The 53566-nt window shown below is 40.6% G+C and overlaps 4 protein-coding genes and 1 pseudogene across 4 annotated transcripts; 3 read left to right on the forward strand and 2 right to left on the reverse strand.

Annotated features, from left to right (window-relative positions):
• Positions 1-617: 617 nt before the first annotated feature.
• On the reverse strand, positions 618-3120 carry tfpi2 (tissue factor pathway inhibitor 2). Its single transcript, XM_044051979.1, has 5 exons — positions 2908-3120; positions 2546-2716; positions 2025-2204; positions 1681-1854; positions 618-1319 (listed from the first exon to the last, which is right to left on the reverse strand). Exons 1-5 carry the CDS (start codon positions 3092-3094, stop codon positions 1237-1239), a joined length of 795 nt encoding a protein of 264 aa, XP_043907914.1. The 5' UTR covers positions 3095-3120; the 3' UTR covers positions 618-1236.
• A 1169-nt stretch (positions 3121-4289) lies between these two features.
• On the forward strand, positions 4290-5212 carry gngt1 (guanine nucleotide binding protein (G protein), gamma transducing activity polypeptide 1). Its single transcript, XM_044051981.1, has 3 exons — positions 4290-4373; positions 4495-4593; positions 4787-5212. The coding sequence occupies exons 2-3, from the start codon at positions 4498-4500 to the stop codon at positions 4910-4912; spliced, it is 222 nt and encodes a 73-aa protein (XP_043907916.1). The 5' UTR covers positions 4290-4373; positions 4495-4497; the 3' UTR covers positions 4913-5212.
• Positions 5213-6515: 1303 nt separating this feature from the next.
• zgc:85777 (uncharacterized protein LOC405871 homolog) lies at positions 6516-22737 on the forward strand. The gene is made up of 9 exons (XM_044051978.1): positions 6516-6741; positions 12947-13067; positions 17871-18000; positions 19565-19671; positions 20009-20176; positions 20258-20431; positions 20840-21001; positions 21793-21943; positions 22380-22737. The coding sequence occupies exons 1-9, from the start codon at positions 6541-6543 to the stop codon at positions 22468-22470; spliced, it is 1305 nt and encodes a 434-aa protein (XP_043907913.1). The 5' UTR covers positions 6516-6540; the 3' UTR covers positions 22471-22737.
• Positions 22738-22801: 64 nt separating this feature from the next.
• Positions 22802-24930, reverse strand: bet1 (Bet1 golgi vesicular membrane trafficking protein). Its single transcript, XM_044051980.1, has 4 exons — positions 24756-24930; positions 24433-24539; positions 24278-24334; positions 22802-23765 (listed from the first exon to the last, which is right to left on the reverse strand). The coding sequence occupies exons 1-4, from the start codon at positions 24772-24774 to the stop codon at positions 23610-23612; spliced, it is 339 nt and encodes a 112-aa protein (XP_043907915.1). The 5' UTR covers positions 24775-24930; the 3' UTR covers positions 22802-23609.
• Positions 24931-25102: 172 nt separating this feature from the next.
• LOC122786813 lies at positions 25103-27267 on the forward strand (annotated as a pseudogene).
• Positions 27268-53566: the final 26299 nt, after the last annotated feature.

Raw genomic sequence — 53566 nt, forward strand, 5'->3', positions numbered from 1 at the left:
AAATTGCTACCTAACAGTTGATTTAGCTGTGGCTGTGAATAGCAAAGGGCCCTCATCTCACATGTTTTACTGCCATTTATAGCCAAGCCAGACGGATGAGCAGTTTCCTTTTATCTTCTTCCATCAATATCTATTGCCTGAAAAATCACACAACGCTCCAGCTGAACAAAAGAGATTTCGGTCGTTCTGGTTAGAAATGAACAACCTCACGTTCTCACTGAGGTAACAGAAGAACAGGAGAATGCTCAACTGGTGCTGTTTACCGAAAGAAAATGAAAATCCTTTCCATACATGCACTCAGGTTAACCTTCATTAAAAGCATAACGCTCACTCTAATTACGTTGCAGTTTCTGATTGACATGCAGCAGCGTTCTTATGAACGGATAGATTGCTTCCTCGTTGATTCAAGTCTGTACTGAAGCAGCCCAGATAGGCTTTAATGTCTTATAGAGTATTGAAAGATAACACTGTAAGACGGCAAACATTAGCAACGGATGGAGGATAAGTGATAACAGTGAGAGCGAGAGAAGGTGAGGACCCAGCTGTGTGCTTCAAATAATTGTAATGTACACTTTTTTTTGAGGTCACCGTTACTTCTAGAAATGGATGCATGTGAGTGTGGTTTCATATTTTAATACCTGATTGGATAACAGGACCTTCACGTCTGCCTTTCAAGTTTCAAGTATTCCAATACAGCAATTTCCGATCAGCACTTTTTTTTTTTTTAATGTACAAGACACCATTTGAATAAACACGTCACAGTAAATATACTTCATTGCAGTCTTTTATCACTGCAGAGATAAAGCTTTTCTTAATATGCATATACTGCATGGGATGAAGTTGTAATAAACACCCCGTGATTTTAGTTAAATCACGAAAATATCACATGATACGGTTATTTATTGGCAGCAGCAGCAGCTTAAAAGTGCAAAAAAAAAACAAAAAACTTATGTGCTATCCAAGGTGAGCTTATAACACAGGGTGTCATAGTTACATACAAAACAGACATTACAAACATACAGTATCAAAATACACACTTGTGAACATTTAGTGCAGCAGTATTAACACATTTGAACAGTTGCTTTTGACTTTCTTTTTTTTTTTACAAGACTCTGTTAAAGGCTCTATCTGTAACAACACAGTCAACCTGGTGAGAACTTTTGGCATAAACAAAGACACATGATTGTTTTCTCGATTTAAGGCTTTATCCAAGGGAGCGTCTCTGAAAACAAAATGTCAGACACTCGCAAAAAACATGTGATTGTTTCTATTCCGTCTCACGCGACGAACCTTTCCTTGGCCTGTGTGCTTTTTCCTCCCTGGAACATAGAAAGTGCATGACAACTGATTAGTATGATAAGCTGGTAATTCTCCTGCGTGTTGACTATTTTTTACTCATGATTAACAGAACAGAAATTTCAAGAGCCAGATTTCCTTTTTGGTTTGCTCTCAGTCATCATATTAATGAAAGGAGGACGTCGCTGCCATTTTTGAAGCCCCTGTTACATTCAGCAGAGCGTTAGATGGGCTCTCTCCAATTCCTCTGACTTTCCCAATTCTCAAATTTGTGCCGGCCATGCTGTCGATCCAAATGCGACAGTTTATTATCCTCACTTTGCCAACTTCAGTTACAGCCGTTCGTTTCTTTTGCGGACTTTCAGCGCACGTTCGCTCTCACACCTTTGACACACGTGTTCGTGCAGCTCTGCCTCGAGACAAAGTTGTTGCTGCTCCCGCCGCAGCCCGAGTAGACGAACTCCTCGCACTTCTTGGTGGCCTTGTTGTAGTAGTAACGGGGTATGGAGGCTGAACAACTGCCTTTATCCAGCGGGTCGAGGCAGAGCACAGGCACAGCTGGGAATTAAAGCACAAAGCAGCTAATGAGAAGACCAATAACAGTCTCTGAAGGACAACCAAAATGAAATCTACCCATTTTTTGCATTCTCACAAAGGCATGATGAATTCTTCAGGGTTATTAGTCCCTGTTTTTTTGTTCAGTGGCAGCAAATTACTTTTGTACTAACTTTTTCGTGGACTGCAGTACTCCATGCAAGACGTGTGGTCTTGGAAGCGATTGGAGTTGCCCTGACAGCCTCCATAATAAAAGGACTCGCACTGCATTGTGCTCATGTTGAAGAAATAGCGACGGAAAAGGGCACGGCATGGTCCTTCCTGTTTGGGAAACCTGCAGATTTGGGGAATCTCTGTGGAGGAAAGTGACAAATTTTATGGCTGGGGTTGGATCAAATCCAACAACATGTTTTGTGTTGTGCACACACACACACACACACACACACACACAAACTTCAGTAGTTAGCTGTGGGCAACTGGACTTGCTTGGAATAGTCTAATCTGAAAAGTATTCTTCAGTTCTGGGGAGGGGCTTCTTGGATGAGAGGTGAAACATCTTCAAACTTAACTCAAACAAATCCAGTTACCTACAGCTGGCTACTGAAGATGTCTCTGACCTGAGACAAGGTGTAAGAGACAATATTGTCCACACAGTGCGTGGCTCACTTTATCACTTTATCTCTTGAGAACTTACTTGGGATTCTGAAGCATGTTTTCTGACACTCCGGGTAACTCCTGAAGTTGTTGGCGTTGCCCTGGCACCCTCCATAGTAGAAAACCTCGCACTTCTGAGTGATTGTGTTGTAGTAATAGCGCTCAATCTCCCCTCTGCAGGGTCCCTCGTCCACTTCAAGGAGACACGCCTCTGAGAGCAGCAAGGAAACAAACAAGAGGTAAACAACAACAACAACAACAACAAAACAAAAGAATTTACTTTATGGTGCGCGTAAAACCAATTCTTGTGAATGTGCTAAACGGTTTTATACGCGACATTAAGTGGACATTAATACATAAAGAGCTCTGTAAACCAACACGACAACAGCAGACAGCGCTTACCTTTAGGCGCCAGAGCCAAAACGCTGTAAAGTGAGGAGAAAAGTGTAAATAGCGCAAATGTACAAGACCCCATGGTGGTGATTTTGCGCGCTCTCGCTCTCGTCTCTTTCACGCTGCCGTCGCGCGTCCACTTATATGAGTTTGGCAGAGGAATTTTAGGGGCGGGTATGTGGTGACTCATTTCCATATCACAAATGAACTGGAATAGAGAGTGGGAATGACATCAGAGAGAAACGGCATCGATAACTTAGCGTAAATGTGACTCAGCCCACAATGAAATGACAGGCGAGACTCACAGACACCTTCATTGAAGATGAGGATGAGGATGATGATGATGATGAATTAGGCTCCATTGATCCATGACTGGATTATTGGATCAATACTCTTGTGAAATCAGGTTCCTGCCAAGTTCCCAACACAAAACCAGTCTGACTGCATCTGATTTCCCCCCTACACACACACACACACACACACACACACGTGCATTGACTTCTATTCACTTGGACAGTCTATACAAAGTGTTATTCCTAACCTTAACCTTAACCATGATCAGTTAATGTCTAACCCTAACTTTAACTTAACCACTATTCAAACAACATATTTAACCAGTGCCTCAGAAATGAGGCTCTGCCTTATTAGGACCAGGTTTATGTCTCCATGAGGACTACTAGTCGTGGCGAGGTCAGTGTCTATGCCAAATTTCCTCAAGAGCGAACAAATACACACACACACGCACCTCCATTTCCAGCCTTGAGCCTCTTTGTTATATTTTGTGTAATGACTGCAGCCGTCTACAGCCTTTTTCCAAGGAAGCCGTAATGTTTTACTAAACTCTCAATTTGTCCTTCCTCAGCGCTAAAAGCAGCATCCCCAGAAAATAAATGTACCATAAAACCTCTTTGTTTTTTTTACCTACAGACCTGTGCATAAATAATATTGCTGTGTTATTCCACATATTCCACTTTTTTCCTAAAGACAAAGGAAGGCAGAATCCAGTCCAGTTATTACAGCCTATTAAAGCAATTGTCTCTGTGCTGTTGGAAAAGTGCAGTGCAGTCATCTTCAGGACAAGGATGTGTCTCCACCTTGACAGGTAGAGGCTAAATACAGATTAGTCTTCTTATCACAGTGACCTGATACATGTGGCCGACATGGCACTCAGACCCATCCATACCTGGATTCACGTTGAAACAGAGTCACAATAGCAAAAATCTAAATTTAATCTGCAAAACAGAGGATATCATTTTGGTTTTACATGTAATCCAAAAACAGAAAAATTACACCTGCATAATTCATCTGCTCCTTAGTTGAGAATCTATGGCTTGAATTTACACTACGCCTTGTCTTAATAAGATTAAACGGATTAGGATTGTTTATACAGATTACTTTATAACCCAGATTATGAGAAAGGCGAGGGATTCTTCAACAGGACTTTGGCTGTGAAGGACTGCTCTTTGTAGGCATTCGTAAGTAAATTTTTTATATTCTTTTTGATCGTATTTTACTGAGCACCATTCAATCCGTTTGATCTCTCATAAGAGTGTCAGTATCATGTAACACTAAGTTTAATTCTTCCTTTTGTGACAGAGAATGCCGGTCATTAATGTAGATGAGCTGACAGACAAGGACAAAGCTGTAATGGAAGTAAACCAAAAAAAACTTGAAGTGAAACTGGAGAGGTGGTTGGTAAGTTCTTCATCGTTGAGATGACAAATATGCCACAGCCTTACTTATAAAAAGATGTTTCTTCTCTTTCATAGGAGAGAAACCTATCAACCAGCATGAGTGTGATTGTTTAAATTGCAGTTCATTCAACGAGCGACATGTACAATTGAAATCGTTGGATAGGTGTCTTAATGCCGTTCTCTCCTCACCTCAGACATCTAAATGCTGTGAAGAAGTCAAGGAGTACATTCAGGCTCGAGAGGAGGAGGACATTCTTGTCAAAGGCATACCTGAGGAGAAGAACCCCTTCAAGGAGAAAGGTGGCTGTGTCATCTGCTAAAATGGACCCGAGGAGCTTTTCATAGCTCAGATTAGCACCCAAGGACACTCTCCCGCCCCCCCAACAAAGAATTTACAAACAACGAAGACTAGAAGGACACAATGAAGCATTTTACAAAATGTCCCAAGTTTGCATCTTATTTCGGCCTTTGAAAAAGGTGCAATGAAAAAGAAAAGTATTCGGTAAGGGTTATATTAATGCTTCCCTTTCATGTGGCGTATAGAGTCTTAGCAAATGGACCCATGTGTTCTTTCATGGACACTAACAACTGTCATTAAATCTGCTCGTTTATAACTCAAACTGTCTCCATCATTCACTGCACAAAAGGGGTTTCATGACAGGGTGGATAGACAAGACATTTACATAACTCAGTTTGCACACATTAACACAAACTTTCCCCGGAAACATCACAAGAGTATCTTTATTACATAGCACAGACCTTTATGTTAATATAATATATAATATACAGTACCTTGCCTGTTTAGAGTAAGATTTTATCCTGTAGCTCCACGTGGCTTTTGTTTTCCATTCATTTCTGCATGACTAAATTAGATAAAAATGTACTTAACATTATTACACGTGTATTTCAATTTTGTAACTGCTCCACATTATCAGTGCGGGGTGATGTTGTGCCATTACGTTTAAAGGATATTGGAAATTCAAAGATTCAAACATGTAACACGTTAAATTGAAATACTTGACAGTGATTGTGATCCTTAAGGAAATAAGAATACAACGGACAGATGAAAGGATGACAATATATCACCAAATTGATATTTTGAACCACCCCTTCCTTGGATTCTTTTCTAAAAAATCATGTTAATGGATAAAATACAATTTCTGTTTCTAGACCATTTACTTTCCTTTTCAAGGCATATCAACTCCCCCAGCTTTTGTGTCTAAGGTGTCATAAGACGGCTCAGTTGTAGGTTTTGCCCCATATGTTTAAGCTTTCTGCGTCTATAGAAAACTATTGGGAATAGCTGCTGTGCTGAAACACAGTGGAGAAAGGACAGATGGGTCACAAAAAGTGCTACAACAGCTACGTTACGGCTCGTCTGTAGGTAGCACTACACTCCAATTAGCGTGATGTAACGTTTGGTAACTTTAATCTTATTTAATCAAAAGATGAGTGAGTGAGTGGGTGAGAATGTAGGTCAGAGACAAACATAGAGGAGCCTTCAAATAAGAAAGCTACAGTAGACGTTGTGCCGCCTCCTTCACTGTATCTTTTTTTGTTTTAATCTTAAATAATAAAATAAAACAATATTAATAGAAGGCGGTAATGCACATTTATGGATGCCAACTGAAGAACAATAACTGGTCTAATGTTAATTAACCTTTCTGAAGCTTTCTGATTTTCCTAGTTTGTCCTTTCAGGTTGCCGTAGAAAATAAAGTTGGTGGTGCAAGATGGCGGCTCTCCCAAAGTTAAAAAGTACATATAAAAAACTTCTTCTGAAACCATGACAGCCAAACTATTTTTTACTTTAAAGTGATGTAAAGACATGCTAATGAGATGTATATTCGATTATCGACCAATAAACCCCCCCCCAGTCAAGCCTTCCTGGTGCCTGGTTTCTTCAAGCTCAGTCACATTCTGCGCATGCGCTCAAACTGTAAACAGACATGGCGCTACACGGAGGAGCCCTGCGTTTTAACCTGCGCTTAAACCTCAATTATGCGTCCAAAGTCTGCTCCTTTGTCAGTGTCAGGAGGTTTTCTGAAAAGTTGACGTCTAAACCCGCATCAGGCGGTGGTACAGAGACTACCGGAGACCATGCCATCTACACACCAGAGCATTTTGCTCTGAAAGAGTCCCTCAGAAAGGTATGCTAATGCTAATGTTAGCACGCTTTAGAATCTTCGAAATAAACGAGGCTTGATTATGCTGTAGTTTCGCTGATGATCATTTTTAGATGTCATGTTTTGCCCAAGAAGGCAGCGTTATTCAGATTAACAGAGAAGCCCTTCACGAACTGTTAAGTAGGTGAAAGGTCATCTTTCGACCTTTTTTATTTTTTTAAATGTAAACTTTATTTAACCAGACAGGACAGAACACATTCTTATTTACAAATGTGGCCTGGCAAAAGGCAGGGCATTTTGAGGGTGGGGGAAAGGGGGCTATAAAACAATACACACAATATTACAAACACTAGACTTAGTAAACATATTAACAAGACGTTTTCAAAGACACAACTAAAATACACACATAAAGCCAAACTCACTGCAATAGATTCAGACCCATGATTCAAATGTTATAATAATATTGCACTTTCATCATCACCACCATAATTTAGTAATTACTTGGCCAGAAATTGTTGTCCAATTTTCTGTTTCTGAGTTAGGATCCTGTTGTGATCAGTCTTCTGGTTTACTAGTGATGTGATTTGTCAATGTTTGGAGTGGACTGTTGATCTTAACCTTGTGCAAAGTGAGTTTCCATGGTAATCCACAGAAATTCAGTTTGATAGACCCCAAGTCTTTTATGTTTTCATTACCCATCCTTATCTCCATCTTCCCTCTTGAGTCATTTCAGCCCCGCTCTTGCTTCTGTGCTGGGATGATCAAAAGGCAACGCTTACATCGGGCCAAGGTAGCTCAGCGCTAGAGCGAGTCTTTCAATTTGGAGGTTGTGGGATTGATTCCCAGATACGCTAGTCTACATGCCTTGTCAAGACTACAAAAGCATATGATATGAATGCACATTTAGTAGAAAAATTATTGTTATTTTGTCTAAAACTTGACTTTTAAAGTAAACATAGACCACAGTTCAGACCACAGATAGATAGATAGATAGATGTTCACGTTCAACATTCACAGCCTTTTTACACAACACATTTCCATTTCCTTCTTGTTACATGTTTGAAAGCAGAGTAGCTTGGTTGACCTTTATTGAAATGTACTGATTCATAGCAGAGATAATGACAGAAACCAAGTGACAGAGTCTCAGGCAGAATCTCCTGCATGTGTCTCAGAGGCAGATCTTTGCAGAGCACTATCCCGCCTCAGGGAACATAGTTGAGTCTACAAACACCTTGCAGATTTGTGTGCCCTCTTATATTTCAGATTCAAGTTGAAACATTTTTCCTGCTGTCAGAGAGGTAAAGGGATATGATCCATGTTTGGAAACGTTTCTGTTCAAATCCGATGATTTGTGAGCCACGAGTGCGTCTCAGCATTCAGATGAAACTGCCTATTAAGGCAGCAAGGTCGGCCAGGGGAAAGCACAGTGCATACCATGATGATTAAAAGAGTTACTCTGGAATATTCAGGTGTGCAGTTGGCCAAAAATATGGCATATTTGATCAATTTGAATGGATTTTTGTTTAAAATTGTCTCAAAAACCTGGAAGAATAGGAAAGATGGACCATTTCATTAGTGGTAAATATGAATTCCTCTACTGTAGTAATTGAACGCTTTTAGTCGAGTGGTTCCTCTGTGTTTGAGCGTGGTGTGTTTCAAAGACGGAAGACAATTTAGCTAAAGCGATATCAGGTATAAGATGATTGAATACAACCTCAGTCTCATAATAATTTCTTTCTATTTTAAGAAAAAGGAATACGATTTATTAAAACTTGTAAAAGTTGTACATCTAGTCTAACTGATTGTACATATAAATTACTCGACAGACGGTAGAGTCAGAGGCTGCAGGATATATTAAGAGCCCACTTTAACTCGTCAAAATGTTACGGTAAATGCAGGGGAAGCTTGTTGTGTGACTAAACTTTCAAAGGATACGAGAAGTTTGAAAATAAACTAGCTCTGGGATTATTGGGAAGGAAGAGAGTATGAAAAGGAAATGCAGAACAATACGTTTGCAGTGCAGGAAAGGGATCTCAAGGCAGTGTGGTTTATTAAAAGAATACACTGAAGGGTTGAGTGTCTTTATGGATGTATACAAACGGGGTGATAGGAAATCCTTTAGTCCCTTGTCACTGTAGTTGTGTGTGCCCTGTGCTATATTCATGAGCTAATTTATAGACTAGAATAAATGAAGCGCCGTGCCAAGAAATTAGTCAGGCCTCCACAATACCAGACCATCACACCAGCCGAGGCTTGTGTGGGTGGAAGGTCGGCTGCTGCTGTTAATGAAGACAAGGAGCCAAAAGAGATTTCCCCAGCGTTCTGAGGAAGAGCCTATTCATGTACAACCTCCCCTGGTTTCAGACAGAGATTTCCCTTTCACACAATGAAGCCATTTGTCGACAGACATGTGTAGGACGCTGCTAAGGACGGTTATTTTAAGCAAAAAATGCAATCTAATGAACTAATTATGGAGTTTTTAAAGCAAGACTTAAGTTGCATTGTTTTTAAATATTCTATTCCTACGATCAATCCCTTGTCACTACCAGGTAGCACTAAAAAAAATTACATTATATTTAATAATATTTGGCATTTTAATTTAGCCCCTCAAATAAATGAAGGAACTCTTTTCAGCCAGGACTTCAGCCACCACATCTCAATCAGAAGTGGGAGAACCACCAACAATACTTTTAATACATTATATTTGTACTCTGCATCGTCTTTTATTTGTCCTTTGAAATACACGACATCACAAAGAACATGATTCAGCTAATGTTCGGTGAGTAACGGATAAAAAAAAAACAATTTCAAATAAAGGGTTCTTCCTCTTTCAAGGGAAAAAGCAGTAAGAGTTACTAAATCTCCGACCATGTCATTCCGTTGTAAAATACAGTACAGAAAAATCTAAGTGAGTAAGCGGCCTCACTCATTGTGTATATACAGCATTATTAGTGACCACATCTTAGGCAGAAGTGGAAAAAAATACCCACAATATTGTAGAGCTGAAACAATTAATCGATTGCTAAATTAATTGATTAAACTATTTTGATAATCGATTAATCGACACAAAGCTTTTTTCATGATTAAAACAAGATTTCCGATTGTTGAAGCTTCTTAAATGTGAATATTTTCTGCATTTATTTGCTCTGGATAACAAATACATCATTAAATGTTAATCATTTTGGTTTGTGGACAAAACAAGACATTTGAGAACCTCCTCATTTCCAGGTTTGACGAAAACTGATCAACATTTTTTAAGGTTTTCTGACATTTTATGGACCAAGTGATTAATCGAGGGAAATAATCGGCAGATTAATCGATTATGAAAATAATCCTTTGTTGCAGCTCTACAATATTGCTATAAAATAACACCACATTTAATACTTAAAACTCCTCTCAGGCAGCCCAGTCTTGTTCCTTTGTTCCTCGTGTGGAGAACAACCGGGTGTCAGGGGAGTAGGTCACACTTTCCTGACTTGGACAACATGTTAGACTTCACAACACAAAGCTCTTGACCCCATCTTACTACATATCAGTTTGGTGATGCAAAAAAGCCCCAAATAAACTTTGTGAAGAAAGATGTAGGATTATTCCCCCAGTGACCTTTGTATTTCCTGTTCCAGCAGCTCGTCGTCCCTCCCTTCCGCTCTTCAGGATCTGACCTTTAAACACAGATGAGTTTACTGCAGGGTGAAAGGGACCAGTACCTGTCTTTTTGTAATTTTTGTGTAACGTAAGCGTGATTTTCACAGGTTCAGTCCTGTGAATGTGTTGAAAGTAGTATCCGTGGCCATGTTTTCTGATGGCTTCATATTCAGACATTGTGTTTTTCTTGGCAGGTTTGGCTTTGTGTGTTTTGGACAAGAATGGAATTTGTTTTTGGTTTCAGTGATCCCACTTCTAGTCTTGCTGATGGTTACACTTTCGCATCTTGTTCATGTAACTCTGTTCATCGGCTTAAATTGGATGGCTCCTGTTTCAACTTAATCGTAACAGTTAATACACCAGTATGTAGAAGCTCTTTGGTTGAATATAACTGAATTGATTTTCAAATTCACTGTTTCAAATTTGGGTATAAAAAGGTGAATTTAGTTTGTTAGTTCCCAAACAAATAACAATAACGTTTTTAGTTTAAAATTGGAAAAATAAATAAATGTGTTTGGCACTGCATGTTCATAAGGTTAAAGGCGATGGACATTAGCCAGAGTTTGGTCTTTTTTTTTTTGTATTTTATTGTGTGTATTTGTCACGAATGGTTCACAACTACTGTTGTTTGCTGCATGTTCAGGAAGCATTCTGCTGCTGAAGTCTTCCCCCAGACAACAATTGTCTTCTGTTTTTGTTTTGAGGGACCCCTAGAGGCAGAAACCATACACTATGCATTTAACATCAACATATTTTGCAGGAACAGTCATAAGTTACAAGGCATTATATATATTTTTTTGACATCGAAATACCCCACAGACGGTAAACCATAGCTTATTCTTTCTGTAGCAGCTTGAGTTCCTGCAAAAATGGCACGCTCAATAGATTGGTCAGTTTTAAGTGCTTCTCCAGCTGTGAGCTGATTCCAACACAGAGGTTTTTCAGCTGTGGGATACTTCAGTGTGCACTAATTGAGTCATGACACTAACAAGATTGACTCATTCCAAGGCCAGGTTGTCATCCACTCTTCACTTCCTGTCAACATTTTGTTTATCCGAGTGGACTGATGGAGCACACCGCTGCTTGAATTTGAATGTAGGGACGAAACAAAAGTTGAACAAGTGGATGCCTCTGCAGGTTAGTGGTTCTGGTTGAGTCATAACGCAAATGTGGAAAAACGGGACCTATTGCTTCTCTGCCTAGTAATAAATGGAGATGTTGTGGGAGGTAGGATGCAAGAGATTGGAATCCTCTTTTTGGGGAGTAGAAATACTCCTACTAGTCATTTTGTGTTGGAGATAAACATGATCTACAACTGGGTTTCCCAATCATGGTCCATGTTTTTCGATGGTTCCCTGCTCCAACACACGTCATTCAAGTAAATAGGTCGTTACCAGGCTTTTGCAGAGCTTGTTGACATTTAAATACATATGTTGGAGGCAAGGAAACGTCTAAAACATGCAGGGCAGTGGGTCTCCAGGAGCAGGATTGAGAAAGACTGAACCAACCACTCTCTACCCTTATTGTGCCCACTGATGAAACACAATGCTGCGAAAAAAAGTACGAATTCTGCTAAAATAATCATGCTAATGCATCAAATCAGTCAGTATGGATAAATACTGCGTAATAGTTGCACCATTAAGCTCTTTTAATGCAGGTTGTTCTTCTCCAAAAACTGCAAATCTTCTGCTTATTTGTCGTTTTGCTCATGAAGCATATAATTTAGGCACGATCCTTCGGATTTCTGGCACTTGCGTATCCCCCGGTTTTGCGGCTGAATTGACTTAGTGGCTGCTAACCCAGAAGGAATGTCATTAGTGGGGGTTTCAGTACCAAGATTTGTTTTTGCTTGCCGTTTCAAACACCACCTCAGCAGATTTCTGCCCTGCCAAGAAGAGAATGGTGGCAAAAAAAAAAAATAGAGTAGAGTCATTAAAGTATTGGCATTCAAATTGTTGAATAGAAACGTGCCAAATATCACCAACTGCTCCCTGACAAATGTATCCGTGTCAGTCTTAAGAAAGCAAAACCCTAGATAAGACTCTCGTTTTGGAACATTTTGTATTTTTTTCTTACAAATGTGTTGGTTTTTTATTCCTATTTATTTTAAAATGCCTGTGTCAAGATGATTGAGATTGATACCAAATGCTTGTCATTGTCTTCTTGTCATAATGCACATGACAGCCGCCAAGTCTTGCTTAGTGGACTGAGAACATGAACATACAGAAAGTAGGGCTTTGTTGCATTGCTTCACACATTGTCATCATTATTGACTCACCACGTAATACGATTTCAAGCCTGCTTTGTATGCATTGATATGTAATGCTTTATCCTTCTGCCTGCTAGGGATAGATTACATAGACTTAAAGTAGAGCTGAACTCCACACAGCAGGAAACCCAAATACAGTATGCAGCCATTGTATGTGTTTTTTTGTTTTCGGTCTCAGCTGGAGACGGCTTTTATTAATAAACATGCACACATGTCATCAAAATGTATGGAAAAGAGAGGGGGAGGGGTTAACATTTGTGAATATTACATATACACACATGAATGAATATACTTTTCCTTGTTATGTCGATACAGATCATCGATCAGGAGATCAACCCCCATGTGGATCAGTGGGAAGCAGAAGGAAAGTTTCCAGCACACAAAGTCTTCAAAATCTTAGGAAGTGCTGGCTTTCTAGGAGTCAACAAACCGGTCGGTAAGTGTTTTTATATTTACTTTTCATGATGGAGGATTCAACCGCGGCGAAGTTTCCCAATTTATGAATTAGGCGTTCACTCCATGAAATGTCAGAAAGTAGGAAAATGTTCCGTGTTATCGAAACCACAAAACGATGTTCTCAAACGTCTTGTTCTTTTCCACAAACCAAACGTATTCAGTTTAAGAGACTAGCAGGTATTCACATTTAAAAATCTGACCATCGCATAACCAAAGCAGCAGACTCAAACCCTGTGTACCTTTCCTACTCATGGAAATCAAACAATTTTGCATGATTGTGTCACTCAGAAGCCTTTCATTTTTACAAATGACATTTTGAGCATTGTTACTCAACTTGCCTGCTTGGAAAACATATGTGCTTTTCATCTCCTGCTTCTCTTTTTCTCCTGTAATATAAGCACGAAAAACATGTTACAAGTCCAGACACATTGCTTGCTCTGAGCTGTGTTATGACATCGACTTTGATCTCTATTTGTGTTCTTGAGAATCGCAGCTGATAATTCATGGAAAAAAGAAACAGAGACAAATCAATCTGGAGAATGAAAAGCAACACATATATCGCTTTAAAGGGTGCCATTTGAAGTCTAAAACATATGGCTTGACTAACAATCACTCCGACTAAATCTGTGGTTAGAATTTCTCTGAAAGAGGTGAATCAACACAGACGCAGCGAGAGATGTGAAACGGAGGAATCCTCCTTGTGCACAGTTTGACCACCGCTGCCTCAGGGACCTTTGGCAGGACTTTTTTTTTTTGTTCACAGCTGAATTCATGTTCCATTCATTTGTCTCTCCGTCTGGCAGCCATACATTACAGTTTGGTCTGGTTTAGAAATATCCCCACTGCGATGATGTGTGCCGGTGTCACAGCAACATCCCACAACAGCTGTCTGCTGCAGTCTAGCACATTTCCAGATGTTTGTCCAGCTGGGTCTCGGCCGGCATGGGAGAAGGAGCGGGTTAAGTGCTGTGCATAACCACAAATTATTTGTGGTTGCGATGAGTAAGTCGAGACGCACGGTGAGCAGAGGTCCAAAGTTTCACACATTGAAATTGTTGCCACCTTTATTTGTCCCTCTGCTTTTATTATTGTTTCATTTGACGGCTGATGCTGAAAATGAGCGAGTCCTGCGAGGTCGCGCCCGCTGCAGTTCTGTCGGTGAAAGAGGAAAGAGGAAGGAGGGTAGGGGAATTAAAATGTGCTGACTTCACAAGCCTTAAGCTTTAGTTGACAGGATTACACGGGATGAGCAGCCCGACAGAAGACTGTGTCAACACACAGTTGTTACCAGATGGTAGATTATCGACTATCATGTAGAGCACAATAAAACACAACAACAGTGGGACATTTATTCTTGTTCAATGAAAAAATGATTAGGGCATAATCTTCCAAAAACAGTGCTCCGTTGTGATGGTGGGTGCTTCTGGTAACTCTTGCTGAATTTAATAAGGAAATAACCACACTTGCATTGTTCACCAAGTGTGTAGTTGCCATCGGGTTAATTGATCGAGAGGCTGAAAGGGGGAATAAGGATTAAGGAGGCTGATCAATGGCGAAATTATAGATTAGGTAGGATCCCTCTGTCCTTCTCTGCATTTTCAATCTCTCACATGTAGGATCAAAGAAACATGTACAGTTTTAACATGTGAAAATGCCACTGATGATGTTATTTTGTGTTATCTGTGTTCATGGCACTAAAATCCAGCTTTAACGATGTTATCAGGCTCTGTCACTGTAATGAGTTTGTGTGTTTTCCCTGAAGGCATTGATTCAGTAAGACGTGGGAAAGCAGACAAACTGCCAGCGGACAAAATATGACGGTGCTTTAACTCCAAACTGTAATACAGCCCCAACATTAAAACTGTTAAAAACAACTTCAATAGTGTCAATTTTAGTTATTTAAAAGGTTCAAATATTCTCCACATTGGCATGTTTTGAGTCAATTAAAAATAAATAGATAGTAATGTTGTGGCTCATTGTCAATGTCCCTTTAATTAGTCTGCAGAGACACTTGTTTTTCTCTCTTTTCCATTTCCAAGAAAAGGCATAATTACCTTTCAAAACGTGAGAATGGGAAATTTTCCTAAAACAGGGATGTTGAGGAGGGAAGACAGGGACGACCTCTGGCTCGCTGCCCGTTTTCCTCTGCTCTGAGAGCAGAAGTTTGTGCAGTTTATACCATGGCAATGGCCTTGTCTCCTGTCAGACTGATAAAAGCTGACAGCCCACACAGTTTTTGTCTTCAGGCTGTTTCCTGTCCTTCCTTGTAACATCTTCTTTGGCCAAAATCATGTACGTATTTTTGTGTATATGTGAGGTGAGTGTACAATTGCATAGAGCTGCAACTAAGGATTATTTTCATAATCGATTCATTCTTGATTAATCGTTTGGTCCATAAAGAGATGGTCTCAAATGTCTTGTTTTTGTCCACAAACCAAGATGATTAACTTTTAATGATTTGGTATCCAGATCAAAGAAATGAAGAGAATACTCACATTTTAGAAGCTTAAACAATCGTAAATGAAAAAAGCTTTGGACCAATTAATCGATTATCAAAATAGTTGTCGATTAATAATCAGTTAATCGATAAATTGTTTCAGCTCTACACTTGTAGCAGTTGCAGTGAAAGCTGGAGATGAACTTAATGGGTAATTATCATTGTTAAATTATTGTCTATCACACGTGGTTAAATGCAGGCACAGAACAGAAAGGTTTTCCACACTCTCTCCCCACGTGACCCTTCAATATTTCCTCCATATGGAACAACAACATATGCCGAGGAGCATCTGCTCTTCAGCATAAACATACTATATATGTATGGATACGCTTGACATATTTGACAGCGGATTGTTTTGCTTTTCTTCTGCTTGCTTGTACAACCAGACTGCCCTGCTGTTTTCTTTAAAGGTGGATCAACTTCAAGGCTTCCTTTGGTCCACATTATTCACCGCAGGGTTTCCGACGCTCAGAGAATTATCACTGCAAAGCTGCACCTGTTTCCTTTTATTTTTGCTCGCCCCACTATATTTCCCTTTTTTTTTAATCTGTCCCCTTTTCGGTAGTTTTGTCCCCCCCTCATTCTGCCCCTCTCTCTTGACAGTCAGCCAGACGGTGCTTTCATTTTTGGATAACTAATCTGACAGGTGATATTAAACCTTTTCGCTAGCGCCCCCATGTTGTAAATTTGCCGATAATTATTTGTTGTCCTTCATCCCGTGGCTGACATCGGCGTGCTGTTTTTTCTGTCATGGGAAAACTGAGCGCTGAGCTTTTCGCAGTCTTTTTTACTCTCAGGCTGACAGGACATTACTATGAAAAGATTAATGGTGAATGGAAAAACTGTTAGTTTTACACCAGCATCAGATTGTGACTTGAAAAGAAATCAGTCATTGTCATTCTGTACTATTTTGACAGGATTTGAATGTGAATAGCCCCGTTTACTTTCATTTCAGTACTCACATATTTACTTTTTTATCATCAAAATCATTTATCCGTACTGTCTCATCTTTTGCACTTGCGTGTCTGTGTCTCACTATGAGCCAAAATCTACGAGAAAGACGCGCGCGCCCTAAAACCGGAAATACGTCACTTGTAAACGAGTGAGAGAAGTTAACGCTTTTAAACTGCATTTGAATGCAGATGAATACACGGTAGTCACGGACCGTACAACGTGTAGCGCATTTATTTACATTTTCCATGTTTTTATAAATTATTTTGGATGATTCTCTATCTTCTCCTTCATGTGAGACTGGTGGAAGCGGTGCCCTAGCGCCCTCTATGGACGGTCCGTCACAGGTTGCGGTACCATGCACAGTGGTCTGGCCCCAGACATAACTTGTCAACATCACTCATGTGCGACAGTCGGGAAATGGCGACTTCTTTTTGTGATAAACAGCCACATGCAAAGAAAGAAAGAGCACAGAACCCTGGATGTCACCTGTATAACATTCTTCTTCTTATTATTAGTGGAATTTACATTTGTAAATTCTACAGTTATGCCAGTATAACATCACGCTATTTATTTACATAGCCTAACTACACTGCCCCGCTTGGAGGAAACGAGAGAGAAAAGCAGTATGAAAGTGGGTCCCTCAGGTCAGCTATTATTCTACGAGAAGCGCACAGGCCAGGTTATTTAATCCAGAGAGGATGCTGCTGTTGATGATGAAAGGAAATGTAAAGAGGCTCTTTATGAAGATAAACAACATAAAATGGTGTTTCAAACATGGTTTATAATATCTATTCATCTCTTATTAAGGACCCGAGGTCTTTGCAGATGTCTTCACTGCCAGTACGGATATCAGATTTTGACTGAGAATATGTTAATGCTGAAATCATAGTTGCTCTGTACTGTGCTGCTGATCTCCTAGCGTGTGATTTCATAATTACAGATGGTGCAATTCATTTTAATATCCTGTCTTTTATTTGAGCGCGTGCCAACTGACCAGGTCAGAATTTCATGTGTGTGTCACAGTGCGTGTGTGTGTTCTTGTATTTGTTGCTTTTCGAGAACCAAAAATTGTGTAAACCATAGAGACTGAGGACATTTTGGCTGCTCCTCACTTCTGATGTGTGTGTGTGTGTGTGTGTGGGTGTGTGTGTGTGTCTGTCTGTCTGTGTGTCGCTGATAGGCTTAATCACGATTATGTAACACACATTCATTTACATTTAAAGGTTACACACTACACAGTGAAGATGACTAATGTAGTATTGGCATATGTGTATTGTGTAATGATGTGCTGGCACAGTACTGTTCAGTGTGTTTGTGTGTTGTCCTGTGCAGAGTATGGAGGCCTGGGCCTGGACTTCAGCTACAGTGTAGCAGTGGCAGAGGAGTTGGGCCACATCCGCTGCGGAGGCGTCCCCATGGCCATCGGTGTACAAAGCGACATGGCTACTCCCGCACTTGCCAGGTACGATCGCAGCACTGTCGCATTCCTTAGTCAACATATTCTGGGGCTGCTGCCAATGCCCTGAGGTAAAGTTAGCACATCTAGCTCGCGTTACTCATCTCCCTCCACGGCCACTCACAGCCACTACGTGTCAGCGATTCAGCCAACGATATCGACTCATTTTCACATCACTGCTAGAGCTGCATGTGCAAACAGACCAGACGGTGTTTCACACATGCCCAAGTCCCGTGTGTTAGAATGAGTGACATCGAACGGTGAAACTGCAGGCTGTGACAAACGGATGGCTCCTCTGACGACCTCGTCTCCCGAGCACCTCAAACACTGTTAGCGTGGTAAACTGAGACGTGGACTGCACTGCTCTGGCTGCTGAAGAAACACCATGGAGGTGCAAAATGACCAAACTGAAAAATGAAGGAGTTTTGCCAAAAAAAATAAAGAATTGCAGAAGCAGATGACTCTGCCTGTGTACTCGGTGAATTGATTATTTCGCCGCGGCACCATCTGCTCAGCTGATGGGACTGCCAACGTAGTAGCTCCAGCAGTTGTCATTGGAGTGCAAACTAAGGATAATTCTTCCAATCATTTTTACTGGGTTGTGTGTAAAAAGTCATTTTTCTTGAATTCCCTTCAGTATATATACTCTGTACACACATTCACACAGCTGGACACAACTCAGCATCTACATTCAATAAATGTAAGATTATCAAACCTTGAGAGAGGGGGAGAGTCTGCAGCCTCAGGTGCAGTGCATGCATTTAGTCATGGAAAGCAAAGCTTGTCGATGAACCGACGACAAACGCCTGCCTCCGACTGTAGAGGAGAGTTTAATGTAAAAAAAAGTGAATCATTGTGAAATTCAGTGTTAAAATACAGCCACTTTATCAAAGTTAAAGTCCCCGGAGAGTAGTTGTGTCATGTATTTGGACACTGTATGTCTGACCCGTGTAAGGCCTTGGTTTGATGCGTGTTATCCTCCTGCTGTGAAATTGCTGGCAAGGCCAGATTCAGTGGAATATATGGCGGGAGTCTCGGGGGCCTTAATTAGGGGAAATTCTACTCTTGCCCACATCGAGGTAAAAGCACTAGAGGAGTGGCAAAAACAAAAAGGAAGGTACCTGGGGGAGCTTTAGGATCCTCAGTCTGTCCGGAAATGCGATTACCTGAAAAAGTGTCGCTTTAAAGCGCAAACTCAGCTGTTTCGGCCTCGCCACAGTAACCGAGAACAGTCACCTCGACTTTTTGAAGCCTCAAAATTTGCAATTTGACCAGCGCCCTGCTGGACGATCACACTGGTGTGTGCAAGTGATGAAGAAGTGAAGGGCAAATAACTCAGAAATGAATCAAATGGGACGTAGGCTCATTTTAGACTTTAGTTATTTTTGCAACCAACAGACCCTGGTCACTAACGATTACTTCTGTCACGCGTCCCTGGATTTACTTGTCATACTATGAAACTACTACTGGACATCTGTGTTTCAATTAGATACAAAAATGTATCACATAAATAAATCCGTTAGGGATTATCTTGGGGTTCGTTGTGATTTTTCTGTCGTGTCGTCTGCAGGTTTGGTTCAGCTTCGCTAAAGAAAGAATTCCTCCTTCCTTCCATCATGGGGGACAAAGTTGCCTGCCTCGGTGTCAGTGAAGTGGGAGCTGGCTCTGACGTCTCAAGTATGCGTTGACTCCCTTATTGTCCATTTATTTATTTATTAACCCTTGAAGGAGCCATTCTAAGGCAGTAATGTTGCAAAATGATTAGAGGATTACAAATAAAGCAGTTTTACAATCTCTTGTCATTTCTTAGGAAGGGACGACTTGATGCAATATTAGATTTCACCACTTTATTTATTTATTTTTTCTCCCTAAATGAGTATGTATTACATTTGACACAGTGGCCTTAGCCGTGCTGTAAAGAGCCAGAAAGATATGTCTTTACCCGTTCATCCACGGAAATGTTTTATTTAACCTCCTCTCTCGCCTGCGTCTGTTCACACATTCACCGATGCAGGTATAAAGACCAAGGCAGTGAGGGAAGGCGACGAGTATGTGATCAACGGCGGGAAGATGTGGACCACCAATGGTACCCAGGCAGACTGGATGTGTCTCCTTGCCAACACCAGTGATGGGCCCCCACACAGGAACAAATCTCTCATCTGTTTGCCCATGAACCTGCCAGGTCAGAGTCTGTTTCCCTTGGGCAAAGAATATCTTTGTCCAGTGCATAGTTGCTGTACGAGCTGATATTTGTTTACCGCAGGAGTCCACATCGCCCGCAAGATTGACAAAATGGGTATGTGGTCGTCGGACACAGCGGAGGTGTTTTTCGATGATGTGCACGTTCCCTGCAAGAACCTCATCGGAGAGGAAGGCATGGGCTTCACCTACCAGATGCTTCAGTTCCAGGAAGAGAGGCTTTGGGCAGTGGCCAACGGTGAGCGAGCATTACTTAATAATAATCTTCATCTCTCCCTCTCTCGCACGCCCCTTCAATCATCAGACGTCATTGTTCCATTTTATCTTGTATCTTCTTCGTCTCTCTCTCCAGAATTCCTTGTGCAATTTTGCTTTTAGTTACAAAACAGGGTGTTCAGGTCACATATTCTGAGTCACTAATCTCCTTTTAAAAGAGTTGTTTGCTTTCAATGGTGACGTTCAAACATGAGTCTGTGTTTTCTTTGGCACATTCAATGAGAAACTGGGAAATACTACGTGATATCACTGACACTGTAACATTTGGAGTTTTCAGTGAAAGTAAAGCGCCAACACTGTGAGAACAGAAAACCTTTATTGATGAAAGATGAGGAGGTAAAAACCTGACGTCCTCTCCGTCTGGCTCTAGTGCTGACCACAATGGACGTCGTCCTTCAGGACACCGTCGAGTACGCAAGGCAGAGGAGCATCTTCAAGCAGCCCGTCCTTTACCACCAGACGGTGCACTTCAGGTTGGCCGAGCTGCAGACGGAGGTTGAGCTCCTCCGCTCCCTCCTCCACCGAGCTACAGGTACAGGTCCCCTGATATGGAGGCGGCATGATGGGGGGAAACAAAAGAAAGATGAATCTGCTTTGGTTCAGCACAAGGGACACGTTTGGAGCAGATTATGTTTAACTATGTGGCTTCTTTTATTTGTACCTGCAACATTCAGATTTTTCAGGTTCAGGTGTGAGCAAATGTTTTGAAGAATTTCTTTGACGAATTGCCTGAAAACAGTCTGAATATTACTTCTAGTAAGTGGTATTTCGGAGGCATATAAAGAACTTTTGCTAACATCATATTTTAGAGGTAAATAAAGTGATGTTATGGATGTAAGGCTCTATATGCCTGTTTTGAAATATGGAATTATGGTAAGAAGATGGAATATATGCGGCATGGGGTGTTTTCAGTTTGATTTGATGGCTTATTGTTATATTTCTCATTGCTCCTAATCTAGGATTGTCTACAGTAAGGAGGTAGGGAAAGACGCACTTCCTTGCACACTGAAACAGGGAAAATCATTTGTCTCACTCAAGCTCTACTGGAGGGAATAAGAGACATTGATCAGTTGAACTGGAAAATGTAAAAAAAAAACACACACACTGAAACAGAGCTGGTTTGTTTATTGTATTTGTTGTCATTCCCATTTCTTCTTCTAATAATACACTGTACACTGAGAGGTGTAACTCTGCCCTCCACAGTTCGAAGTTCTTAATCACAGTTCGAAGTTTTTTTCCATCACGTCCGTCGCATCCTCCTCTGTCTAATCTTTTCCTATTTTCTCATCATTTCTCTCTTTCCTTCCTTCCTCCCCGCTGCAGCATTGTACATTAAAGGTAACGATGTCACCAAGCTGGCATCGATGGGCAAATTGAAGGCTGGACGTCTGGCCAGAGAGCTGAGCGACAGCTGTCTCCAGTTCTGGGGAGGGATGGGTTTCACTAATGATGTGATGGTCAGCAGATTTTACAGGTGAGGAACCTTTTTTAAGAAATAACCAAACACAAACACTTTGTTGAATAATAACTTAACCTTGCTAATGTTGTTTGCATCATCCCAAACTAATAAGTCATATCCAGCAGCAGCAGTCACTATTGAAGGTTGCTATCTTGTTGATTTTATATTTGAATGGCAACTGTGTGCACTCTGGGTGAAGTTGTGATGTTTCTATGGTAACGAGGACCTCACACATTGGCAGGAGCTTGATAGATTGCACTTAATGTATTTTCCATGGAAAAATAAAAAAACAACTTCTTAAACACTAGGTTGAAATCAGGTCAGATGTAGACTTTATTGTGTGATGTGTTTTACACAGGGCTGACATCTAGTGATGGGGCTTATAATGCAGCTGAACATGTGCTTCAGGAAAGAAAAGGTTGTTCACAAATCAATGTTGTCCTTTCCACAGGGATTCCCGTCTGTTGTCAATTGGTGGCGGTGCCGATGAGGTTATGCTGGGAATCATCTGCAAATACATGGACATACTACCCAAGAAGTGATGTCATTAACAGCTGACGCAACTCTGTTACTTATAAGCTAATCAATAATAATAATGATAATGAATTGCAACACAAAGAAACAAGAAATAATAATCACCTAAGTGCAATTCCGGTAAACTCATGAACTCTTTGACACACTTTTAACTATATCTTTTTTTAAACTAGTGTGTTGACTAAAATGTATGAGCTGATACAGGAAAACCGAAGCTTGTTTGTCTGATGGTAAGTTCTATACTGATTAATTTATTGATATAGAATTAGGAAAAAGGAAAGGAAATAAAATGAAAAGAAATGTGAAATTTCAGTTTTTAATAGCAAACAATTACACTAATCTGAGCATAAAACGTCTTTATTTACATTAAAATATTTGTACAGTATTTGAACATTGCATTATACATTTTTGTAATAATTCCGTTCATTCTTGAGCACTAGCACACGTTTTTTTCATCTAGCACAGATTTGTCATTATTGAATGTTCCCATTCCTGCTTTGAGCTCAACGTCAGAGTATGAACTTTTTTTTTAAGTGAAATGTTAGGTCTTGTCGTCCTAGTTTAGTTAAACTAGGCAATTACTCAGAAATACTAGCATTGTGTACATGACATATATAGAAGACAGCTATTTATGTGATCATTAACTGTTTCACTTTTCTACACCAGTTTTACTTTTTTGCACCAGTTTTACTTTTTCGGTCTTAATCAAGTCCTTCAGTGACTCAGTTTAAGGGACTTTGTATGAAGCGTACATACATTTAGGGCATGTGAAGCTGAACTCCCTTTCTTTTTAAAGGGCTAATGTGTAAGATTTTAGTAAGATTTATGAAATATCCATAATCACCTTTTTGATATATTATTTTTATCACCTTGTAATGAACTACAACTATGATTTAATTTAAAAAAAATTCTCTTACTACTGAGCCCACCATGTTTAGTTTAGTTTTTTGGGTGAAAGAAGAGGTGTTCATGTGGTTACTCTTGCGATGCCACCAAATCTTACACACTAGTCCTTTAAAACACTGCCTTTCCTCATCATTAATGTTGTCATTGGCCTTGGTTTGATATACAGCAGTGTGGCACACTGGGGAGGAATATGTGAAATTAGAAAACAAAGGCCATGGGCAAGTCCAGGAGGAGCCTCTGATCACCTCAGCTTGATGTACCAGTACAGGACAAAGAATACAAAAAAGCAGAAGAGCAGCATGTAGCACAACAGTTTGGTCTGACTGCCTCTGGACAGCCTCTTCACTCTGCCAATGGTTGCACCGAGCAGGCCGCCAGTTGAGTCAAAGTCTGTGTCCTAGTGCGAGATAACAAGAGATTAAACAATGGCCTCAACTCCAGAGAAACCGACTTTCTTAAAAAAAACTCTTCTCTTTATCATTTTAACTCCCATTATGTTCAGACTCTAAATTTCTAGCTAAACTTTTTTTTTTTTTTTTACAAACATTCATTTACTGAACAACAGGTATGGTCTGCCTCTCCAAGCTAGTGCATATGTTAACAAAAGAACTGTGATAATTAATCGGTGAAACTAATCAAAAACCTAAATTTAGTTGGAAAAAACGTTTTCGATGTTTGAGTTTTAGTATATCATTACAACAAAAACAAATAGGCTGATGATGTCATTAAAAATGACCTCTACTTCAATACGATCAATATAAAACTTGTGGACACACAAGACTATTCTCTATAAACAACCTGTGCTGATCTACTTGAGATTTTAGAGAGGTGTACATTCATGTTTCAACATTCAAGTTGACTGGTATTTCTTTAGCTCAAATTCAGTTGCAGTATCAAAGTGAAACTTACCATATCATCAAGCATTTTATTCTGGTATTTGACTTCCGTTCCGATGTCAATAGACAGCTGTAAACATTGACGTAATGATAATTGAGTGAATATCAATGTGGTACACACAGACACACGACATCTTCTCTAATGTTTTCGCTTATTTTCCTACTTACACTTTTTAAAGCGCTGACTTTGGCTCTCAGTCCCTCCTGTAGGTGTTCGTTTTCCTCTTCATACACACTGTACCCACTTGCTACATAGCCCCCAGAGCCTCCTTCACCTTAAAGGAAAAACAACGACAATAATTACACGCTTTGTCACCGCGTTAGCATTATAATCCCGTTCGAAGGCAACAGAGACGGCACAATTGTATACATCTTTGTCAGGAAAACACAACCACTAAAAGTTATTCTCAGTCGCTCGCACAAGCTAACGTTAGCAAACAACATTCGAGCTATGTGCATTTAAAAGGACCATTTAATTATAGTTATCTTACCTAAACCGGCGCGCCTCATCTTGTCCCGCTAATAGAAACACTTCCAGCCCCTGTAAAAAATATGAGGAACAACTAAATTCCGGTAAAATGACGTATAAATGACAGCAACAGATAACAGATGGGCGGCGTGCAAATCTCTACACATAAGCAAACGCCACGATAGCAGACGGTGGCCGAGGAGGAAAATGTCTTCCCTGGAAGAAAATCGCGTTTAAAAAAGAAATGAATATGACGCAACAAAATGTTCCAGTGTAAGTGTAAAGTACATGAAACATAAACCAAACAATATTTTTGTTTTATGTGTTTTTGTAGTGCTGTGGTCAAGCCCACAATAACAAGAAGGCAATATGGATATGAATGCATATGGCCACCAAACAATGAATAAGAAGAAATGGGTGATGAAATCTAGAATATGGCAGCAATGCAAATTACAGATGCCAAATGATGTAAAACACCATAGGAAACCACAACCACTGTTACACGTTGTCAAAAGCATGCTTAAAAATATTATTTAAGGGGCACTTATAATATTATAATAAAATTAGAATTCTATTAGAATTATAATAGAATTATATAATAATAAAATAGTTATGGTGATGAATAATAATAATAATAATAAAAATAATGAAAATATTATTATTTCAAAGCACTCAAGGCCACTTCAGATGCAGATTTAAATGGGTAGATGGGTGTGTTAATGCTAAGGAGCTACAGGAGAGATACAGGGGGCTTTGAACCGTGGAGGGCAGTATTACGCCTCTCAGTGTACAGCCTGCCAGAAATGATTAGAAAAATAAGTTTGCTAAAATATTGATTTTTAATATCATTAACAACCTCTGGGGGGAAGGTGCCAATAGAAACACCTGCTAGGGGCGATTAGAGCATCTGCTGGTAGCAGCTCCAGCCATGATCCTGCACTAAATGCTGCTTCCACCTGCTGGGTTCTGTTCATGATGTGATGGTGGGACTAAGCAGAACTTGTTGAAAAACTATGGACTGCAAACAGAAGACGAGATGGACGTGTTAAATTACTCTATGTGTGACTGTTGATAAAATAACCTGTGAAACTATATGGACTGAAAAGCATTCTTTTAGCAGCAGTTGGTCCAAACATAGCGATTGTTGTGGAGGCTGTGCGTGGAAAGCTGTGTCGACTAAACTGGTTGAATCTGATATGTTGGGCAGAAACAGTCAACAGACAGCTTAATTGTCTATGCCACAAAGACAAAGAACACAGTCTGGTCCTACCTCTTTCCTATGCTGGATCATCTGGACCTTTTTGGGCTGTGATCTGATGAAGCAAGCTCATGTTAGAGAACCTACATTGTAAAGCAGGAACTATATCCCCCAGTGAAAGTTCTCACCATGTCGAGTGTAAGGCTGGGTGCCTTCAGCTGATGCTAGCCATTACCTGTGCTCAGTGACCCTTAGCCTAAGGGGGTCAATGAGTACAGGTTTTCCTGGTTGAACACGCATGCAGTCAAGTGCCTCACAGCAGTATTGAGCAAAAAGTGTGGCACACAGCTCCAGTACCAGATGGTCTTCTGTGTCCTCAGCTCTGTCAGCAGATCAGACACTACAACATAGTGCCAGCCCTGTCCAACAGGCCTTTAGGAATCTTCTGGAGAAGTCTACAGAGTGGGAGTCTTGTCAAGAGCATGCTTTGCACAAGGTGCTCAAGCAGCTTGAGAACCTTAAGCAGGACAAGTATGATGACAAGGTCATCACTGAGGATATTTAATTCTTGCTCGAGAGGCTGGAGGAGATTGTGCGGGATTTCAGCTCATTTGAGGAGTACACCTCTGGTCTCATTCACACATCTGAAAGGTTCTGGCATGAGGATTGCCGTCCGTGTGAATGAGAGGAACTATGATGACCCTCATGATCTTGACACGGCTGTTGGAGGAGTCTGATGACCCTCGAGTCATTGCAGTGGCAGCTCACGGCATTGGAGAGTGCAACATTATCCACGTGGCAAACAAGTGATTGAGCAGCTGGGAGGAATACAGTTGTTGATGAATCATTTGTACCATAAGGGCCAGCGGGTTCAGTGCTCTTTTGGCCGTGCAACAGCTGATGGGAATGGGAGTACTGAGAACTCTGGTTGTCGTGTGTCTATGTACTTCTGATGAGTGTGACACACAGCTCAGTTTGTGTACCGAGGTGAAAATCATGCACCTGCAATAACTAAGGTGTGCGAAGAGCAAAAGGAGGCAGTGATGCAACATTATGGATACCAACTGCTGTACAACACCATGATTTATTGTGTCGTGTAAATCACACTCTGAAAAAGCCATGTAAATGTAAATTTCTTGCAGAAACGCAGTAGGGAATGCTGACTAATCGTGCCATTATCCTTGATCCATATGCCATCTAAAAGACACAAGAACACAACTTTTTCTGTCAAAATAATATTCCATTATTTTCAAGATCTAATTATGAAAAGGTGGCTTTATTTGCATGCCTCCCTTTGATGTATCCTCTGGGCCAAAGAAGATTAATTACAGCATGTTTGGTTGCCAAGCTCATACCATGTCCTTGCATCAAAAATACATGTATTTCAAAAGGCCATTGGTTCAATGCATCATTTAGGCTTCATATAAGAATTATAATCTTTGACACAAAAATCAAGTTGTTAGGAAAACAACTGATACCTCTTGTATCTTAATCACATAAAACGATGTTGTCTTAAAGTGGCAAACCTCAGTTGTTTCATCTCCATTTGGTACAAGGAACATACGAGGATAACATTTCAGACTCAAACGGTCAAGTTTCCTTTGAACATTCTGAAATGTGACCACCATGATGTGGAGACATAACGGTCCATCCTCTGTGGCTTTAATAACCGATCTTACTGACACATCGATCTGTGCTCCATAGGACTGAGAAGAGGTTCTCAATATTCCCAGAATCCGAGAGGTGCCATTTAGCAGTGATTAGCCTTCCCTATTCCCCTCACACATCATCTTTCACCAGGCGTTGCACCAATATTACAGGTGACATCTAATATCATAGAGGAGATTAGAGTGACTTTCATGACATTAATTTATTCAAATCCAATATCTGATAAATAAATACAACTTTAAGCTCCTGGCCACCACAATGCATTTCAATGACCCAGCGCTCATCTTTTTATATGCTCATGTTTCACAAAGGCTTTACTCCGTGCATGACCTTGACACACGTGTCAAAGAAACAGAGGGTATTGATTGAACTGTGTGCGCACGTCTCGGCTGCGTTTGTGGCTGTAGGAGGATTGGATTTATGAAATGGGTCTTTAGGGTGGAGGGAGGCGTTTGGGAACTGATCCTAATCCGTGCTGCAAGTCACGGTGTGTGTTCAGAACACATTTAGTGTATATTACCGCGAGTATTGCCATTACCGGTGCACGCACAATGGCTTGAATGTACACACACACGTACAACCGTGTTTCCATCCCCATGCCCTGGCCCTGGTCTGCAGAGTGTTTTGAGGATCCTCTCTGAGGAAAATAGCAACATTCTAGCTTAGACTGCACAGTATACACAACAAGAAAGTATGTGAAAGTGTTTGAAATGATTACAGATTTCAATGTTAGAAATGCGTGGGAAGTGGGAAGACATGATACCTTTGATTCCTTTTATTTCAATCCATCAGCCACAGCTGTTGATGAGCATGAAGTGTAGAAACAAGGGGAAAATCAAATCTGGGTGTTTATGAAATGAATAAAATATAGCACATAACACCTCTGAAGCATTTTTCCAGTGAAATATTTGCTTCAAAAGTGCTTCTTAACACTCTTACCTGGCACAGATTTGAGGTTACAATTCTTAGCTAAGTAAATACACAAAATCCAGTAGTTAAAATGATATTATTAAGAAAAGAAATGGCTGAAAAAAAACAATTGCTGGAGGATTTAAGCATTGGTTGCTCCACACACAGGAGGACTACAATAATCAATCCAACTTTGATGGATCAGGATAAAACAAATAATTAAAATATGCACGCCATTTTGGCAAGATGGAACCATAATTAGACTTCCCACCTGTCTCTGCACTGCATCTCTCGCTGTACTCTGATGCTGGATAATATCTGGCTCAACCCTGATTAGCATAATTTCTCCAGAGAATGGAGCGATGAATGAATCAGATGATGGAGACGGAGGAAAACACGCTGAAGGAAAGATCAAAAGGACGTTGTATTTTCTTTCTCTGCCTGCTTTCTGTCTCTGGAGAAGGAGATTTCGATTCCCACACTTTAACGTTGCTTTGAACTGCGGTTAAGAGAACTCTGTTGGCCCTTTAGGCATACTCACAAATTCTCTGGCTTGTAAGTTTTTATATCCGGATTTGGCGCCTGAATAGATGGCGGCTTTGTTCAGAATGGACCTAAATCCTTTCATTCATCAGCAAATGGGTTTTAATGACGTGGGGAGAAAGAATTGAAATGTGATATTTGGGTCAGGTGGCAGACGTCCTACTCTCCACGCTCTGCAGGTGTGAACGTGAAGAGTGACTTGTTCGTCTCTGTTCGTTTGTCCTGTGATGGACTGGAGACCTGTCCACGGTGTACCCCGTCTTTTAGGTTCCAGCGCCTCCGTGACCCTCATGTGGAGGATACGCTTCTGCAGAAAGTTTGAATGGGACACAAATCCATGATGTCAACACGTTGCAGGACTTAAAACTGTTTATTGAGTATTCTGCTTTCTTTACATGGCCGTTATGGTAATGAAGTAAACAGAGGAAGTCGTCACGCTTAGGCTTTGATCTTTGCTCCCCATTCATTACTATTGGAAATTGGAATAGCACCTGATTCCTGCCCAAACCACACATTCACATGTATGTATTGTGGTTTCTCTTAAAACTGCACAGGACAGGTTTCACAGCAAGCTTTGGCAAAAGAGAAGCAATAAAGAAAGAAGATAGTGAACAGACATGATCCACTGTTTTATCTTCTAATGGATTGTAAAGTGTGCCTGCTTCCTTTGAAGCAGCTAAAGTGAGTGGTTTATTATCGTATTATGTTGTGTTTAGTTGCGGATGCAGTCATTTCTACTTTACTCTGACTTTGATGTTGGTTAGGATGTCGGGCAACACCTAATGTTGAAAGAAGGGGATTGTTTGGGAGTCTGTGTCACATTTATTTATATTATAAGATAACAGAATTGTGTCTGTGTGGTAGAAGTATCGAAATAAATGCACCACATTTCATTGTTTTCATATTAAACAAAATGGTGACTCCATACAGATCCAACACACTGTTGAAAACGTCTCTGTGAAGCGTGTGTGTTTGTGCATAAGGACAGATCTAGACGTCTTGAGGCCACATGGGGCTGTATAATAAGTGTGGCAGAACCTGTGCAATGACGTCATCATAACACAGATGTGTGTGACAGATTATTTATTACTTTCCAAATTGAAACAGAGAAGCTGCCAGAACATCGTCCGCCGCCATCATGTAGAAACCTTATATATACAAGGGCCAGAAAAAGTGTGTGAACCCTTTCTGTTTATGTTTCATTTATTTATGTGTGTTAATTTGTCGTACAAAAGGTGATTTGTTCTTCGTCCAAGTCGAGAATACTGACAAACGTATTGTGCACTGTGCATTTGTAATGCATGCGTTTAATCAATATAGTTATTATCTCAGCTGCAGTTTCATGCAGACCATCTGAAAGGGTTCACACGCACTCTGTGTGTTTTAAGGACATTTTATTTCAAATCATGGTGTCGTTTATGTGCTGTAATAGCTACTGAGCATTAGGGCATATAAAGTCAAAGTGAAACTGAAAAAAATGAAGGTAGAAATGTACCTCTTGCAAATACATCTCTTTTGGAGCTCATAGCTTAATGGCTATTCCATGTTGTTGAATTCCTTCAGGGGTTTCCCCGTCACTCCTAATGACCAAGACTATTACTCACAGAGAAATAAGTTGTCACCCCGTTGTATCCATGTTATTATTCACTTGTCTCGTCTGCGTGTCACTCTGTAGGTGTCAGCCCGCCTCCTAATCTCATTGAAATGCAGTAAACCCCCCCCTTTGAAAACATCGAGATACAAGCTTCCTCTTTCTCTTCCTCTTGCCCGAACTCGGCTTTGAATCGCGGGTTTGACACTGACACTGATTCCCCTGACGACTTCCCTTTTGTAAATGCAACAATTATTTGAGGCTGAATTGAAATATTGATTGACCACAGTTCCATTAACCCCCACCGGGAGCTGGGCTTGAGTGGCTTTGTGTTTTAGTCTGATTATGATGTATACAATCATAGTCTCTTTCTCAGGGACGACATTTTAGTCAATGGATGTCATTCTAAGTGCGTCAGACTCCAAATTACATTACTGTTTTCTTATCGGACTGCCGAATGGAAAGTAACCTGACCTCTGCGCTTTGCTTTTATCCCTCTTCTTATACACACACACACCAATTTTATACCCCAGCCTTTCTCGTCTATCTGCTCTTGGTGTGCAGCAATTGTGTTATCAGTGTGGGCAGCCGCTTGGAGAAAAAGTCCAGCTACGTGAGCGGCGTGCTGTGTTTCGCACACTGATATCTACTGCTCACTATATCCAAGGAAACCCTACACATGAAGTGTGGCTTGTGTTGTCTTTGTTCTCTTTTCGTGGAGTCAAAATGATTTTGTGTCCAACGTAATACAGTGATAAACGGTATGTATTTGGAGTATTGATGGAACAAGAGGTGCAACACGCTCTGCTGAATACGTTGTCGTTTCCACTGGAAACAGAGATGCATCGAGCCGAGTTGAACGCAGGCTGTTTACCTCCGAAGACGAAGTGATGCAACAGAGTGTCAGTGAATCCACGCCAGCTGCTAATTATCTTGCATGACACTTTGCATCATTCACTCTGAGACTGATCGTCCCAGTGCAGCTACTGAACTGGATTCTTATTTATAAAAAAAAAAGAAGCATGCAAACATGGTCTCACGAGCAACAAGATACATTATCAATCCCTAACTTGAGTCACATTTGGATGCTTTCTTTGAAAAAAAGTAGAATAACATCGTTAAAAAATGTCTTTATCTACGCGGTGGGCGCAGTGGGATGCTGAACGTTGCTGAGATTGTCCAAGTGCTCTGACTAATTCCACAGTGTTTGCTTGTGACTCATGGGAATCATGTTAATATTTATTTGTGGTGAGTTGTGGCTCAGGATGTTTGTACATCAACAGTTGAGTGAAAGTCCACCAACAAGACTTTGGAGCTGGGATGAAATCAGGAAGTGGCTTCCTGATTATAAGTGCAGCTAATCTATGTTGTTTTACAAACCAGTCACAGAAGCTGCCGGTTTGTAAACGCCTGTGGTCTGCCCCGTGTGTTTGTTTGTCGTTCTTCGTAAGTGCAGTATTACATTTCCACTTATTTGATTTGGAGCCATGACACATTTTCTAAACTGTGCTTCACGGATACAACGTGGACTGCTTCAATATAAGCAAATGAAGAGGTCTCTCTCTTTCTGCAGGATTATGCACGCCTCCACACGCATCTCTGAGTCTCCCTGAGCGTTATGTCTCCGTCTAACCTGTTGAAAAAGTCAGGAAAAATAAAACAATAGTGTCGGACACAAACACAAACAACTTTTTGGGATTTTCTTCTTTTTTTTTTTACAGCTTATAAAGATTTCCACCCATTCGTCTTCTAAAACGCATGGTCGGGTTCCAGCACACACAGATAATCATGAACGAGGAAGAAAAACAACGCTTTTTCCTGCACGTGAAGTTTTGCCACGACACAGTTCAGCAGAGTGAGTCAGAAGAAGAGTCATTTTAACTCCTGCAGCCAAGCCTGAGCTCTTTTTGTTTTTCGACGAGGTCGGACAGGAGCATAAGGAGCCTTGAGCTTTCACGTGTGAAATGGTGGTGACATGTTTCTATTAAGTGTCACAAATAAGTGTCATAAATAGCTACAAGACAAATCCAGACAAGGCTTTCTCAGTTGTGACCTGCATCTGAAAGGCGTACTGTACCAACTCTCCAGAAAACACAAGGACAATTTCATGCACCGCTGTCTGTCTCATGTCACCACTGCTGCCCCCATTTCCTCCCCACTGGACGCCTTTTGTCCTTCTATAATTGAGTATCACCAGAGCTCAGTTCCAGGACCCTCGCACAGCGCTGGTGCCCTGCATGACAAGCTTTGACAGGTAATTCATAGTGGGCTAAGAACTGCTATGAATTCCTAAATAAAGTAATCTCCTGCAGGGAACTGCCTGTTGTGTTGTGCCACCAGAATACTTAGTGCGGACAGGAGACTCACTCACTCACTCACTCAGGTGCCGTTTTGTATGTTTGTCCACCACCGTGCATGTAATGGCTTCAAACACTGTCTGGACAGGCAATCCCCTTTCAACTACTGCATCGGCAGCTGTGCGTGGCACAAAAGGGAACATACGGTGGATATAATGAGGCTTGTTTACAGCGTTCACACACACACGGAAAGCGATGGCTCGGTTTGGTATTTGAACGGGCTGAACTACGGCCAGTTTTGTTGATTCTTGCAAATCTAGTCCTAATATTACACCAGTGCTCTGTGGCGTGTGTAAATATGCAGCTTATTGGCACATCATCACAGACTGCTGTGCTCTTCCAGACTAGTTCATGTTATTTTCTAGTGCAAAGAGGAAGTCACACAGGGGCTTAATAATACATACTGGTCACCTGACATTGGGAAAAAAATGGGTATTTTTGCATATGTGTAATAAATTTTGACTTAGATTTTATAAATTACCTAAATTTGAATTCAATATCAAATATTCATATTAAATGTAAAATGCACTGAAATTGGGTGTGTCCTGTCCTTCTAAGTGGATTATTTATGTTGGCATTGGTTTCAAGTGAAGGGGTCACATGACCTCTCTCTTCTATCTCTACCTCTCTTCCCTCTCTCCCCCCTATCTGTTCCCCATTTTTTCTTTCACCCCAACCGGTCGAGGCAGACGGATTCTTCCTGTTAAAAGGGAGGTTTTTTTTCTAATTGATGCCTTTTGCTTGCTCATTGTGTGACTTGTTGGGTTTCTGTGCTCTCTATAATGTTGTCCATGTACAGTGCCTTGAGATTATGTATGTTGTCATTTGGCACTATAGAAATAAAATTGAATTGAATTGGATGACATGCAAACTATTGAAAAGTAAAGTAAAAGGCCTTAGTTGAAAATATTCATATAAAATTTAAAAACCCTAAAATCCAACACAGCAGTTTAGCATTGGTTTTTATGTAACATTTGTTTGAAAATGAATACTGATGTAAAAGGAGAAAGTATAAAAACCCTAAAATCCAACAAAGCAACACTTGACTCCAAAGTACTCACAAAATTCAGCAAGCATTTGAGCCTGATACAAAGAAGAGTGTCATGTTGACGCTAACGCTAGTAATATATTGCACCGCATCTAAGCCAGCAGATCACATGACATAAAAGATATTAGAGAAAAATACTAGTTTAAATACATCAATAAAAAGAAATCCTAAAACCATATATAATAAGCACTACCACCTGTCTAGACTAAAAATCATAAGAAAAAGAACATGCACTTGCCTACCAGTCAGGAATATATACAATAAAGCATCATTAGCAATAAATTACACGAGCAACCACTTTAAAACTGAACTTTGCACACTCTGTGCACCCCAAACATGTTGCTTTAAATTGTATAATTGCACACAGAGAGGGTTTTAATGGCCCACTTTGCTTGTTACAGCTTTGTTTGCTTTAATCTAGTTTCACCTGAAACACTAGCACCGTGCTGTTAAATATAGCCTGGGTGTGTTTTGAATTCATTAACTCACATTACACGGGAGCCGCATGATCCAAAAAGCAGCTTTTCATAAGACTGATAGTGAAACTGTCACAACATCGCCCAGTGAAGACATCTTCAGAAAGAAAAGTGCTGCTTTTATCGTTCCATAACATTCTGACCCACTTTGAAGCTGGGAAGGCACAATCTGAGCTCTAATCTGATTATGAAATCCAGCTCAGGTATTAGTGTGCAGCATTTGTACGAAAAAAAAGACCAACCCTGACTCTCTGAAACGTGTCATACCTGATGTGGCCTTAGAATGAAGTGTGTCATTGATATCACAGTTGAATTACACACACATTAACCTGCATCACTGATGATGAGCTACATGAGCCAAAAAAAGTAAAGCAACAGTGCCACCTAGTTCAAAACCCAGCATCTCCATTTGTATTACATTATATTCTCCGTTGTGTCAGTGTAAAGAATCACATTCACTGCCACGTTCGCTGAATCGTGAGTCTCTGCTGTTGCTGAAATACGTGGAGGGAGTCCCACACACACACACACACACACACACACACTCACACACACACACACACACAGATGAAAAGACTTTTTTTGACAGTCACATTCGTGACTAATTAGTTTGAGGTCAGTACCTCAGTGCTTTTCATTCCTCAGATGACGGCGTGCAAATGATTACTTCCCAGCAAACCCCTGCACGACCCAAACACTGAGTGATCGCAGCGCTGTCAGGGGAGAAAAAGAAACAAAATGAAAGTATAGTGAATGAAAACAACTCTGGGAATCCAGACAAAGTCAGCCAAAATCTCCCAGAAAGCTTTCTCAAGTCTCAAGGCTGATTTAGAATCACGCCACGGACAGAGGACGCCACGTCGGGCGAGTTTATGGTGCGTTGATGTTTTCCTGTGAAGAAAACAGCAGCAGCAGGCATAATTATGACAACAACACCACATTAGTAGCCATCCCAGTACTGCTAGATGAAGACCTGCCTTTGTTTGACCTGAGAGAATAATAATTCTCGGCAAGACTTTCCCCAATCTCAAACAAACTGAGAAAGCACCTTACAGTCAACATGTAAAGTACCAAGCTTTAAAAAAACTTATAAAATACAGTTGCATACTACTTATGAAAAAGTAATCATCATTAAAGACCCTACTGACCGAGAGGTCCAAATTCCAATTCAGCAAAGCAAGTCATCGAGCGATCATAGATTAAATAATACATAAATAAATCACCCATCCGTCCATTATCTTCCGCCATGCAGAATCATCCGTGGCTTAATAACAACCGCTCCCCCTTCACCCCCTGAGTTACGTACAATCCTTATTCTCAAAGAAGTTCTCCACTAAAGAGGAACATTCCTGCCTTTTCATGACATTATAACGGTTTCCAGAAGTGACCGCTCGTTTTATATTCTCTATTGTCATTGATTTAGTTTTGATAAAAGCTTTCAACGTGCGTCCCAGACACAGGCTGATGTGTTTTTTTTTATTCTTTATCTAGACACAAGAACTTAAAGTCGTAGCACAAATAAAATACTTCCATGACTCAGAAAAATGAGTTGAGAAACAACCTTTCTTTAAAGTTTAAAGGACACAATGTGTTTGAATTCTGGGCATTGTTTCCATTCTACAAGAGGGGACCTTGGCGGAGAAAAAGAAAAATATATGTATAAAAAATAGAATAAGGATAAGGAAATCGCTTGGGATCAAAGCATAGGGAGGTTAATATCGGGCTTAACGTCAGCATTCCTCATCACACAAGTGTAAGATGGCCTTTACGGCTAAAGCAGGTCTATTTGTCCCTGTCAGCTCTGGACTCATGGACTGTCCAGACTTTATGACTCACAGCAGACGTATGTGAACCTTTCTCTTGGGTCCTTCTCGCTCCTTCTCTCAAACACAAGTTCTGACATCAGTGGTGTCCTGATGTTCCCACTCTGTGCCACTCTGCAGCCCAGAATATGGAGCGAAAGGGTGATGAATTCTTTAGGTGAGGGTTCTGGTCGAGAAGAGTCATAGTGAGGATGATCGTGACGTGAGAAATCAAAGTCTCTTGAGAGGCAATGGTGTGCTAGGAAGTTGAACGGTTCAATCCAAGGCTTCCTCTGTGCACTGCCACCAAAAAAAAAAAAAAAACACTGTATCTAATCTCGTGCCCTTGTCGCTAGGATTTAGTCAATCCTGGATTGTCATTCAAATGTGCACACATCCTTGCTTTGATGTTAAATCTCTGCAGGCACAAAGCAGCCAAAAAAAAACATGCTTATGAATAACATGACAGCTACAGCAAACCATAAAATGATCCGGAGTAAGGAACGGGCCACTGTGCAAACACAGTAAAGGCATAAATGGCATAAATTACAGCAAAAAAAGACAATCAATATGGCTTTTTCTACCTGACAGAACAATGTTGTGTTGTCAGTGAAACTGAGAGACGAGGATTCTCCAGTGATGAGTGAAGCATCTGTGTTTGTGCCGATCTGCTCTCACTCCGGTCGATATGTAAAAACCCGTTTTTCATACAGAGAAACAACATGTTACAATGTCAATGCTGAATAAAATGTACTTTTCACTTCTCAGCTGTTTAGTGGACTATAGCTTGATATTTCCTGCCATTATAGGCTACTTATATGTGTGTGTCTGAATGTGTATCTCAACGCCTTTTGTGTTCTTCTATATTTGGAAGACAATTTATCAGAACCTTATCTTCTCTTACCAGGTTGTATTCAGGGCAGCACTCGATGTCCAAAAATAGCCGGGACTGTTCTCTCTTTGGTTTGCTGGGACCAAGCTGCGCCATGACTATTCTAACAGGTCGTAATTTATGCAGGATGCAGCCAGCTGTGTGCTGACAACACGTAAAGCTGCACGGCCGATTCAGGTAGTGGCAACTGTTCATTTCAAGGAAATGAATACATTTTGCACATGAATAGTCAGCCATTCAAATTCCAGCTAAATACAGAAGGAGGGAGGGAGGAAGCTACCGGGGATCATTGGTAATGATCCCTCATATGAGTGCAAAAATAATGCATTGAAATGACTGCGCAGTAAAAAATATCATTGTTAGACCTGGCCAAATTGATCAGTCTTTCAAGGTATAATAGCGTTTATTTGGAGCATTAACTCTATGTGTGCGTAGGGTCCATACGCGCTGTGTGTGGAAGTATAACCAGGGCCTTCAAAGAGTTGAAGAATCTAAAAGAGCCACACAATAAACACAATAACAGCGGAATAGTCTCGAGTTAAGTTGTTTGTCCTGTAGGAAACAAGTGTCTCTGTCCATGTTGATCTGATGAAAGGAGCTCAGTACAGTTACTGGTTTTGTTCTGCGTCTCTGCGGATGATGTGCATATTTCATATGGGATGTGGTACACTTTAGAGTGTCCAATTAACACTTTAGAATGTCAAATTAACACTTTAGAGTGTCCAATTAACACTTCAGAGTGTCCAATTAACACTTTAGACTGTTCGATTAACACTTTAGAGTGTCCTATTAACACTTTAGAATTTCCTATTAACACTTTAGAATGTCCTATTAACACTTTATAGTGTCCAATTAACACTTTAGAATGTCATATTAACACTTTAGTGTCTTATTAACACTTTAGAATTTCCTATTAACACTTTAGAATGTCCTATTAACACTTTAAAATGTCCTATTAACACTTTAGAATTTCCTATTAACACTTTAGAATGTCCTATTAACACGTTAGAATGTCATATTAACACTTTATAGTGTCCAATTACACGTTAGAATGTCATATTGACACTTTAGAGTGTCCTATTAACACTTAAGAATGTCCTATTAACAATGAGCAATGGGGATTGAGTACCTTGTTCAGGGTTACCTCAGCCCTGGTGGTGACTTGATTATGGGCTGCCCTCGAGCTCAGAGCAGTGTGGCGATCCTAAAATGTTTGTGAATTAATGTGCGTGAAAGAGTTGTTTATTTTTCCAGCGACCCTGCCCTACCACAGGACCTTTAATGTATCTATTTCATTTCATAATGGATGGATTAATAATAAATAAAAGTGTTTGGACAAACTGTACTTTCTACAGATGTTATGACAGTTGAGGTGTGGACCAAAGACCACAAATCCAACACTTCAAGTCTAAAAATAGAGTTCAAGATTACTAACTTGTTTTGATATAAATGTAATACTTTTTGATGAATTGCAGTGTTATTGTACCACACAGGACTTGTCAGTGGAGAGCATATGAACTGCACTATTGTTACACCTTTTGAGCAGCAACAGTTCCGTTGGCACCTTCAAAGACTAATTACATCTCTTGTCCTGCTGGAGTCCCTGCAGGAAATTACATCTTGTCACCGTATGTAATGACATTATAATATTTTTCACTGCAGATATTTTGACTTGCCGTCGTAGGAAATCCATAACAGTACATCAGCATACATCATCACGTCAGCCCATTTTAATTGAGGCACATCTTAAAATGGTGTTCATGAAAAAGAGAGAAAGAGGCTGAATTTCAACTTATAACAGGATGGGAATTTGAAGTTGTGATCGTGAGAACAAATGACTATTTTTAAAGAAACTAACATTCCCTCTGCCCCATCCTCTGGGATCGCTTATAAGCACTGCAGGCTTTTCTTAGGGGCTTCATAATTCATTATGCCACTTAGAAAAAGAAAGAAATGGCAGCAGAGCTTCTTAACATGGACAAAGAAGTTTGAAGCCATGGAATGTTTAATGATAATTTGTTTAAACTATCTCAACAAAAAATACAACACATTACTAGCTCAAAAAGTGGAATTGTCATTGTTTGGCAATGTATGACCAAACTTTACGAACACATCATAATCCTAATAAAGTAAGTTTCCGCATCAGTATTAGTTTTCCGCCCACATACTGTGTGGCGAACACTTAGCCCACGTGTCACACAAACACCAATCAACTGAGCCGTGGACTCACATTGAGCTCATCATGTGTTTGTACACTTTCATTTACAGTGACGAGCTGGAGTGTCGACTCCCGATGGTCTGGACCCAGGGAGTCGATGACTGCGATGTCTACACACCGTGATGCTACAGGAGACACGGCTGCTTATGTCTGGCATGGCAATTTACATTGTCCACAGGTCACTGGAGATGTGGGACAGAATCATGGGGAGACAACAAGTGGTCTACTTTGTCTCAGTTAAAGAACAAACATGAATAAATAATTGATCATAATGGTGACAGTGGAAGTTTCAGTAATAGCAAGACAGTTCCTGGTTCAACTGAGGTCTTTCTGTGTGGAGTTAACATACTCTCAGGGTTTTATTCATCGATTTCTCCACTCTCCACCCTCTCAACAACCCCCATCCTCTCATCCACTGATTGCACAGTTTTCTCAAAAACAAACCTCAAGCCGTCAGGTTGAGCACAACTACATCACCTGTCAACACTGGAGACCCCCGTGCTTGTCTTCTGAGTCCCTTTCTGTTCACACTACTCAAAATTCAGACAACACGGCCTTAGTCGCGGTCCTCAAGGGCCATAACTCATTCTCAGCCGACCAGCACTCCATCGCACACTTCACTCACTGGAGTAAGGACAGTCATCTACTCCTTAACACCAACACCCTGCACAATAACCTTAGCTTTGATAGTCAAACATCCTTAAATGCGGCCCACAGAGGCGCTCCGCCATCTGCATGCTCAAATCACGGTCAGTCTCACTCCACCTTCTGTTTCTTCTGTAGTGATTCTTTGCTGACTGACGGTCACCAACAGAAACCAACTCCTCAGAGTCACACACCACTCAGCAGCTAAAATCACTGGTGTCCCCTCTCCCAAACTCTCAGCCCTCATTCACACTGACGTCACGCACAAAAGTGCCCAGTTAAACCCTGAGCGCATGCTTCACACTACCTCCCTCCAGCCGAAGATACTGAACTCAAAGATAAAAAATAAATCAAAGATAACAAACTCATTACTGCAAATTGCCCGAATGCCCATGCTTTATGCACCGATTTAGATTTTTTATTTTTTTTATTTTTTAGGTGAATTTTTACGTGAATTTCTATCTCAACATAAGAGAACAGTCCTAGTCCTACTGTAGTCAGTCAGCGTCCTACTGTATTCAATCCTAGTCCTCCTGTAGTCAGTCCTCGTCCTACTGTAGTCAGCCCTAGTCCTCCTATAGTCAGTCCTCGTCCTACTGTAGTCAGCCCTAGTCCTACGTCAGTCCTCGTCAGCCCTAGTCCTACTATAGTCAGTCCTCGTCAGTCCGAGTCCTCCTATAGTCAGTCCTCGTCCTCCTATAGTCAGTCCTCGTCCTCCTATAGTCAGTCCTCATCCTACTGTGGAAAATCTTTCCCCCACAAGGACAAACCGCTAACAGACCTGGACACCTGACCACAGAGTGAGCTTCTGCTGAATCTTATATCGTTCAGTCATATTTGCATCCATATTGAAACAGGTAGAGCCAAGCTCAACCACTTATTTAAATAGGGGAGGGTTGATAGTTTGACTGGCAGATGAAAGCTCCACATAAAGTGGCGCTGAAGCATTTTACATTTGACATCACAGTACTACTACAGTAACAACACGGCAATAGTATGGAAATCATTTAGTATTGAGGTGGAAATATTATGGTCATACTTTTCTTATAATGTGTTGTGGTAGTGCTTATCTCATCCTATTTTATTACAAAATGCAATTTTGCAGCCTGGAAATCAAAAATGTACAGAAAATATGAAGTCAAACTAATCATATGCATCATTATCTAAGTGTCATTGTGGCCCATCTGTCTCTTGCCCACTGATCTGTGCTTTCTTTATTCCCTGAAGCTCGTCTAGGAAGTTCTGACAGTTTTAAAAACTAATCTTTATGTATGGCCGCTGTCATCAGCATCTGACTGCATTTACAAGTCCAATGTATGCAGATCAAGCGCTCGCTGCCTTATTTAGTCTCTGGAGACTGAGTGATGCCTTTGGTAAATACGAGGCAAGCGGAGACGGCGCGAGGCAGCATCTTTCTCACTGCAACATACAAACGATGTTCATACAGTCATAGAATCAAACACACACACAGACAGAGACCACATGTGGCGTCTTATTGTATCTGTGTCTATAAACTAATATACCACTGTTCCCATATTGGCAGTGTTACTGGGCTCAAAAGAAAGCAGTCAGATCAGAGGGAAATCTAAGAGGCTGTCGGATGGAATTGGGTGAAAATATTACACCTGATATAGAATCGTACAGAAATGATTAACACAAACACAGAGGTGAGCTGTATCGTCATGGAAAGAGTGGAATGAAAGCAGAGCTTTGTTAGATCTCTATTGTTTTTGGCCTAGTAAAACCTAATGTGTTCACCCAATGCCCATCGAACTGAAGCCAATGAAAACCCATGCGCAACATATTCTCACTGGTCGAAAACTGATTTAATCCCAGGATTATATGTTGTCTTTTTTTGACCAGTGACAATGGAATGTCAGTCTTTAAAAAATGACCTCACTTCTCACTTAAATGGACAAATCAGCAATTATTTCCCATGCTCTCAATCACGGTTATAAGTTCTTCAACAACACAGCATGAAGTCAGTTGCGGAGGTTGATTAAATGTTCCAGTGTGTTCCAGTGTGTAGACATGGACACGCTGTGACACAACAGGTGTCTGATTACAGATGTAGGTGTGGTTTAAATAAAAACAACAATTTGGCACTGGCCAAACTACTAATCTCTAAGCTTCGAAACAGCAAACTGTACACGGCTCACGCTGTCATTTCTGATGGGTAACTTGTGTAAATTTCCAATTATGGTTTGTACTGGAATATTATCCATGGACGGAGCAGAGGCAGGTCGGTTAGTTGTTTTAATCCTGACAAAATTGCTTCATGTGTTGCTTCTTCTGCTATGACCCAAAAACAGAAGATAAATCATCGCAGTGTCAAGTTCATCATACAGCACTCGCAAGTTTCATTCGTTTTCTGGGGTGGTCACGAAGTATTTCCATGCAACTTCCCACAGGAACGACCTTGGGTGGCTTCGGAATTAAGTTTAGGTTTGCCACTACAGCAGTGATGAAGCAAAGGCTGTTCTTGAATACAGACAAACACAGCTCATTAGAATGTCTCCTTGTTCCCTCACCACTGTCCAGTAAGAGTCTCCTCTTGGGCCGTAATGAATTAGGATAGATGACAAATGCTCCTATTTGTTTAAAGCTGGGTGTAAACACAACACTCTTAGTCTGCACAGTTAAAGTGGAGAGATGGACAAGATGATTGGATTGGATCATTTTTGTTGTTGTTGTTGTTGTTTTTCTTTGAAGAAAATAGCCGCATCTCTGGTTCCCAGAAGAAGAAGAAGAAGAAATCACACATAAGAGGATCTTGGCAGTGACAAGAGTGGGTAAATTACAGGTTGTTATCAGATCACTGCAGGTTTGAAGACAGAAGAAAAGAAAGAGTATATATATTGGCAGGATAACTCTCGCTGTTAACACGTCCTATAGCATGGCACTGAATTTCCAGCTGCTCCAGTGGTGACAGGCTTTAAGACATATGTGGAGCAACTGACTTTTTTTTTTTTCTCTCTCTTTTAAGTTTGTTTTTAGAGACTTGCTTTTACAAGAACACGTCTCAAAGCACAGTGCAGCTGGTGACAAACACAAGCTGAAGGTGCAGTGTGCGATGCAGTGGCTCCCTCCAGTGGACAGTGGGACAGTGCTTCAAGGATACTGTGGTGCCACATAACAGCACAAGACGTGGACGCTCCTCGTCCATTCATAGAACATGTGCGTATTTCTGCACAGTTTTAATGGCCCCAAAACAGGGCGTACAAAATATTACATATGAAGAAGGAGAGTTGTAATGTAGCGAAGTACAAATACTTTGTTATTGTACTTTTACTTCACTAGAGTTCCTCTAAGGATCTTTGTTACTTGTTACTAAATAATATTAGAAGAAGAAAAGTTGGTTTGTATTTATATAGAGCTTTTCTAGTCTTGATGAGCCGCTTTAAACTATACTAGTTTTATTATAGTATAGTAGTATAGTTTTGCCATTCACCCATAAATGTCATATACTTATATACTACCAAAGTCCTTTTCTGTTGAAATACTTTTTTATCCCTTTCAGGTACTTTAGACAAGACTGTATAAAATGATCAATCCATTTCTGAGTTTTTTGTTTATTGAGTTTTTAACCAGAAGAGGATGCTGCTCTCTCACTCATGAAGACACAGGGAAAAAATATCTAGTAGTCGTTGCTGGCTGGGGTTAAAAGCAGAGCTCACAGAGTCTGTGGCTGGAAAGTCTTTGTCTCCCAACAATGCAAAGAACAGAAAGTAGAGAAAATAACGTGATATAGTGTTTTACACTTACACAATTAAAGCAGTAAAGGTAAAGCATCATGGCTTAGACAGTGTGATTACATTTTAAACCATTTTCTTGCAGTTTTTGTCTCATATCATTGTTCTAGTTTCAACATTTTGGGAGAAGCAGTTAATGTTTTCACTCCTTCTCCTCTTTTTTTTCTTTTCTTTTTTTTTGTTCTTTGTCTGGTTGGGGTGGTGCTTAAAAGGGACTGTGGGTGGCGTGCAGGCACTTCACATTTCTCCCATTGTTGCCAGTTTTTTGAGTTGCAATTTAAGTTTAATTCTCTTCTCAAGGTTTGAGTGTAGTAATGAGCAGGTAGAAGGAAGTTGTTGCAGCAGCACAGACACTGGAGACCGAGACTAAAGCAGTTAATAAGCAGCATGTACTGTATGTACATCTGAAGCATATGCATTCACTGCCATGACTTTCCACAGAAAAGTGCTTATAGGCTGCACTGCTTCACACCTGTGAAGGTGCTGTGTTTCTTGTTCAACTTGTTGCAAATAAAGAATTGTTTATTCCCCAGTTTCTTATCCATCATGACCATTAAGCCAAAGAAACACTACTACATGTAATGGTAGCCATGCTGTAAACATGTAGCTTCCACTTGTTAAGAGTGTGTAATATACACATGCATTTAGTTGTTTTTTTGCTTGTTGAATATCAAACATTTACACATTTACATTTATTTTCTGAACGTTATTGGACTGAAGCAAAAAACATCTTGATAAAACTGAATTATTGAACAAAACAATTAACATGATGACGCACTTGCTGTTTTGTTTTTCAATGTGTCAGTTGGAAGAAAACTCAAGTATCTCAATCTGAAACCGAGAAAATAATTATGAGATGTTGAATGATAATGAAACTGTTAAGATGAATCTAATTGCTAATCACTGAGCTTCAGGCTCTTCAGCTTTTACTTGTTGTTTGTATTTGTAAATTATGTTGTGTTTTTATGTGGAGCAAAATACAACTTTCCACATTAGCAAGGACAGTAATGATTAATCTAACCAAAACTAACTTAACCTAACCAAGCCTTGACTTACGTGATATATCTTAACCCAACCCAACCCCCAACTTAAACTAACCTAACTTGAACTTAATTAACTTGACCTAACCAAACCTAACCCAACCCAAACTAACCTAAATTATCCTAACCTAACCTACATTAACCAAACATAACCTAATTTATTAAAACTTAACCCAACCTAACTTAACCCCAACCTGACCTAATCTAACCAAACTTTATCTAATCTAACTCAATTTGAACTAATCCAACCTAACCTAACTCCAACCTAACCTAACCCCAACCTGACCTAACCTAATCCAACCTAACCTAACCCAATATATCCCCAACCTAAACTAACCTAGCCTAATCTAATCTAATCAAACCTAACCTAACCATACTTAACATAAACCTAATCTAACCCAAACTAATCCAACCTAACCTAACCCTAATCTAATCTAACTCAATTTGAACTAATCCAACCTAACCCCAACCTGACCTAACCTAACCCAATATATCCCAAACCTAAACTAACCTAGCCTAATCTAATCAAACCTTACCTAACCATACTTAACATAAACCTAATCTAACCCAATCTAACCCTAACCTAACCCCAACCTAACCAAATCTAACTTAACCTTAACTAATCCAACCTAACGTAACCTAATCAAACCTAACCTAACCAACTTTAACATAAATCTAACCCTAATCTAAGAGATTCTGTCTGAGAGTCTGGACAAAATGAAAGAGTACCACTCTGTGACTGAGATGCAGCAGCTGAACCATCCGTGCACCCGTCACTACCACTGTGTGGTCACCAAGCTGCCATTTAAAGTGAGCACAGAGCACAGGAAGCAAATCTCCTGCACTGACCCTCCCTTCATCCCTGCAACAACCACATCATACAGCCAGAGTCAGAGCTCTGCCCAGAGACTCCACTGCCACACAAAGAAAGAAAGAAAGAACTCATCAATGTCATCAGGGAGAAGAAAACAGAAAGTATCAGAAAAGAGGGGAAAAAAAGTAACAGAAGGAGGAGAGAAAATATAAAACATCACAGTGAGAAATGTAGAGCGAGAGAATGAGGAAGAGACACAAAGACTGGGAGAGAGAGGCAGGGAGGGAGGGAGGGAAAAAAGAACAGGAGAGACAACGTGGCAAGAGGTTTGGTCCCATGTAGACCTTGGACGGGATGATAGGACTCTGGGTTCATGTGAGGATGAGAGCTGGTAAAAACTCAAAGAGTTCAGTGACTAAACAATCATTAAGGTTCAAACCCCTTTAACTGCTGTTTACACCGCAGCTAATGAACCTGTTTGTCCCGTGCAATTTAGTTTTCACTATCTTTCTGGTGCCACATGCAGCCACATTACTCTAATGTATGGACTGCTGGGTTTTTTTTTAACTGAATGCATGAGTATTATTGGATGTTTTTTTTCCCCTAAGCACAGTTTTCCCACTGTGTATTTTCTGTTTGCACACAGACTTTATCACATTGATCCGACCGTTTTGTTAAAAAGGAACTTCCTGTTTACCCATGAGGTCAATCTGGCGTTTGAATAACTCAGGACTGAGCAGGAAGATTCGTGGATTAAGTGTTTTCTGTTAATCCATGTTGACGTGAAGTCCAGGCAGCAGCGCGGTGCTGTGGTGGTTAGCACGGCTGCAAGAACATACTTGGTTCAAATACTGATTCGATTTGTCTCTGTGGAGTTTGCATATAGGTTTCCTCCAGTTATTTTCAGCTTGCAGGCCGATTTTGGTTATTTTTAGACTCTAAATTAAATGTTATATACTCTATCTCTACTACTACCTCTAGTTTGTTTTGTTTTTTACCTGCTTTTATGTATTCTGTACAATAAAAGATCTGTGTCTTCTCTTGTCTTTGTATGTTGGAAGTGCAGTGGACTGGCGACCTGTCCTGTCCAGGGCGAACCACGTCTTTTCCCCTAATGACGACTAGGATCGGCTGCAAAGGGATAAGTGGTACTGTATGGATAATGGATGAATTGAAGGATGGATACACAGCCCACACATACACACTAAAGGCTGTATATAACAATGGAAGTAGTCTTCTAGTTTTCCTCCTGAAGTCAACCAAGAAGAAAGAATATATTATATAAGCACTGGCTGCAAAGTCCATTGGAATGAAAATGGAAGTCTATGGCAAAAATTAGCCTCCTTCATCAGTAAACATTTTCCCGAAAAGATTATAGATTCAATTCAATTCCAAATCACTGATGCTCGCCTACACAGTGATGCTCTCATAAACGCTTATGTTACTCCTCAAGGTCTTGATGATGCCTACACCCCTCACAAGACAATCCAGACTCTTTCTGCGTCGTTGTCCCTGTCTATCTTCAAGAAGTTCTTGAAGACCCAGGGGTGCAGTGCTTTGGATAAAAGCTTAAATGTTAGAAGTTAGAGGAGAACAGACCATAAATGCAGCAAATAAGAGTGGACACCATGGTGATTGACAGCTGGCATTGTCCAATAGGAGTGTGCCGCCAATTCAAGAGTTCAGATTCTTACGGGTGGCGTTTTATTGTTCCATCTTACACTTTTGGTGCACTGGGCACCTGGCTGCTGATGTGTAGGGAACGCTTGAAAAAGGTTTGCCCCTTTTTTTCTGCTGGAGAGCAGACGGCGGGTAATTAAGGGGTTTTACCTGTCTTTGGCCCTCCTTTCAATTTTAAACTTTATTGCTGTTGAAATGGGGGATACTCTCAACATGCAATCACAGGACGTGTGCCTGTAAAGACACACAGGTGTGTGTGTGTGTGTGTGAGAGAGAGAGAGACAGAGCCAGAGAGAGAGAGGCATATAGGAATGGGAAACCTCTAATTTATATAATTATAGAAATCCAGTCAGAATAAACTTAATTCCTGCCTCCTTTCTAACCTACGTGATTCAAAGCTCCTCCTCCTGTATTTCTACTCCCTTAGTCTCCACTGTAAATCCCTATATTCCCTTCACACACCACCTTACCTCCACCCTCTACGCACTGTTCTCCTGCTGAGGAGGTTGGTGTCTCTGACTGTCGAGCTATGAAATCACCCCTAGTTTTCCTTATCGTTGATTTCATTGTGCAGGAGCTGCAGCAGACATGTAGCCTCTGCTTTATAGGCCCTGTATATCTTCTTAGACGGTGATCTCATTTAAAGACACGTCCACGGACACCCTTGTATTTCCAACGACCCCATGACCTCAACTGTCCCGTCCCCCCCACACAGAAAACCACCATGGAAGCATCATCTTCCATGAAAAGTTTTAGGAAACGCACAGAAACGAGGGAGAAAGTGAAGAAGCAGGGAGTGTGTCTGGCAGGGAGGAGCAGGGAAGGGTGGGAATGTGGCCGGGCAGCAGTAGAAGGAGGGGGCATCTCCTCCCCTCATATTGGAGGCGTGTTTATCACCCTCAGGGTGTCATCTCATGAATCCGCCCCCATGACAGCACCTGGGCAGGTTGGTCCCACCTCCCCCCCGTGTCCACAAGGGCAGAAAAGACGGCTGGAGAGACGATCCTCCGTAAAAAAAAAGAAAAAAAGCACCAACCCTTTGGCTACGAAGATTCCACATAAGCTTAATTCCTTCCCTGTTGTTGGATCCGTGCTCCAGTGTCGCTGACAAGCAGCGCAGGCTGAGACAATCCAGCAGTAGGAGCCTTAACACAGAGAAAAGGAGCGAAATTGGGGAGGGGAAAAAGGCGTGGGGGAAGGGAGCCGTTTGGACCTTTTAAGATGTCTGTGGAAAATGAATCATAGGGGCCTGCACGGGGGGAGATCCAGAGGAGAAACACATCTGGTTAGAAAATAGGAAAGAATAGGAGTCAAGGAAGAAAAAAAAAGAAGAAGCAGAAAATGTGTTGTTAGAACAGTTAAAAGGGCTTATGTTTGAGAAGCACCTCAGTGGTGAGATACAGAACCCACGGTACTGTGTGTTAACCAGAATAAAGGTGTAATGAAAAATAAATATTAGATGAAACTGAGAAGGCAGAGAGATGACACACACGGAGACTGTCATATTTGAGTTTAATGCCATGTTATTGTAAGCTGGAGACTTCCCTCCCTAAACACTGACTGCTCTCCACAATAGTCTGCCAGACTCGGGGAAATGCAGTCCAGTGATATACCAGCTCTGGATCGACTCCAGCGCTGAGGCTTGTCATTATGGGTTGTTTTTTTTTCTTTTTTTCTTGCCTTTCTGTTTTAGAAATAGGTTTGAGCTGCAGAGACTCTCATGAGCCCAGCCCAGCCACGTCATCTGCAAGTCTGTGTGAAGGGGAAATGATCACCGTGCATCGCATCATTAAGAGAAATAGCTGTATATTAAAGCTGCAGAGGAGATAATTCACAATCCATCGGAGTCTTGGACACGTTTAACCCATCGTTTCCACTGAAGTACTTGTCAAAATAATCACATTTCTCTCTTATATATCATGTTAGAAACGTTCAAAACGCTCTCTAAAACACTGGGATAACAACCACAGTTGTCGTCAGGTTTTACACAGCCCAGTCTCCCGCTTGGCAAAAGGCAAAAAGATTGTATATAAAAACAAGAAACTCATTTTATATATGCATATGTGTAGAGAAAACATCTCGACTTATAATTGTAAATTGTCTCCGCTCGCTTCTTGTGTGATTATTGCCACAAAGGGAGTGGTCGACAGACGTGGAAGAGGAAAGACAGAAGGGAAAAAAAGAAGAAGAGAAAAGAAGAAGGCGGAGGATTCCAGACGTGCTGGAGGAAGACCAGATCTGTGAGAGTGGAGGCTGCAGATTTGCAGTAGAGACTATACACGCTTTCTCCTCTCGTTTCTTCATTCATTCATTCATTGTCTACTGCTTTATCCTTCACATGAGGGACACGGGGCCACTGCTAATCCCAGCTGACACATGGAGGTGAAACATGGGGTGCACACGGCACCGTTCGCCAGTTCACTTTAAATAAAATAACCTTGCAGCGCTCACAAAAGCTCACAGAATGAGCAAAATAAATAAAAGCGTTTTACTAATACTTTGGTCTGTGTGTGTGTGTGTGTGTTTACATAGCAGACCCCGGAGAGCAGTCACAGGAAACACCCCTGATTCCTGCTCAGTGTGGTCATCCTGTTTGACACATGCTAAGAAAATACTGCTACATGGCCCCCACACCAGCAGACACCTAGGTCTGACGTGTGTGGGTCTTTTAAGAATCAGGTGTGAAAACCTTAGAGTACTTTGAGACTGTGGATGTGTTTTTATGACCTTATTGTTGACCTAGGATCATCCTAAAGCCCCAGTATGTAACACTGGGTCATTTTCACTACAAAACACGCCACGTCCTGAGATCGAAACGCCACTATCCAGAGAAACACAAGTTGTCCGTTATAATTGTTTTGCAAAATAAAAGTGATATGTGTACAATTTCGACAAAGTACAATTGCTATTTGCAGGTGTTTCCATTGAAGGGTGTTTTTCATATGAGCAGTAATCCTCGTCTACTCGATTGCTGCTAATACAGTCGCTGTGATTGTTTTCCACTAGTTATTAACGGCGTTAACGCAAACCCATTTTAACGTTTTTTATCGCGAGATTAACGTTCTTTTTGGCCTAGCAAACTTTTTTTGTAGTTTTTTTGTCACATGCTGTTGCAACAGCTAGTAATGTTAGAGAAACTACAACACCGCACCGGATCGAGCTAGACCGGAAACAAAACAACAGGAATGCTGCACACACTTGTTTGGGCTAGCGAGCCGGCCAAGGAGTAGAAGGCTAACGTTACGTTTTGAGTGGATGGCAAGCGCTGTGGGCTTCTCCGTATCCAACGCAGCCTGGATCATTTCTCGACGCACACCCCACATCACAAGTAACGATGTGTTACCAACCAAGATGCCAGACCCCTGAACCGTAGTAGGGAGACCTCCGAAGACCGCTAGCTCCTTTAGCTCGGATTAGCTCATTACGGCACATTAAACCGCAGGACTCCGCCTGCGTTGAAGAACGACACTTTATTCACAGCACTGCAGGGAGATACACATCCTCTGTTATTATTATTATTATTATTATAAGAGGAATAACTCAAAATATGCAGGATGAGATATTGTCTCAATAATAAAAAAAAAACATTTGCACAAAGCAAGTCGATCCACTTTTCTATGTTCATAAGAGCATTAAAATGAGAAAAAATAATGCGACTAAAAGAAATCAAGGGACATGTAGAATAGATAAAAATGTGTGATTAATTGCGAGTTAACTATGACATTAATGCTATTTTCAACAGAAGATGAAGGCAGCGGGTGAACTACATACTTCTTGTCGTCACTCCTGATATCATGTCCGTTGACAGCGGGTCATTTAAATGTGAAACACATGTTTCCATTACACTTTTTGCGATAAACTTTTCTAGCTACATGTCTCAAAAACCACCCCATGAGAGGTTTTTCAAAACGTAGGTGTTTCAATTACCAGTTGTATTATTGCGGTATTATGGTTTTGCACTTTTCTAAGGGTTAACGGCAACACAACTAATGATGGAGTCACATCGAGCTGATAGACTTAATCAGTGTAGTGTGAACTCATTTGACAATGCTTTGAAAGCGCGACCATTTTAAATCTTTACATTCGTTCCATTTGGAGCAGCATGCTGACTCATCATATTTACAATGATGACACAAGATTTGAGTTCGCCCCAGTGTGGGATTGAGTGGATGTGTCCTTTAGAGAGACTAATAATAATAATAATAATAAATCCACAGACAGGAACATTAATGCAGTAGAAACATTATGTGCATTAACATCTCTAGCTTGTTTATTCACCACATTTTTCAGTATATCATTGCTTTAAAATATATTGCAGGTATAAAAAGTAAAAGGTGATTACTTCCAATGCTTCCTAAACTAAATGTAATGTGTGTGGTTTTTTTTTTACCTTGTTTAATTTAACATGAGTTGAATATGCACAGGATTTATGAGAGGAAACATGATTGGGCCTTTCTGTGCTTTTGTTCCTGAGGGAGGGGGAAAGGGGTCACATTTCACATAGCGAATAGCAAGTCCCAGCACATCTGTGATCTCTACCAGGTCAGGACTGACACATCGGGCCAATCTGAGACACTCAGTCAACCACCAACAAGCTGATGTGTATGTTTTTTTACTGGACTATAAGGTCAGGAGAATTTCACAATTCACGAAGATAAAAGTAAGGTTTCAGTCAAAAAGTTGCAAAAAACATTGAAATAAAAAAGTGAGCCATGCTGCATATCCAACCAGCCAACAAATACATAAAGTAAACCAGTAATCTGAGTGTTTTTGTTTTTATTATAGGTAAGAGACGTGTAATTGGAATCAAACCTTTCATTTCTGATGTGCACCTTTTCAACCTTAGCTTCAAACATCTTTCCTCTGTCTTTAAAGGGAAGACAACTATTTTAAAAAAAAGAGCCTTGGGCTGTTTGTAATTACAGACATGCATTGACTTTTAAAAATAATTGATAAATATCAGTAGTTTCATTTAAAGGTCACCCTTATATGAATCAAACTTAAGACTTTACAAGATACAAGATAAGAGCGACCTTGTATTCCATGGAGGTGATGAAGTGAGTTTGTTGTAGACATTTTCACCTGGAGAAAGAAATGTTTTATATTAGAATATTAAACCTGACCTTTATCCAACACTGGCAGGAGACAAGGTGATGTCCATAACAGAAGTGTTAGTTAATGAAATCATTTTCAGTTAACTTCAGTGGCCATTTCTACGTGCCGGCATTTGTTAGTATGTGATTGGCTGGTTAGATGTTTGCGTTAACAAGCAGTTCAACAGGTGTACCTAATAAAGTGACTGTGTTTGTTGTTGGATATGCTTTATGTAATTTTTTGAACGTTTAACACACACATTTTTTCCCTCTCTCCTCTCCATGCATCTGTTTTCTCCTCCTCTCTGCGTGCTCTCTTCCAGTAACCATATATTTAAGAGTATAATCTTTTCCTGTGCTGCCATTTTACTTTAGTAAACTAAACCATATTCCTCTCCGAAGTCTCTCTTCCTCTGACATTATGTTGATGTTGAGTTTCACTAGAATCTCCTCAATCGTGCAGGTTATCTCTGAGCCAGCTCTCCTGCCTGTCAGAGTGTTGGGAGGGTGTGCACGAGAACAAAATACAACTCTTTTGTCATTTAAAAATTCTAGAACAACATCAAAAAAGAGAGCTAAAAGAGAAGCAGACATGTTCTTTCGCTCCCCTCCTCCATTCAGTGCAGCAGTGGACACGTGGAAGAATTTTTCGGTCATCGTGAAGTCTTGACTTTGGCTCAGGGAAAAAAAAAAGAAAAAAGACACAAAGTAGGACTGGAGAAAAGGAGAAGTTTAAAAAGGAAAAAAAAACAAAAACCATCTAAGACTCCGCCCCAGCATTGAGACTTCCAGGAGATCATCTGGTCAACAAAGTGAACTCAGTAAAGAATGGAAGTATGAACACACCTTGAGGCAGTGAAGTGTATGTTGTGTTTATTTTACATTAAAAAAAAGGCATAAAGACAACATTTATCTCTTGAAACCTTTTTTAAATGAGAAGCTCAAGAAACAATGAGAGATAGTGGCGCTCCATGTCATGATACCAACATATTCAGGTCTTAGGCATCAAATAAATATGTTCACATGCACATATGGAGCTTTTACTCTTTTAATAATAAGTTTTTGTTTTTTCTTCTTCTTTCTCCTGTTCAAAAAACAGGAGAAAGT

Source organism: Solea senegalensis, linkage group LG20 (genome assembly GCF_019176455.1).
Source record: "Solea senegalensis isolate Sse05_10M linkage group LG20, IFAPA_SoseM_1, whole genome shotgun sequence".
Classification (NCBI taxonomy): domain Eukaryota; kingdom Metazoa; phylum Chordata; class Actinopteri; order Pleuronectiformes; family Soleidae; genus Solea; species Solea senegalensis.

What these genes read in the sequence shown, in the direction of transcription:
- tfpi2 (XM_044051979.1), bottom strand. Translation starts at nt 3,094, where the DNA reads ATGGAAATGAGTCACCACATACCCGCCCCTAAAATTCCTCTGCCAAAC. An exon ending in TTTGGCTCTGGCGCCTAAAG is followed by an intron (nt 2,717 to 2,907) that starts GTAAGCGCTGTC and finishes TGCTGCTCTCAG; the next exon opens with AGGCGTGTCTCCTTGAAGTG. An exon ending in AACATGCTTCAGAATCCCAA is followed by an intron (nt 2,205 to 2,545) that starts GTAAGTTCTCAA and finishes TTTCCTCCACAG; the next exon opens with AGATTCCCCAAATCTGCAGG.
- gngt1 (XM_044051981.1), top strand. Translation starts at nt 4,498, where the DNA reads ATGCCGGTCATTAATGTAGATGAGCTGACAGACAAGGACAAAGCTGTA. An exon ending in TGAAACTGGAGAGGTGGTTG is followed by an intron (nt 4,594 to 4,786) that starts GTAAGTTCTTCA and finishes TCCTCACCTCAG; the next exon opens with ACATCTAAATGCTGTGAAGA.
- zgc:85777 (XM_044051978.1), top strand. Translation starts at nt 6,541, where the DNA reads ATGGCGCTACACGGAGGAGCCCTGCGTTTTAACCTGCGCTTAAACCTC. An exon ending in TGAAAGAGTCCCTCAGAAAG is followed by an intron (nt 6,742 to 12,946) that starts GTATGCTAATGC and finishes ATGTCGATACAG; the next exon opens with ATCATCGATCAGGAGATCAA. An exon ending in AGGAGTCAACAAACCGGTCG is followed by an intron (nt 13,068 to 17,870) that starts GTAAGTGTTTTT and finishes TGTCCTGTGCAG; the next exon opens with AGTATGGAGGCCTGGGCCTG.
- bet1 (XM_044051980.1), bottom strand. An exon ending in AAGTCAGCGCTTTAAAAAGT is followed by an intron (nt 24,335 to 24,432) that starts GTAAGTAGGAAA and finishes CAATGTTTACAG; the next exon opens with CTGTCTATTGACATCGGAAC. An exon ending in ATAAAATGCTTGATGATATG is followed by an intron (nt 23,766 to 24,277) that starts GTAAGTTTCACT and finishes ATCTCGCACTAG; the next exon opens with GACACAGACTTTGACTCAAC.